Source organism: Lagopus muta, chromosome 1 (assembly GCF_023343835.1).
Source record: "Lagopus muta isolate bLagMut1 chromosome 1, bLagMut1 primary, whole genome shotgun sequence".
NCBI lineage: Eukaryota > Metazoa > Chordata > Aves > Galliformes > Phasianidae > Lagopus > Lagopus muta.
The window spans coordinates 113,044,334-113,116,422 of NC_064433.1; the positions used below are offsets into that span (position 1 = coordinate 113,044,334).

At 41.4% G+C, this 72,089-nt stretch overlaps 1 protein-coding gene across 1 annotated transcript; it reads left to right on the forward strand.

The window, feature by feature from the left end:
* Positions 1-13,930: 13,930 nt before the first annotated feature.
* TMEM47 (transmembrane protein 47) lies at positions 13,931-37,823 on the forward strand. The gene is made up of 3 exons (XM_048933042.1): positions 13,931-14,308; positions 28,459-28,599; positions 36,449-37,823. Exons 1-3 carry the CDS (start codon positions 14,083-14,085, stop codon positions 36,625-36,627), a joined length of 546 nt encoding a protein of 181 aa, XP_048788999.1. The 5' UTR covers positions 13,931-14,082; the 3' UTR covers positions 36,628-37,823.
* Positions 37,824-72,089: the final 34,266 nt, after the last annotated feature.

Genomic DNA, 72,089 nt, shown 5'->3' on the forward strand with positions numbered 1-72,089 from the left:
GTAAATAGTGCTGGCCCACCCCGACATACTCCCCAAGTTTATACTTTCACGTGAAACCATATAGAATGGAATGCCCCTTTGGCCAGTCTATGTCAGCATCCTGGTTCTGTCCCCTCCCAGCTTGTTGCTCCTGCCAGCCCCTTCCTGGCAGCGCATCCCAAGATGCTGAAGTGTTCTTGGCTCTGTACAGTACTGCTTAACAACTAAAAGATCAGTGTGTTATCAACACTGTTTCCTCCTAAAGCTAAGACAGAGCACTGTACCAGACACTACAAAGAAAACTCTGTCCCATCTGAAACCAAGACACCAACCAATCTACCAAAAACTAATCTGACAAAAACCCCTGCACAATACTGAGAATGCATTGTCCAACTTGGCCTTAGAAAAGGTCTGAAGGCAAATAAATTTTAGGGGAAAAAAGAACAAAATATTCCCCTGGTAAGTGGAAGAGTAATTGGAGGAAATAGTGGGGATCAATGATATTAACACTATATCAAATGTTATGTATACATCCGGGACTTTATCAAATGTACCATGGTAAAGGAATGTATGTCTCCGACATGCATTTAAAGTATGTATGTACAGATAAGTATTACTAATCAGATTTTATTTAACCATAGTATATTTATGTTCAAAGTTTTACATATACGTGTGCATAAAGTAAAACCACACAAATTTCCCATCATTTACCTTGTTTTCCACAACCAACAGGTACATGAAGAAGTGATTAAAAAACACTGCAACTCAAAATAGATTATCAGTCAGTGACCTCATCTAAATGAATACCTGTGTTTCTGGAAGAATAGATTGCCTTTTTAAGAGAATGGAGGTAGTTTCTACTGTGACAAATCTTATCCCGATATCTAAGAAAGGCATAGCAGGAGCCAATTTATTGAGTGTAATTATTCAGTATGCAGGTAGCAGTAAATAACAAACATGAGCTTCTTAGAGCGTAGTCAGTAAAAGAAATACCTAATTACTGAGGATTTTTGCAAATCTCCTTTCAGGGCAGAGTTGACATGCAGCTCCTAGGAACAATGCATCATTATCTGTTTTGGAAATGCTTTCGGCCAACAAATCAGCACTGGATATCTTGGCTGTATTTCTGTGACAGTGATAAAGAGGCAAACATAGCTGAATATGGATGACATAGCAGTATGACTTTGTGAAATATAAAAACTCATAATAACTCAACTAAATTGTTAATATAAATTAAAAGTTTATTATTATAATTAAAAGTTTCTGTTGCATTGTCCTCTTCTCTGTCTGTATAAGATTTATATTGGGTCAGTTACAGTATTTTGGCATCTGACAAATCATCAACTTCTAGACAGTTGCTGTTGTCAGAAACTGAATGAGCCTGAGATATAAGAAGGGTAGAAATGTTATTTGGTCTTTATAGTCCCTCCAAGAAGATCTTAATCATCTATTTACTGTGCTCTACAGCATACAGAAAAGGAGCCTAAATGTGCTTCAGAGAAATTTGGCTCATGAAGCATACAGAATGCTAATACTAATATTCCTTAATTTAAAATACTGTGTTCCCATTTTGTCTTCTTTGGCTGCTTCAGTGAGGTGACTCTTCTGGTAAGAGGTTAGTCCTTATCTCTTGCCCTCTTTATCTTAAGATAAGAAGACACTGGAAATAGACCATAACTGTTGTTCCTCTGAGAAAGAAACTTGCTTTTGGAGTGGGTTCCTTCCTGTGCCTCCCTTTATAAATGTCTATCAACACTGAATTATCTTCCAAAGACCTGAAGACCTTTGAATTGTATTGTTTCAGGTTAATCCGACATAGATTTTTACCTCTAAATTATTATTATTATTATTGTGTCCTTATGCATGCATTATGTGCATTAAGAGTACATTTATCAATTTAGAATCATAATTCTTTTAAAGATATTTAATATCTTAGTACTGAAGTGTTATTCTAAGCACCTTTATTCTAAACGTCAAAGAAGTTTAAAGCAAGCATAGTGTTGGCAGCATCGCTTCAGTTTTGTGCTTCTTATTTCATATCCTTGAAATATATTCTTGAAACGTATTCATGGCCTCTCAAGTATATTACCTGGATGTCTTGCTTAATTTTGTCTTTTAGATTCTTTGGTAGATTTATGAAGAATTTATAAAGCTGATAATCCTATAGGCAATGTCATCACATTGCCTAGTATTCTCAGAGCTTTATTTATAAAATGAAGTAATATGTTAATGGGCTAGTGAAGAGTCAAGCTGAATTTCTCCATATTTTATTATTTGTGTGCTGATATTTTTAATAGTGATAACCACTATTCTCATTCCAATTTTTTATTTAAAATTAGATTTAATCACATTTCCCTAAATGCAAATTCAACTTCTTCCTCCATCTTTATTGCCCATGCCATATCTTTCAGTTTCCAACATGGAATAATGGCTCAGCATTTACTGACAGTCATTCAGTGGATTTCTAGGTGACCTGGATGTGTTATTGCATGACATTTCATCACCTTCATTCTGTCTCTTTTCTTGACATATATATTATGTAAGCTGCAGATTGGTGTCTTCCCATATCTTTTGCAGGTTTGTATTTCTTTCCTCCTACTAATATTCTTTGCCCTTTCAATTAATGGCTTTTCATAGTTCTCATGGTATGAGTTTAGTCCCTTTAGAACAAACGTACTCATGTTTACAATATTGATGCTATTGTATTTGTGTTACCTCCTCTGAGGATAGTACAATACTCTAGGGCTACTTTGTCATGGTTTGAGGAGTTTTTGTTTTGTTTTATTTTTGTGCGTTGGATTAAATTATAGCTTTCACTAGTATTTTCAAAGTGTCACTTTGCTTTTACTTGTTAAATTGCCTCACATCTATATCACAGCCTACAGTCTTCTTAAAACCCTAAAGTCACAAAATTTGATCAGATTATGAAGTGCATCAGAAATAAATTCTAGGTATGTCTTTTTGCTCTTTCCATTTCCCCTTAAATGTCATTTCTTTAATATGATGTGCCCATAAAATGAGTGTCAAAATTCTGTGTATTTAGGCGTAATCTGTCTTTTCCATGTCAGTCATAGACAGCACTGGATATCAAATATCGAGATCTTTGAATTCAGAAACTCAGATGCACTAATGTATCTGAGTTTCTATAACTGATTACTCTTAACATTGTCATACAGACCACAGTTTCCACTGTATTTCATTGACATTCAGGAGTATCAGTAGCAATTCAACCTTTTTGGTGTTTCTTGTGCATTCTGAATACCCACTTGTACATAATCATTCTTTCCATAATCTTGTAGATCTTAGTGTTCTATTTTCGCTATTACATTTACAGTTTCTGTTCAGGATTCTCAAAACTGAATCCCCAGCCTTCTTCAGCTTCCACTCCAGCACACTTCATTTTCCACTGCATTTTCACCTATTACTCTCCCTACTTTTCATGAGATTTCCTCATAGCTGAACGTGTAAAGGGATTTGAGGGGTTGCTGCACCTTTTCTTTTTCCCTCCCACTTTGGGTGGTTGCAGATGACACTATTTAATGACTTAAAATAGTGAGGAGTGGAGAATTATGGGTAAATGCTTCAAATGGTGGTCACCATCTCTGGATGTGTTCAAAAACCATTTGGATGTGGTGCTCAGGAACATGATTTAGCAGAGGGTTGTTAGAGTTAGGGTAGTATGGTTAGGTTATGGTTGGACTTGATGATCTTTAAGGTCTCTTCCTGAGCAATTCTATCATTCTATCATTCTAAAATTCATATGTATTTTTCTTGAGCTAAATTCTGCAGTCTCAAAAAGTTTCTGTTCTTTCCCATCTTCCCTGTGGCAACCAGTGAGGCTGGTTCCGGCCCTGCTCTCTGCCAGGGCATTGAAGACATGAGCAAAGTACATGACATCAAAAAGTATGTGAGCACTCCTTGCAGGGTGGGTGCTATTAAGCACAAAACAGGCAGATATGATCTTCTATTGTATTAGGATACCTTCATATCATTACACACTACCACACTACTACAGTCTGGAGTGAATGGCTATAAATGAGAGGCTGACCAACAATACTGTAACATCAGTGACATTCACACAGAGAATTTCTGTTAGGCACACAGTTTCAGGGGTGAAGCAGGATGGTGGTATAGGACTTCACATAAGTTAAACAGAGGAACTAACACTTCTGGTTAGCTCCCACCTCACATTCTTCCTTCTGGAAATTCCTTTGTTTTCAGAATAATACCACTGCTTCTGATCAGTTCTTGGATTCTAAATGGCATTTCTGGAGAGCTAGATGTAGAATGCAACACAGCCAACGAGTCCGTTCCCCTCAGACCCCAGACTTGTTCTGTTAACCTGTCTTCATGCAAAGGCCCCAGCATATGGCTCCCTGGCTTCCTCATGCACACTTAAGTTGTATCCATTTATGAAATAGTTCCTTCATTTTTCACACTGACGAGGCTCTTTTAACAGCTGAATCTTACTGAAAACAGGAAGACAGTTCCTAAGCCACATTTTGGAGATGAAAGGATGCGCAATGCAAGAGATCTGTAATGGTTCATCTCAAAATGAGCAGCACACTGCAGACATCTGTTGTCAGTGTGCCTCTGGATGCACTGCCTACAGCCAAGATTCAGCAGCAGGGCACAAGCAGCAGCACTGGTGCCAGCAGTTGGCTGTCATCCCATTGTTGCACCAGAAAAATATTAAACTGTGGGGATTATATATATACTGTTTCTGTAAGTGATAAAGGAAAAGGGAAGATCTCGATGTACTGAAAACTGAAAAGGAACTTAATTTTTGTTTGTTTGTTTGTTTTTACTTTAAAAAAGCAATATCAACCACAAATGGCTGAAGCAGATGGGAAATTCAAAAAATACTGCAGGAAAGTTATGGGCTATTTATTATCAGGGCTTGTTCTGTACCTAGTCTGCATTCCTAACATATTCATCAACTCAAATCAATAAGGGTTTGGGATATGTAAAGAATCTGGGGCTGGGTTTAATTTTCATGCTAGTCAAAGTGATTTTTCTTCAATCTATCATGTACTGTATTTGACATATGGCTTTTCTCTCAATCGATAATTGACTGGTACGTGCTTTGTGCTCCGGTGAAGGTGGATTTAACCCACCAGATATCGGTGTGAGCTACTTTTGTCTTTTGAATGACAATTTATTTTTGTAATCTTTATTATACTATTATTTCTGCTAATTTTGCATTCTTCATCAGCTCGTTGTTCTGTGGATCCATAACTGACGTTTTCTTTCAAATGAACAAGTACCATCATACCTCCCAATAAGCCATGACAGCCTCCTTCATTCTCCACATTTCTCAGTGTGAAGGCAGACGGCGAAGGAAAAACACAAGACTGTGGTAAACAGACAAGAAAATGGTGAATCACTGCTTTTTCAGTGATGCTACCAGTGGATTTTCATTGCTCAGATAAAGCAGAGTAGCAGTTTGAGCAATCTACCTAACCACCCAGTGGAGCGATCCACATATTGAAAGAAAGTGTCACCTCCTATGAGAATTTTTTTCTCACCTAAGCTTATTCTTCTAGTTTTAAAGTCGTTTTGAAACTTGATTTTGTTTATATTGTTAGTTTATGAAAATGAAGGACCTTGATGAACAAAACTCCTAAACATAAGTCCTAATTAGCATACATGATTTTCTCAGTCTTCCAAAAACTTATCCACTTTGATTCTCTTTAGAATCTATTTTAAGTTCTTAAGATTGCTCACTGCAAGCCTCTCTTGGCTGTATTTCTGACTACAAGTTTCCATTTACTTTTATTTTTACAACTTCTTGTGTGACAGAGAAGCCAGATGAAAATCTTTTGCTGGCAGTTTTAAACCGAACAACATAGCAACTGGAGCTGCAGAGCACCACTTCTTGGCTAAAAACAAGTGGTGAGTGTACACTGTGGAGGAGGGAGTGGGAGGAAAGAGAGCTGCTAGGCCTCAAGCTTATATTTTTTTCCAAATGTTAAGCTTGCATGAAGTTAATCTGATGGAAGTGGAGATTACAAGAAATAGGATGAGCCTAAACAGTTACTGATTCTCAAGGTATTAAAAATAAATAAATAACCACCACAGAAGACTATTTCTTTATTTAAGAGGAAGATCTGAACAATTTGCATGAAAGCGGTGAAAAGAGTATAACTCTATGCTCCTCTATAATAATAAAGTAACCTTGCTGGAATATTAAAATGATAATGGGGGAAAAATGATATTTAGAATTAGCCTCATTTTGCTCTCAACAAGCAATAGCTACCCTTCCTAATCTGCATTTCTACTTAAAGTCAGCTCAGAAAAAGTGAGGTGAGGAAAGGACTGGTATTTAGGATGAAGGAATTGCAGGACTTCTCCTAATGACTGCCTTGTCCTGGTGTTTGCAGTGCTAAATGGGCCACAGGAAGGTGAAAGCCTGCAGGAGGAGAGTGCTGGAAACAGCCACTCTTATGGAATTGCAGTGACACTTCCTGTATTAGCTGCCTTGCCTGCTGGTAGGGGAAGTACTGACCATCCATAGTGTAGAAGCTGTAGCTAAGGCCTTCTAGTTGGCCTTCGAACTAAACAAAATATTCTATGTGTGCAGATGTATTTCAAACCTTGATGTGATGTGTTCTGTAAATTCCCATACATCCCATTTTTAAATGCAGAGTTCTGCAATTAATTTTGAGAACTGCTACGAAAGTAATGCCACCTGTTTTATTATGTTGTCCCATTATATCAGAGGTGGATGTTGGGCGGTATGGCAGTAAGGGTTGAACCTTCCTACCAATACTCCATTACATTTTGTTGCTGTGCAGCATATGGCAGCAGAGGGGCTGGCTGACACAATGGCATATGAATCACAGAATCATACAATTGTTTGAGTTGGAAGCAACCCTCAAAAGTCATCTAGTCCAATTCTTCTGCAATGAACAGGGATACCTATAACTAGATTAGGTTGCTCGGAGCCTTGACCAGCCTGACCTTGAATATCTCCAGGGCAGAGCATCCACCAGCTCTCTGGGCAACGTGTGCCAGTGCTTCACTACCCTTACTGTAAAAAAAAATTCTTCCTTATGTCCAATCTAAATCTCCCTCCCTTTAATTTGAAACAATTTCCCCTTATCCTATCACAAGAGATGCTGCTAAATAGTCTGTCCTCTTCTTTCTTATAGCCCCTTTCTAGATACTGAAATCTATCACGGTCTTTCCTACCCTTCTCTTCTCTGGGCTGAACAGCCCCATCACTTTCTGCCTGTCATTGAATTCCTCCATGTGGAAGAAATGGCACCTGCTGACATTCACTGATGCTTGCTGGACATTGACGGAGACCAAACAGTGGGTGTAAGCAGAGTGAAGCAGTGAGCAGTGCATTTCAGTGGTGATGACAGCAACTGTGGAGAATTCATGAGAGTGGCATACCGGCTCTTGTTCATCCCTGGCAAAAATGCATAGCTAGTGGTGGTGACTATATTGAAAAATAGTGATTTTTAGCTGAGAACTGTCTCTATCACACAGTGTTATGGTGCTCTTTATATCTTTTGTAATTTTCATAGTAATAAATATGAAGCGTTACTTCCAGAGTGACCTAACATTCACTCTAACATTGCAGTTAGAGACATTCTCGTAATACGGCAGAATAAAATGAACCAGCTTGCTCTCTCTAAATACCTTGCCATTTTGAGAAGAGTATGAAAAAATAAAAAATAAAAATCCCAAAAGCATGTCACATTAGAAATGCAATGAAAAAACAGCAACATCAATCCAGCCAATGAAAAATGCATTTCTGTTGACGCTTGAAGGCATATGAGATGTGTTAAAATATATGAATGAGGAAATGCACTCAGTCAGGAGTACAAATGACAACGATTAGGGGAAAGATTCAAAACATTGTGAAAGAAATTCCAATGGGCATCAACAGGCAGAACAAATACACTTTCTCAGAGATGATGTTTGGGAAGATTCACAGTAGCTCATTCGACCATATGAGATGATGATATATCAGGAGATAAACATTTTTACCAGCCCATCCTTTGCAGAAACAAAAAGGATATTGAAATTTGAAGTGACTCTGCCCATCTTGTTACATTTGAGTAAATCAGAAGCACTGAATTGTCTGTAAGTTACTACCTTACTCATATATTTTCCCTTGGTAAATCTACTATCTGTTGCAAAGAGTAGCTTCTACTTTGGTGTTTGGTATGTCATTGTCATAATCTTTAAACAACATTTTGTTTTCTTGTATGGAAATAATGTTGTTCTCCACTCCTACAAAGACAATTTTTTTCCCCATATTTTTAAAGTTTCCTTCTTCCTCTCTTTTTTTTTTTCTTCTCATTAACTCTTTGTGCTCTTTGTGGCACAGCCAGTACTAAACACTAACAAGAAATTAAAGGCTTTCTTCTGTTGCACAGTGCCAGTTTACTGTGTTGACCGAATATGAAGTAGCTCTTGTCTGGTAATCTACTTCCCATTTTTGGCACAATTTAACTTTAGAATCTAACTTAAACCAAAAATGCTGGCAGCAGTGATCTCAGCCCATGCATAATTCAGACCCTTCTTCCCCATTCAGGGGAAGAAGACTGAACTGCTGCCTCAGTACTACTGCCATTATCACAGGGTCTAGTCCTGAGACACTGTGCAATGGAAGAAGCCCCACAGACATCAGCATCTTATTTCACAGATGATTTTCTTAATGGTTGCAAGACTAGAACCTTCTCAGGAGCCCTTTACCACATGGCTCTTCCTCTGCAAATTATTGACAGTAGAGGCAAGTGGTGGATTAGTTCATATGAGACACTGGAGGGAGGGCTAGGGTTCAGAAAGACCTGGGTAGAATGGAGTCTAGGGTCTGATTAAAACCTCACAAAAATCAAGAATGCAAATACAGATAATTCCATGCATGAGAACAAGCTGGGGGCTGACCCATCTCTGTGGAAAACCATCTTGGTGGTGAAGGACCTTGAAGTTCTGGTGGACAACAAGCTAACCATGAGCCAGAAGTGTGCCCTTGCTGCCAAGAAAACCACTGGCATCTTGGGGAGCATTAAAAAGAGCAAAAGGGAGGTGATCCTCCTCCTCTGCTCTGCCCTGATGATGACACGTCTGAAGAGTATGTCCAGTTCTGGGCTCCTCAGTTCAAGAAAGACAGGAAACTGCTGTAGAGAGTCCAGAGGAAGGCCACAAAAACCATTAGGGGTCTGGAGTATCTCCCGTTTGAGGAAAGGCTAAGATCTGGGACTGTTCAGGCTGGAGAGGAATAAGAAGGGAACCTTATCAGTGTGTGCAAATATCTTAAGGAAGGGTGTCAAGAGGACAGGGCTAGGCTCTTTTCAGTGGTGCCCAGAAAAAGTAATATGTACAAACTGAAACACAGGCAGTTCTCTCTGAACATAAGGAAAAACTTTACTGTGAGAGTGACAGAGAGGTTTTAGAGTCTCCTTCTATGGAGATATTCAAAACCTGCCTGGATGCTTTCCTATGCAACCTGCTCTGGGTCTCCTTTCTTGAGAAGAGCTGAATTAGGTGATCTCCAGAGATCCCTTCCTACCTCAGCCATTCTGTATGACTCTGTAACTTCTGAGGCCATATCTGGAATGACCTGTCCAGAATTTTGGCTCTCCAGTACAAGAATGATATTGACATACTGGTGCTAGTTCTGCACAGGTCAATGAGGAAGATCAGAGCACATGGCATAAAGAAGAAGCTGGGAGTTGGGCTTGTTCAGCTCAGAGAAAAGAGGGCTTTAGAGAACTTATTGCTTCCTGACCAGTGGACACAAAATGATGGTTCCAGACTCTGTGAAGAAGAGGGATAGGACAAAAGGCAAAACAAAAAGGAGGTAACACGAGAAATTATAATTAGATATTTGTAAAAGCTTTTCACTAGTGGGATGTTGAAACATCACTGTGCTATGTCCCAGGATAGTTGTGGCATCTCCACCCTTGGAGATGCTTATGCCTCAAGAGGACATGGCCCTGGACAAATTGATCTGATCACACCTGTATTGAAGTTGGGCTGGATGACCTCTGAGGGTCTCATTCCAGCCTAGGTTGAGTCTGCAAGAGATATAAAAAGCACCAAAAGAAAAATAGGAGGTAGGAAAGAAAAAAAGAGAAAATAGTCAAAGAACAAGCTGGAGAAAAAAAACAAAAACAAACAAACAAACAAACAAAAAACAGAAAAGCAAGGTATAGTCTAAAACTAAGCTGCTACAATGTTTACTTTTATAACGTTTTTAAGTATCTTACAAAAAAACTAGGTTGGAAATGCTATTAATCAGAATTATTCTATTTTAAAATGCAAATATTACAGCATATTGTACCAAAAATACTTTTGTCCCAAAGTATATCTTTTAGAAATGAATAGGGTTAGTTGACTTTAATTCATCTGTTTCTAGATAGGTACTGCATAAAGATTAATGTTGACATACTAAATTAGTATATGAGCATGCTCTGTGTTTGCAGAGGATCCTTGCCTCTCCAAAGAGGTAAAGCAGGTAGTCAATACCTCTTAGAAACTTTGTGATTTTTTTAATTGCATTTTACCTCCATACTAACTTGTTTGCTGATGCAGCACTATTAACTCTGCTACTAAAGTCTTTGTGAGAAGAGCACACGAGTTTTTCTCATAAACTATACTGAACATTTCTGAAAGATTTGGAGATGGTTTTATAAGAGGAATTCCATGTACAGAATTATCAAGAATTATCTGAACTGTTCACTAGTGGTAAGAGAAACATGGGTGCTTTGAAATTCATATTTGGGAATAGTCAACAAGTTTGTAATGTTTTACATGTTTAAAACATGCCTGTAACTGATTTCATTTATCAGTAGGAGCTCCAAGTCCCAATGCAGGTAAGTCATTCTGGTGCTTCAGAAATGGGTAATTTCTGCAGTGCACACTGTGTGAAATTACACTGACCCACAACTTAGCCTTCAGCAAAAGTTAGGCCATCGTAGTGACACACAAGAGACCTTTGTCACTTGAAATAATAGTTTCAGTAGCTGTTTCTTCTTTAGGCCAACCACCCAGGGAGGCAGGGCAGAGATTTTCTAGTTGATTTCATACCCATTAACCAAAGGAAAAAGATAGTCACAGTACTCGGAAATTCAAAGACAAATTTCTGAAGCAATGGCGCTTGTTATTTTGTTACTAACAGTACTATTTCAGTTCCTTCATGCTGCCTTTTCTTTTTTGCCTCTGTTCACTTAATCTTTGCTCACACTCTCACGCTGTCTCTGCTTCCTTCTTTCCAGCCCTCTGTGAAATCCAGGCTGCCTTTTTTCAGCAATTCGGCCTTGATACCTGACTGTGCCTTAGAACCAAGCAGTCCCACCACTTCTGTTCCCACTGCTGTTATTCGAGCAGAACATCTATGAGGTGAGGAAATCTTTCTGCTCTTTCTCATATTCCAAGTGGGCTCTCCCAGGTCCTTCCAGGACAAACAGGTGGCCAGAATAATAGAATAGAATCACAGAATCATTAAGGTTGAAAAAGACCTCTAAGACCATCTAGCCCAACCAGCAGCCCATCACACCATGCCCACTGCCCATGTCCCTCAGTGCCACATCCACACGGCTCTTGAACACCTCCAGGGACAGTGACTCCACCACCTCCCTGGGCAGCCTGTGCCACTGCTTCACCACTTTGTGAGAAGAGATTTTTCCTAATATCCAACCAGATCCTCCTCTGGCACAGTTTGAGACCTTATCCTCTCATCTTATTGATGTTATCTGGAAGAAGCAGCCAATCCCCACCTCACCATATCCTCCTTTCAGGTGGTTGTAGAGAGCAATAAGGTCTCCCCTGGGCCTCCTCTTCCCCAGACTGAACAATCCCAGCTTCCTCAGCCACCCTCCATAAGACTTGTGCTACAGACCCTTCACAACTTTGAATGCCCAGGCTGGATCATGCCATAGCATTCAATTGCTGATACACAGCTCATTCAGACATAGCAGCTTTCAACAGAGTACAGTGTGCATGGCATGTTGGTTGTGGTTGTTTTTGTATTTTGGGGTGGTACGTCAGCTTTCTTCTCAGAGAGAAATTTATTGAATTTATTTTTTCTTTTTCATACACAGTGAATACATATATTTCTCAGCCTCACTATGATTGAACTTCATCTAGAACTTAAAATCAACCTGAGGCAGATATCTTGCAGAGGCAACTTCAGCCCTAGCAGCGAGGGTTTAATTAAGTAAAAACAAATTGAGTCTTGTACAGAAAGTGCTGGGAACATTAACTATAGATACCAGTGCTATTTCTGTTTCCATATTTCAGCTGTTGGTATTTTCTTCTTTCTACGAAGCACTAGGATAGAACCATGACACTATATTTCAGATGGTTTTGAGATGGTGTGCTTAGCTTGGCACAACTTTTTATCAATTTTTAAACCCTTTCCCTTTATTTTAATTATATTTGCTATGTTCTCCAAATACTTAACATTCTATAATTGAGAGGTAATAGAAACATGACTTAAACAAACTAATTGGCTAACATGTTAATGTCTGCTACATATTTACTCAAGCTATTTCAGAAAATAAAAACACTGATTTCATTTCCTTTCAAATCTTAGCAGTAGCAGGTCAGGGAAAAGCATTTCTCCTTCAGGATTAATTATGGAATGGCTACTTCACAAATGCTTATGGTGTAGACACGCACCAACTGCTGCTAGCATTGTCTATGCATCCCAATGCACCTACTCTGGAATCAAGACACTGAGCTTTGGTGGCTGCTTTTAACAGGAGGAGGCATCTAAACAAAAAGGAGAAATTATTGCAAAACCTGTGTTACCTACTGCAGTCTAACTGAGAAATCAGAACCTCGCCTCTTAGTTTCCTATAAACAGCTGTAATAGCAAAGCTGGTCATCTTCAGGAGTCTGCAATATGAACAATATTCATTCTTTTTATTTCTGCTTTAAAGGACTACAAAAGGAATGAAACAGAATGAAGAAGTTGTCTAAACCATTAAGATTTAGACTTGTAGCTTTTGAAATTATTGAGAATATTTCTGTAGTTAAAACAGATCAGGACCTTTGAAAGAAAATCGAAGTGTGTGTGTGTGGGGGGGGGGGGGGAAGGAAAAAAAAAGGGTTAAATAGCTAAATAATATTAACAGAGATATAATAATTTTTACTTCTGGAGAAGTCAATTGATTGATTTATACACCAAATAGTGGCTTTCTGGGCTTGATTTTCCCCTTCTCATTTTTATATTTGTGCCTTAACTCTGAAGGCTGAAGTCACAGTGCTCTCCTTCAGATCTGGGGGGGATTAATCTTCTTCAGTATTCTTTAATGGACATTATGGAATACCTTGTGTATGTGCTCCTATCTTATGAGGGCAGAGCTGCTTTAGACAGTGAGTTACAGCAGTGCCTGTGTTTAATAACTAACCTAAATACTCACCTCTGGCATTCTCGGTGCTGTAATGCTAATTACACAAAATAAACAGAGATGAAATGAAGGCTGGACATCCAATCCTTTTTCAAGATTTCATTTGGGATCCGAAACACAGCTGATGGGAGTGGGAATTACCACCATGTCCACATGCAAACCATGAAAAGGTGATTTTTTTTCTTTTTCTTTACACGGATAACTTGCAATTTAATGGTCATTTCAGACAAGGAACCAAGCTCACACACTGCTAACCCCACACCTGAGCTGGAGCTGGGTATCCCCTGGCTCCTCGGTCCACCGGCGGTCCTCACGCATTCCCCCCGCCTCCACCCGGCTGAGAACGCAGAACGTTCTCCAAACTTCAGCCCCAAGGCCTCCCCCGTAGCGGGCCGGGCAGCGCGCCATCCCCCCGCAGGGGGCGGGCAGGGGGCGGAGCGCGGCGGGAGGGCTCGGCAGAGTCGAATCGAGACGGGCCGGGCAGCGTGGAGCTGGGGCCGCCTAGGGGGAGCTGCTGCACCTGATACACCGGGGCGGGAACTCAGCGAGAAGGGAGGGAGTGGCGCCGGCTGCCGCTTGCTGCCTGCCGCCTGCCAAAGCCGCTCCCCGCCGTTAGTCAGCGCTCCTCCCGCTTCTCCTGCCGGCTGCCGGGGCTGTGGCTCCTGTTCCCCTCGGGGCCGGCGGCAGCGCGTCCTCCCGCTCCTCCTCCCTCCTTCCCCCCGGCCCCATGGCTTCGTCCGGCAGCGGCATGGAAGAGGTGCGCGTCTCGGTGCTGACCCCTCTGAAGCTGGTGGGACTGGTGTGCATCTTCCTGGCGCTGTGCCTGGATCTGGGCGCCGTGCTGAGCCCCGCTTGGGTGACGGCGGACCACCAGTACTACCTGTCCCTGTGGGAGTCCTGCCGCAAGCCCGGAAACTTGGAGAGCTGGCTCTGCGAGTCCACGCTGCACAGCGGTGAGTACGAGAGTGACACGCGGGTGTCCCCGGCCGCCTCCCGGTGCTCCGGCCCCACCCCGCCCGTGGGGACCTCGCCCGCGCCCGGGTGCCCCGCGGCACCCCCTGGCGCTCCGTTCTCGGCCGCTCGCCTTGGCTGCCTCCCTCTCCGGCCGCAACCTTTTGTCCCCTCTCTCCGGGCAGCCTTCCCGACCCCTGTGTCCGTGCTCGGTCTTCCATCCTCCTCTTCAGTCCCGACCGCTCTCCCCGCCCGGCTCCAGCCCGTTTCTCTGTCCTGCGAATGAAGGTGAGGGCGGTGGAAATGGGCTTTGGACGTAACATGCGCTGCTGAGGGCTCCGAGAGTCCATGTTCTGTTGTTTCTCCTCCCTGCGTGATGTTCTGGGGTTCAGCGGAGGTGTAAGGTTAGCTCTGTGAGTGACGGAGGTGACTGATTCTGTATTTGCACGCGGCGGTTTGCACGAAAGGTCCCGACTTTAAGCCGGTTTGGGTTATTTTTCTGTGTCGCCGTTGTTCTGAGAAGCTCAGGGGGATCAGGGGTTCTTACCATTCTATCCCCAACCCCCAGAGTCACTGGTCTTAGCTAGCTGGGGCTTCCCAAATATTAAAAAGAAAATTGCTGTTATTTGTCCCGAATGAGGACATCTGGATTTTAGCTCTCTGCCAGCCGTCTTGATGTGCTCAAGTCTTTTTCTAGTGCATATTGCTTGATATTGTTCCTATCATCTTCTGTACTCCTCTTTTCTCTCACTACATTCTCTGTTTTGACTTCTTGATGCTCGGCCTTTCATGTGGCTGGTTATATATACATATATATATATATAATATATATATAATGTTAATGCCATTTCACCGTTACTTGGAGCACTTGAGGGGAAAAAAAAAATACAAAAAGAAAACAGCATGTGGTATAAACAAGCTGCCTGTTGAATATTTTTCAGTGAATTCTTTTGTAGTTTGATAATTGTTTCCATTTTCATGCCTTTTTTAATTTACTTTATGCCGATGGCAACTTCTGGAGTCCCAACAGAAGCACCACAAAGGCAACCCGTCTCCCCCCCCCTCCCTCCCCCCCACATGAATCTCTAAATCATCCCTTTGCATCACTGAACTCTGCAACTTCTGGTACGTCGCCCAGGGATGAGATGCTGGCTTTAGGAAGGGGCAGAGAGCTGCTTTCACCTTGACTTCTCTGAAATCCTGTTGTAGGCTCTATGGAATTGCAGTTCTCTACTATGGTAGGAATAGTACATGTTCCTTTGCTCCTGTTCTTATTTTTTCTGCCATTGTGTAGAGTAATGTTGGAGGTTTTGAATGTTGATTGGGGTTTTTGTTTTATATCACATAATGCCAAAACAAATTGTAAAGAAACGTCAGTTCCAATCAGTTACCCGGGCTGCTTCACAAACTTTGGAGAGCTTTCTTTTCTTCTCCAGCATAAATGGAAATTTATGTAGGAATGTTGGCTTCTGCGTGTCTCCTTAGCAACGTGAATCCTTTACCCCTTTTTTCTGTCTCCTGAAATAGTATCCCCTTGATTGCAGAAGGACTTTTCAGATGGTGTGAATGAAAACCTGCTTCTACTCTGACCCCCCTGCGCACACACCCTTTGTCGGGTCTCCCCCCCCCAGTCAATCCCCCACTGCTCGTGAGTACACACAGACACAAAGTGGGACATGAAGAAAAGCAGGGCAGCTTATGGCACAGCATATACGGCAGCTGATCTCTCTGATTGCTTTGTTAGTTGCCTGTGTGCTCAGGGAAAGGTGGAGGATGAATCGGTGCAGACAGATGGAATAAAATGTAGTTTTGTAGGATGCTGTGTGGTGGAAATTTGCCCCCTCATGGTACTTTCTTCTGCCCTGCACTAAAATTTGACTCACTGAGTTGTGCTTGTTTTGCTTAGATACTTTCCAGTGTAGTGGAGCCAGGTTCCACAAGCTACTGGGGGAGAAGTGAGGGATTGTTTTATTTGAGGAGCCTGGAATAAGTTCTTCATTTTCCTCATGTTTGGCACACGATTCTACATTCTAAGGAGACCTGAAATATGAGAAACCACACTTTATGCTTTTGCTTTCTGCTGGTGTGTTATAATTCCCATTAGAGTCAATGGAGAGAATCCCAGTAAGTTCACCGAGTTGGTTTGGGCTCTTGTTTGAGACCATTTTGTGTCCTTGCTTAATATTTTAAGTGCACTTTCCTCCTACATCAAAAATATAGCGAGTGGTATATTTTAAAGAGAGTGGAGAGCTCCCACAGGGAAAGCTCTTTTAGCTTGATACTAACGCAAGCAGCTTTGTAGCTAGCTAGCTGTGAAAAGCAGTAGCATACACAGGCAAAAGGCATCTTCCCCCATGGTTCTCAGAGATTTACTTCATCATCCCTTGAAGGAGAGCACCTCAAGTGGCTCCATCAAGGGCAAGCTCATGCTAGAAGCTGTTAAAGCACATTCAAGGTTTAATTAAAAATCTTTGTAATTAGATGTAGGACCCCTGACTGCTATCAAAAGGGCAGCCTGGTAGCACTGAGCAGAAGGGAAGGCACAATGTGATTACATTGGCTGTTATAGCTAGCAGGAAGTGATAATTCTCAGTTTTCCTTGAGCGTTGCTGGTGCTTGGAGTATTTTCTTCGTTTGCTGTTTTCAGGCCTTTTTTCTGTAGCTTACAAGCAATCCTTTGCTCTCATACTGCTTATAAAGTTGTGTAGGTGCTGTACAGGGTTATTGGTTCAAGTGTGTGACATGGTGAGTCAGATTAATTTTTAAAATCTTAGGATGAGCTTTTTTATAATCTTCATTTGCTTTCTTCTTTTCAAGTCTACGTGAAATACCAAATACCTTTTTTTTTTTTTTTTTTTTTTTCTTTCTTTCTTTCTTGTGGTTACAATAACTGGGAAGGTGTTCATGCATATGCCTCTCTCCTTTATGAAATTCTAAAAGTCTCCCTAATATGAGCTTCAGGAGCTGAAGATTTGACGGAGTTGCTGGTGTGGAGAGCTTCGTGGTAAAATCTTGAGATCCAGTGTTGCTGCTCTGCAGTTTCACCAGCTGTCTTTGGGCATAAAATTATTTTCTCTGATTAATGCTTAAATTGGCCTCATGCACAAGTTGTCTTTAATCCTGCTGTGTTTTAAACCCACATGCTAAACTGGAAAACTTACAGTGCTTTGTGTCATTAAACAAAATTTGCTTTAAACCTAATTTGAAGTGTATTAAGTCTGATTTGCAGTGGTTCATTTACGGATTTATCAGGAGCTAAGAGTTATGATGAAAGTTCTTGTCTGTATCAGCATCTGTTTAAAATTAAATATATCTTTGCTGAACTGCATGGTGAATCTATGCCTGTACAGGTAGTTGCCTTATATTTGCAGAATAAATAATAATAGATTTGAATTTATGCAATTCAGTGTACCCATTATAATTTTCTAAATCTAAGATTTGTCAGCATGATGTAGATTCCATAGAGTCTGATCTGTCAGGTATGTGTTGTATTTTAGCTTAGATACATAGATATTCATAAAAAAGAATGGCTCCTTATGAAGCATTTCAGTTTCAGTGGAAATAGCACATATAAAAATATATTTGACTGAATGCCAGTAGCCAGTATGAAACCCTCCTGATTTATGGGGGACATATGACTTTGTTACTTAAGAATCCGTGTTTTTATGTAGCACTTGGTTTTCTTTAAGAGTATTACGTTATTTAAAAACTATTCATCCATGGCTATTTGAAAATTAAAACACTCTCAAAGAAATAAGTGTAGCCAGGTCCCTGTGCATATTCAAGCTTGGTGGTACACCGACCATACATGCAAGCTTAATTTACAGCTTAGAGCTGTAAAACAAGTCAAGCTTTGTGCTTATAATTCTGTTCTAATTTGTTCTTAAACATAAACAAAAATCAGAGGCTGCTCCTTTGGTAGCACTTGAAGAGGTTTAACCTTAATTATACCTTAGATGCAGATATCAGAATTAACATGGCTCAGTGGTCTTAGATGGTATCTGCTTGTTTTGAATCTAGACAGTTGTTCCAAGGGAAAATTGCTAGCTTAAAAGCAGCTTCCACGTTAGAAGATGTGGATCATTGCTCAGAGTTGATCTTGACACATTTGTAAAAATCTTAGCAAGTCTGATAGTTTGCTATAAAATAGCATAAGAAGAACAGATGTAATTTTACTAGGTCTGAAGAATGTAGCTCATACAATGTAAAGAGGAATTAATAAAGCGTTCATTTTAGTTTTGAAAACTGTGATCAGTCATTTTTCCATGTTACTCTTATTAATCATCGCTGACACTTTATCTGATGATAGGTATAAAATCAAAAGCCGTAATACCTCCACTCTTCACCTAAGACCCTGAGCAAGCTGCTCTAGCTTTGAAGTTGAATCTGCCATGGAGACTGGCTCTGCTTTCCACAGGGAGATGGATTACATGACCTACAGAGGTCCTTTCCAACCTGATTCATCCTGTGACTCTGTGATGACTGATAACTCTGTTTATGCCTCGTGTTTGTCTGACTCCTTAAATGTGTTCAAAACACCTTGAATTTGTTAGTTACCTCTCAATTAGCTTAAATAAAGTACTTTAAAGTACGCTTCCTCTTTTGTAAATGGACTGCTTGTTTTAGACAACCCAAGATTTGAGTAGTTTCAAACCACCCAAGGCCACGCTTTGTGAGAGTAACGGGTGTAAGACTTCTGTATAGTAGCCTAGACCTCTCAGTATGTGTATGGGAACTGTAGAGTCACAGCCTGAACCACTGATTGATCACCTGAGACAAGGATGGGGTCAGCCGTGGGAGCACAGGTGAAGGCAATTCCAGCCAGGCTGCACCCCTCCTAGACCCCATTTAAGGGCTGACTACCACTGGGGAAGGATCTCTTTCTGGAGATTCCTCCTTTTTGGAGTTTTTCACTGCAAGCTTAGATTCTCAGATATGGATAAGCATTCTCCCTTGATTCTTTCTTTTCCACCATGATAATCTTTCCAACTATAATACCTGTGAAGTACCATCCTTACCATGATACTCTTCCAACTGTACAAGTATGACATCTCCCACTTCAGCCACCCTGCTCCAGTCAATGAGGAAACATGGTTATAGCACCTTCATGTTCACTGTTTGAAGTTTATGCAAATGTATCTGATTGCATAGAGAGTACCACATGCCTGATCGCTTTTTAGAAAAAAAAAAAAAAAATAAAGGAAGACTTCTCATCTTAGTGGGTTGTTGTCACTGATGTTGTTCATTGAAATTTCAAAATTGGTAATGAATTCTGTAGCTGTAAGTTGTCTTTATTAAGAACTCTTGCACCAGTACATTGAGAGAAGTTTCTTATATGAGGGAGATTACAAGTGATTTAAATATTTGAGGAGACTTTATGCTTAGAATCAAGTGTGGAGCAACTTTGCCTGTTACTGATTTGTGGCCAGAGATGACTGCATAAGGTTCAAGGTAACAAGCTGTAAAAGGTAAAGTCTATCCAGCTGTCATGCTTTATGTGTTTTAACTTGTTCCAGTTCTACCATACAGAGACCATCGTTTTGATGGAAAGGACTCTGAACTGTTTTGAACACTAATTGTTTCTTTTTTTTTTTTTTTTTTTCATAAGGAACAACACAATGAATTTTGAAAATTGCAACAGATTGCTAGTTGGTTTGAAGAACATTGGTAATTGTGGGAGATAGTTATGCTTCTGTTACAACACAGAGTATAATTCTTCCTTCTTCAGATTACTAAAATGTAGTAGTGTATATGGATGAGGTCGGAAAATGTGAGCTTTACTTGAAAAGCTTGTATAACGCATCTCCCACACATCTCTCCTAATGACACCGTTCTAAGACTTCTAGTGTTTTGTGTTGTTCTTGGAGTTGTGGGTGTGTGTGTTTTGTGGTTTTTTTTTTTGTTTTTTTTTTTAACTCTCCTTGAGTGAATCAATATCCAGTAATTCAAATGGCATAGTAGCAAGCTAATTTCAGAGGAGTGCCATGTATCCAAGGGAAGGAATACCCAAGTATATGTTGTGTTATTCTGTGAATGAATTATAGGTTGTTACAATTTTCTGTAATGCTGCACTAATCTTGAAGTTATCTGTTGGCAAAAGAGATGTGCAATTCATGTTGCCTTTAAATAATAAAATAAAGATCTTTATAATGGCAGCACTTGACTCTATTTGGAGACGTACTTCACTTAGAGTTTTACTTGGTGATTTTTAGAATTACAAGCAGGTTATGACTCAGAAAGAGAGGAGCTATCCTAAAACCTCCTGAAGTGTATATTTTGTATAAATAAGCAATGTAATCCTTAATCTTCAGGAGATATGTCTGTCAGTGAGCAGAGGAGCAAGCACCTGCTATGTTTAAAGTCTCTCATACATCTGTAACCCCTCAGGCATTAGGCCATCTTGTCTTGAAAATCTGTCTCCTTTGCACAACAGCAGCAGCAGAGATGGTTACCATATTTTTATTGCTTTTGTTGTTCAGATTGATCTCCTGCAGGGTCTAAGCACAAAGCTTGCCATGGTGTCAAAGCTTGCTAACTTTGAGTCCAGTAATCTCAGTGCCACACACACACACTGTGTAACACAGCAGCTGAACAGAAACGTCAGATGAATGCAGTGCATATTTCATGCAGATCTACTGTAGAGATCATCCTGAGAACCTGGGTCTATATCTGCTTTGTGTGCTACTGACTTCTCTGGGAACCCAAATGTCCCCTGCTTGCTCAGCGGCATCCTGAGGTAGAAGACATAGAGCTCTGCTGGGCATTGGAAGGTGGATGGAGAGTTGCCTGCACTGCTGCCATTGTTCCCCAACAGATCTACATAAGCAGTGGTGTTGTTTAAAATGCTTCCTGTAGCATATCATGTATCTGCACAATGGATGTTTGTTCTGGACCCTGGTCTAGCAAGTGCTTCCCAGTCTGAGGAAGCTAGATAATGGAGCAGCCTCTTGGGAGGGTCATTCCAACAGGCTGCTCCCTAACCTGGAATAGAGCCAGCCTCTCCCTCTGATCAGTTACCTTGCTCTGCCTAAGAGTAGAATGAGAAACAGTGTCGTGTTCCTCCCACTCAGATGCTAGGTGATTGCTGAGGACTTTTCCCTCAAAGCTGGGAGAATCCGGGCTTCCTTGTTGTAAGGTCAGGACAGATCAGTTAATGTAAGACTGACTTTAAAGCAAGGCACAAGTTCACCTTCCCTCACATTTGTTTGCTCGCACATCTTGTAGATCTTGTTTATATTTTTTTCTGGCTTGGTTCTAGAAGATGGGAGAAGAGAGTGGTTTCAGTCAAACGTAGTAGTTACAAATTCTTCTAGGAAATGGAAACAGAAGTTTAAGTCCAGAAATTGGGAAAAGATGTGTTGTTTCTGAAAATTCCTCTAGCCCCTACGATGTGGTTGATGCCATGTCCCTGGAGACTTTCAAGGTGAGGCTGGATCAGGTCATGAGCAACCTGATCTATCTGTAATGTCCCTGTTCATTGTAGGAGAGTTGAACTTGGATGATCTTCAGAGGTCCCCTCCAACTCTAAGGATTCTGTGATTCTATATTGCAATTAAGGAGTCACTTGCCATTCTTTCATTAGTATTCTGTGTCTCAGTAAGATACAGGTATCCCTGATTCTGCACCAGTTAGCTGTTTTCAGACACATCTGTGCATAGTCATTTTTTTTTATTTGGCTGTACATGGCTTTCCACTCAGCATCAGAAGCATTAAACCATCCTGCAAGCTTCTTGCACTGTAAATTGAAAGCGGCTGATGCCTTATGTAGAACTTCTGAATTATCCTTAGGAGGCACTTAAGGATTTTGGCAGCCAGCTTAAAATACTCAAATTTCTGTTTGGATGTTGCCAAAATCCTGATGAATTAGATGTGGAAAAACTCACTGTTAAGCCCACCTGTGTTGTGCAAGACTCGTGGTATCCACGGCTTTGTGTGCAGATAAAGACCAAGTTCTAAGATATTAGCACGGTACATCAATCTTCTATTGAAAAAGAAGCAGAAAACTGTTTTGGCGCTTCCCTGGACAGCTTCTTTTTATGTATGAGACCTCATATAGTTTATCACATGTTCAAATTCACGCTAACATCACAAGTAGAGGACTGTCTTGATGACGTGTCTGAGTTTTGTGTTAAGAAACGAATGCACTCAGCCACAGCTGGCTGGTTGCCACAGCTCTGCCTAGTAGTAACTGCATGGACAATTTTCATACTTGAGAAAATGCAAAAGATAAAGTGCCTCTGGGCAGCAACTGGTAATGATAAAAATACTATGCAAAATGTCAAAGAGTAAAAAAAGAGTTACTGTTATTTTGTACAAGGCTTTGCTGTGGAAAGTTGTGGCCAGAGCAACTTAATGGGAATTTAGTATGGATCCTGCCAGAAAGTGTTTCTCGTTGCAGTGTGCAGAAGTGAAGACTGCAGACACTCAGTGAGCTGTACTTGTGTTTGCTGTACAAGAGTGGAGGAATAGAGACTTTGGACTTTCTGGTTTAGCTGTTTTGCCCTTCATGCTTTCAGCAGCCAAATGAATTCTTTTTCCTTGCACTTTTTTTTGTTTGTTTGTTTTTGAACATTAGGTAAAAGCAGAATTCATCTGACCATCTCCTTTTTTAAAACAAACAAAAATAATTTTTTTACATGCCAGGTGAGCTTCCAAAGAGTTGGCTTCTTTGTAGATGCAATAATTTTGTGTAAGATCTTAATCATTACTGAAGTGTCTTTTTTTTTTTTTTTTTAATTTCAGTATTTTGACTGAATATGATGGAGTTTCACCTACAGAGGTCAACATCTTAGCACTAAAATACGTCTGTTAATGCTGGAAAAAAGAGCATCATGCAACAAATATAGTTTTAGAATCTAGATTCTCCCTTGACTTTTTATATGACCATCTCACTTTTAAAACTTTTGTTAGCTATCTGATAGTTGAGTTGATTATTGTTGATTACCTTAAAAATAATTCTGAATGTGAAGCAATTGGGAATATTGTTGTAATCTTATTTGATTTAGCTGATGTGATATTCAGTGGATTATATTCCTGATGCATGGGTACCTCAACTTCTGATTTACTTGTTGCATACTTAAGTGCTATAATACTATTTACAGGAATGTGTATTGATTGAGAGCAGGCTAAGTTGAAGCTTTGCGATGAGTCAGAAAACAGACTTTAGAGTGTTTTAGGGTTTTTCATTTGTTTTCTTTTTCTCAACAAACAAAGGTTTTATTTTGTGTTATAAGGTCTTTGATTACTTCCAGTTTGTAACAAATGTGTACTTTCTTCAGCCTCTTGTGAGGAGAGGACTGTGGAGAACCTCTATTGAAAGAATTGAGTCATTGATTTTTAAGAGATGCGTTCCCTTTACTTGTGCTTCCTGATAGAACCATATGTACTAAATACTTCTCATGTTCCAACAATATGTTTTTACTTCTAAAACCTCTTACCATGGAATACCACATACAGGGAATATTTAACTTTTCGAGAATTCACCAAAAATATAGTAACTGTGATTATGCTAACTATTTGTCTTGCTCTTTCTCATGTTAACAAATGATCTTTTTAAATAAACAATGTAAAACTTAGAGTTTTTTTCTATCTTTTTATGACTTTTTTCTGATTTTAACATGGTACCAAAGTACTGTTTGGCCCAAGAAATAGCACATGTAGAGCTGCTTCTAATTAAAACTGAATATACTGTCAAAGCTTTAGGTCTTTTCATTTGGAGGGACAAAGAGAGGAAAAGTCCCATCTTTCAGTGTGAAAATTAATGTGGTTTCCATACTAAGAAACAGGTAGAATTTCCCAAAGAAATGCAATCAGTCTGTATTTATAAAAGAGCACTTAATTATGTTTGAACAATTAACTGAAATGTAATCATATACAAGAATATTTTTTACTCAAGATAGTAGTTTTTATGAATTTTATACCATATGGGTTTTGATGTACAAAGTACCTGGGTTCAGATTTATATACATATGCAAAAACAGAGATCCACATCCTTAAACTAACAGGCAATCTGTTAAAATAACAATTATGCAGATGTTATCATCACCATCAGAACTGAGGTATGTGTTTCCTATGGTATTATGGTATTCACATTGTAATGCTTTATGGGCAGTGCAGAGCAGTTTTTATATATTGAAATTCTGCCCCTTTACTGTGTTCTTGTGAGAACCCACTTGAAGTAATGCATCCACATCTGGGTCCTCCAACACAAGATGGATATGGAATTGTTGGAGCAGGTCCAGAGGAGGGCCACAAAGGTGATCAGAGGGCTGAAGCACCTCCCCTATGAGGACGAGCTGAGAGAGCTGGGGCTCTTCAGCCTGGAGAAGAGAAAGCTCTGAAGAGACCTTTTAGTGGCCTTTCAGTACCTGAAGGGTCCTATGGGAAAGCTGGGGAGGGACTTTTTACGAGGGTATGTAGCAACAGGACAAGGGGATAAGGTTTTAAACTGGGAGAGGGTAGATTTAGACTAGATATTAGGAAGAAATTTTTTACTGTGAGGGTGATGAGACCCTGGAACAGGTTGCCCGGTGAAGTTGTGGATGCCCCCTCCCTGGATGCATTCAGGGCCAGTCTGGATGTGACTTTGAGCAACCTGGTCTGTGGGAGGTGTCCCATCCAACCTAAAACATTCTATGAGTCTATAACTTGAGGCTTTTCTTAAGAAATGTCTTGAATCCTTTTACATCTTAAAAGATGCTTTAAAATAATAATAATAAAAAGACTCTGGTTGTTCAGACTGCTTAAATCCTGAAAATCAAAAGAATTCAATTTAAAAGTATTGTTTCTGCGGGTGCAAAACAACAAAGCAACTTAATTTTGGCATGTCTGCATCTTTTACTATCTAAACACTTTTTAAACATTTGTGGCAGTGAAATTTTACTGGTTACTGGCATTTTTCTTAGATAGTTGTTGCGCAGTGAAAAATATTTGTGAGTTCTTGAAGTGTTAAAATATTGCATGTTTTGAATCCAGAAGACTGATAATGATCATCTCTAAAGTCCCATTTTGCTCATTTTCACGCACATTTTTTTTAATCTCTGTATGAACTGAACTGCTGAGTCTTTAGAAGTGAGTACAGTAGCTTGTTTGCAAGGTTTTCTCTTGCTCAGAAATGGTGCAAGCATATTTTGAATGCCTTTTAAGTAGGCTGATGATGGTTGTGTTATGTGTACTGGTAACACCATGTAAAGGAAAAATATGCTGTTCTTGATGCTGGACAGTCTGAGGAAACTACTGATATTTACTGTAGGAAAGTGTGATTGCTGTGTTCATTTTGTTATAGCTAACTTATCTTAGAGGGTGTTCTTCCTTCAGAGGTAGAGATCCAATTGTCTTTGTATGTTTCTTTTCTTTTGCATTAGCAAAAAGAAATGTTAGGTAGAAAGTCCTTGCAGAAAGAAGGTGTTACTTAATGGAACCTAGGTTTTGTTTTGTCACCAGCTCTGATGGCTTTCAGAATTGAAAGTTAAGGTGTTTCTGAGACTACAAAGAGTTTTAAGTGTACAGTTTCATGGTAGGCAATATAGGAAAGCTCAGTCTAGTATTATTTATGCAGTAATGTCTGACTGGAATTACTTCTACAGTGTTCTTTGAACAGAATCCTCTGTTGCAGTTCTACATAAAGGTTGGCAGCATTGTATGCTCCTATGAATGGAAGTTGGAACTACAGGGGAAAAAAAGAAGCCAATTCTAGACATTTTGGCCCAGAACACAATGTTAAATACCTAATTCTCAGTAGTGTGGAACATAACTTCATATTGGTCCTCTTGCCAACATCAATGATGAGGTTCTCTTATTCCAGGAACTAATTTTGTTTGACTAAGTCATTTCTCTTTTAGTTGAGTGTGTAGGTGTTTTTTGACACTGGTTTGTGCTTTTACCTCCCACATCTTACTATAGTAAGGTAGCTTATTTTTTAACCTTTCTAAAATCCATTGATATGTCTGTTCTGGGAACTAAATTATATTCTAACCTCTTGCTTCCATCATCTTTGCCTTAGTTATTTTTACTTGATTGGTGATCTTGCTTTGGGAAGCAGTAGCGTACTCAAGGGTTTTCCCATTTATTTACTACTCTCAACTTGCATGTATTTTATTTGCGTTAGACTTGGCATGTAGTCAATGTGAAGATAACATTTAACATTTTATTATTTGTTGTGTCTTTCAAAAATGTTGGGCTTTTAGTTTTCCCATCTGGCACTTTGACTTACCACTTTTCTATGCCTTTTAACTTTGGGACAGAATGGATTTGTCTAGTCTTTATATCTGTGCAATTCTTAAGTGCAGGGATCTCTTTCATGGTGTTCCAAAATGGTCTGTTCTGTTTATTTATTTCTGTATTTTTATATCCATAGCACACTCTGATATTGGAGAAATACAGTCTAAATCATCACTGAACTAACTCCTTAGTGTTTTTGAAGTATCATGTCAGTGTTAAACACCACTTCTCATAGAATTCCAATCCATAACTAAAATCATATTTTCACCCACCAACAGTAAAGCATCAGGACATATTTTTAAAGTAAAAGAGGGGAGATTTAGATTAGATCCAAGGAAGAAATTCCACCACCACAGGGAAGCTGTGGCTACTTCCATCTTGGAGGTGCTCAGGGTCAGGTTGGATGGGCCTGAACAGTCTGGTGGATTGGAACTAGGTGGGCTTTAAGGTCCTTCCCAGGCAAAGCCTTTCTGTGATGCTATGACATACAGCAAACTGCTGTTTTAGATTGCATGCTGAAAGTAGGAGAATGAAGGATTGTGCTTTTCTATCTCTTTAATTCAGTTTCTTCATTTCTCCCTTTTATCCTTTTTCATGTAGCACACAGTGGCTTTTTGTGATTATAGCTGCAAATCTTCCATTTCCAGAGCCCACAGCTGCACTGTAGGTATCTTCAGCAGATTAGGTCCCTGTTGAAGCAAGCTGTACTCTTCGTTGATTAGGTTTTTTTTTTTGTTTCTATTTTTAAACACAGAATTTTGATCTTCTCAAAAAAAGAATGTGGATTTTTATTGCTGCTGTTCTTAGTAACCTTAAAATCTCTTCATTTATTCTGAGAATAATTAATCTTGTTATTTACTTTGAACTATGTAACACGTTTAGCCATTTCATTCTAAGCACTGTATGCATGATAGTACTTTCAAAGTAATGAGATGATCCATTGGTCCTTTTCTCATAAGCTGATTGTGGATCTTCTTCCTTAAAGTAAAAAAAAAATAGTAGTGATGAGTAATAAATAGTAATTGGGTTCCTTTTCTTGAAGCCCACGATTGCAGGGAAACAGGGTCTTAAGAGAACTGCAAAGAGAGGGAGCACAAACATGTGCTTCTCTAAGGCCTTACAGAATCTTTTAAGCTAGACATTCTGTAGATCCATGGTGGTCATCTACTTACAAATTGATTTTGCTTTTATATTATCTGAGACTTCAAGGACGTTTATAACTACATCCATAATGCGTGAAAATAGCTAGCAAATACACAGGGTTCGATCAAGAAGTTGCTTTCGGGGGAAGAAAAGTAAAATTGACACTTCAGAATGGATTTCAGATTTGACTCCGTGCATGTAATGAACATTACTGCCTTTATAAGGGCTTAACATCCATTTTTATTAGTATTGAAAATGATTTATTTTCCCTTTCCTTTATCATCTTCTTCCTATAGTTTTGTTATTACTTGGCCTTGCTGCCTCTATGGTGGCATGTGTCCATGATCAGCCTTTGCATTTCCCTTCCTATGCCACCCCAGTCAGCTCAAGCAGAGGTTTGACTTTCGCTCTGTTCTCTGAGAAAGTTACAGCACTTAGCTGGGGTCAGCTAACGCATGCTGACTGATTCTGGCCCAGCTTCTATTTCTCATTCTAAATTGGGCAAAACCAAGCTACCAAATTATTCAGTCTTCCTCAAGCTAAAATCCCAGTGAGGCCAACTAAGTCTTGAAAATGTGTGGGAGGTTGCGGCACTTTACTCTTGAATCACATCTGTTGTATAAAGGTGTTTTGCTAATTAGGAAGAAAGAAATCCAAAGTGTAGCTGTGTATTTACCCAAGCTTTGGTGCAGGCTCTCTGTGTTCTTTGTATTCTGATGTTTATCCCCAAGCCCGTGGGCTCGTTTTGCTGCAACTGACTTATATTTTTCTTTCTCTCTTTTCCACACAGACTGGCAGATAGCTACTCTTGCTCTGCTGTTGGGTGGTGCTGCCATCATTCTCATAGCTTTCCTGGTTGGCCTGATCTCTATCTGTGTGGGATCTCGGAGACGATTCTACAGACCAGTTGCAGTCATGCTCTTTGCTGCAGGTAAGCAGTTTACCAGCACTATAATTAAAATTTCACGAGGGCAGTTTACTTTTGCAAAAGATGATGTTCCTGGTTCTGTATACTGATTCAGAGACACTTGGTTTACTTCTTTAAGTCCTAAGGGGCTTTTTGAGGATACTATTTTTGCAAGGTATTAATCAGTTTTGCAATTGCACTATCTCAAAGTTCAAAAACATTTATTGGCATTTAATTTTGTGTCTGGTGAATACATGCAGCAGGGGAAACTATGGCTGATAAACCCATTTAAGTACCATTTTTAGTATATGACTTTGTATAGCTGCATGGCCCCAATCTTATTCTTCATCCAAAGCCTTTTCTGGAATTTTAGCATTCTTCCTTTTACAGTTTTAAAGTGGAAAAACAACTGCTTGGATGTGAACTCTTGAAGCCATTAATGTAAAAATAAATATGTTGCAAGGTGTTTATATATGCCTCTGTACTGCTGGAGAACTTTATTTCATTGTGTCATTTTGTTTCCTTAGTTGTTAATTTAACAAACTGTCACCCTGTGGTCCCTGTTTGGCTTTTAAGAACATCAGGGTGGAACAGTTTATCTAGACTGTTGCAAAATCTTCAGGGAGACTTGTACATCTGAATCATCTGTGACACTGTTTCAGTGAGGTATAATTACAATATCAAATCATCTCCTTTCATGGATTCTGGTGTTCTAGGGCTTAGGCAGCACGGATGTTTCTATTTCTCCCGAGATTCACCAGGAAAGGTGTGCCTTCATCCTGTCGCTCACATCCGCATGGGAGCTAGCAGCTTAAGCCCCTTTTGACAGTCCATAATGAAGGGATTGAAAAAACCTAGTCTTCAGGATGTATTTGAAAAAGCCACTTACAGGGATATGAAAAAATAAAAACTAGGCGTGTGAAGGGCATTCTGGAATGAAAGGAAGCTCTAGGGAAGACTCCTGCTGCCCCCTGCTGTTTTTCTTAGTTTGACTGAACCACAGCATTTTGAGATGCACTTTTATTTGTTCACGGAATGTAAGTAGGTTATATTTTATTCGCTTTGAGAAAAAGAGCACAGACTGGGATCAGATTCTCTGAACAGAAATTGTATTTTTTTTTTTTTTTTTTTTTTTTTGCTCTGTTTGTTGCATTGCTGAGCTGGTTGAATAAATAAAGGCGCTAATGCCATTACTTTCAAAAATTAACATTAATTTTGACATTATAAAACATGTTGGGTGTTTAACTTCCAAGGAAATGGGATTCTTGAATTTATGTAGGTGTTTCTTATTTGTTTTTTTATTGATCATTACGTGTAGTAATTTAGTAATTGTTCAGGTATGCACTGTTCTTGCCATATCTCTCAGTTAGTGGGTAGTTGGTACTGGGAGGAGTTGAGGGGGAAGAGCAAAGGAAAAATCTTAGTATTTGGCCTATAGCTTAGTTTTTAGTCCTGTGCATAAAATTATTTCTAGTCTGTTAAGAATGAAGAGGCAGAGGCAGAGATTTAGAGTCCTAGAATATCCCAAGTTAGAAGGGACCCATGAGGACCACCAAGTCCAACTTCTGGCTCCATAAAGGACTACCCAAAATCCAAATCCTGTGTCTTAGAGTGTAGTCCAGATGGTCCTTGAACTCCAACACATGGGGCTGCAACCACTGCCCTGGATAGCTTGCAGGGCCTGGCAATCTGCTAAAGAACCTTTTCCTAATCTCCAACCTGACTCTCCCTGATACAGCTCCTACCTCTGGTCACTGGAGAAATTAGATTTGTGAGCTGTAGCTCACAAGTTGTGTTCACTACTCTCTTTGCCTTTATGTATATGTACACATGTGCATGCATTTTAAATTGTTATGTCCTGAAGTTTGTTAGAGGAAGAGAGATGATGAGGTTAAGACAGCCTGTTTTGTTCTTCTTCATCATCTGGCAAATCTAAGATGAATTACGTGGGGATTTGGTGCTGACATTGATGCTGTTCATTTTCTATGGATTTTATGTTTCTTTTCAGATACTTTTAGAGATGAATATGGACTGACATGTCTTGAAAGAATCAGAAGGATAGTCCACTGCTGAAGTTAAAGAGAAGGTCAAGGTTGCAGGACATTAGTTGTGCCTTATGCAACTGTATGTAGGTTCAAGCCTCTATCCATGTTTTTTACAGAACATCTGTGAAGCTAGAAAACTCTGTTCTGTGAACTTACAAAATATTTTGTGTTACCACTGTGGCTGATTAAGAATTCATCTCTGCGTGCTTCTACTGGTGCCTGGTAGGAGGATACTGTCTGGAGATATTAATGGCATTTGTGGAAAAGAACGAAAGTGGCCTCCAGTCATTTTAGAATCCAAGCAATTCACTCTAGACATTTTTCTTCTAGTTTCAGTGCATCTTTTTAAAATTTTGTTTTTTATCTTAGTTTCAGGTTTTAGTTAGTGACTTCGTAGGTGAGGAAGGCAAATGAGTTACCAGACCTGGAAGAGATGATGGTGATAAAGTCAAGATACTGAGAATAAGTCAGCAAATAATCAACAGAAGTATATGTTTAAACCACGCACTATCAGCTCTCTGTAACTGGGAGAGGAACAGGAATACTTCAAGTAATGGGAAAATGTGGAGCATACAGAGGCAGAGTTGCAGGACAGTTTTGCATGGAGCTACCTTGGGTTCAGTGGGGTTTGTAGACATTATCTCACTGCTAGCTGTTACTATCTCATGGTGGCTTGTGTCAGTGTGTTGTGTGAAGACCAAAAATCAGTCTTAGTTGAGCTGGTAGGCTGTGTGTCCTCATATAGCTCTTTTTGTTTGTTTTGTTTTGTTTTGTAGGGACCTAATTAGATTATATACTTGCTGGGGTATCAAAGTGCTCCTGATTCAACCTGTCCCTGAGAGCTGCATTCTCAAAGTACTACGTCCAGTCTCTTACACATGTCAGTGTAGGGAGTCTCATGATGTGGTTACCAAATGAATGCCAACAGAGTCAAAGTTTAGGAATAGAAAGAAAGCATGTAATTGTTGAGAGTCCTTAAAAGCAACTAAAAAAGTAAATTTAAAAGGTGTTTGTGTTCATGCACTATATTCTAACAGTGCTTTTTGAGAAGCTGCAGAGCTTGTGTTCTCTCTGTCTTAATAATTTTTCTCCTTCTCAGCCCATTATGACCCAACTTTACTGACTGGGAGGTAATGAAATTTCGTATGGATGACTTATGTCAAAACAATTTCATTACCTTTTATGATTAGGTCTTAGAAAAAGAACCTTTGGGGTCAGTAAGCTTTTAACACATTTCACAGGGTGTTCTTATGTATAAGCTGGAAAAATGATGGTTAAGTGAAAGTGTGGGTGAGGGATTAGATGAATGACAAGCAGATAATATTTGGAAAATACTTAAAGAACATGTCTTTACATTCTGACAGGAAATGAGAGCACAGTTCTGCTTGATTAACTCTTGAGTTCTGTGCTGTTATTTATATTTATAATACTGTGAAACATAGAATAACAGTATACTTGCCGAGCTTACTCTTACAATGAAGCTACAAAAACTGCAGTTATACTGGAGAGCAGAATTTGATTGTGAAGAAGTGGCAGAGTGCTCTGAACAATTAAGGTGAAGGAAGTAGTTAAGTTGCTACAAGAAGGCAGAAAGAATGACAGCATCAAAGAAATAAGTTGACAGGATATTGACAGGATACTCTAGGTCATGTGGCCCAGCCTCATTGTTGAAGCAGAATAATCACTAACATTTGATCTGTTAACTTTGCTTTATCTTGACCAGTCTTAAAGAACTCAAAGAATAAGATTGTGTAACCCCTTCAAGTACGTTGTCCTACTGTCACATTTGCCTCCATGTGTTGTTTTTCTTTTTCCTGATACCCATCGTGAATGTCTGAAACTGAATTTCACATCCATTGCCAATATCCTGGGTTTCCTGGCACTACAAAAAGCTTTGTTTCTCTATCTTTGCAGCTGCATTTGAAGGTAGATGTAGGCTGCTGTGAAATTGTTCCTTTGTCTCCTCTTCATGTATCTAAATAAAACAAGTGCCTTCATCTCCCTCCTAAGGATGATTTGCTGCAGGCTTCAATCATTTTGTCAGATTTTTGAACCCTTGCTCTTGGCTGGTGAATTTGTGCTGCCTACAGATTGCCTCGTTGTTCTGCCAGTGTTTGGAGGTGCACTCCGTATTTCCAAGGTTTGAAGTGAGGCTGACCAGCCTACAATTCTGTAAATTTTTTACTTCTAATCAATTTGAAACACAGGCACAACTTTAACCTTTTTTTCCAGTCATTGCGAATATCTCCGAATCGCTGTTGAGTTTTGTATAGGTGAGAGAAGCTTCACAATTGCATTGACCATCTCTTTCATCACACTTATGTCGGTCCCATCCATCCCCATAGGCAGGTAACTGCTGAGTGCCCTAATTCTTCCCAAATCTTCCACAACCCTTGGAGATCTTGGGGAAGGTTTCATGTTTTTACTGTCTGTCACTAGACTGGTTTTCTTTCCATCATTGGACGAATATGTTCAGAATTTCATTTTGCAATTAATGCACCTGTGGAAATTCTTAACTTTTTTTTGTCATTTCCCAGCTTTATGTTGAGCTCCAGCTGGGCTTCAGCTTTCCTGGTTTTGTATCTGTGCATCAAAACTATGCTTTTATATTTCCCACTCATTGTCAAGCTTTGTTTCCTGTTCATGTATGCTCCTTTCTTACATGTTCATTGAAAAACTACTTGCTCGGTCAGCTGGACCTCCTGATGAAATTCCTTATCTTCCTGTGTAGTACGGTGGCCTGTTCTAAGCTAGCACTATTTTAAAAATCAGCATGAATAACCCCTCCCTTTCTCTTTGTGCTCCTTCCCAGGTAATTGTACAGGATTGTATTAAGTACAAAAACTTCCTGTACAGTAGTTTCTTGTCTGTTAATCCTTGAAAATGCAGCACCCATTGGTTTTTAATAAAGCATATGTGAATGAAAGAATGGCCGAGAGTAGCTGAGAAATACCTGAATTTCTTACTAATACCACGATTTTCATAAGTAGAGACTAATTGAAAAGAGGCTTTATAAGCAAGTCTGTTAAACATTTTAACAAAGGAAAAAAAAAGAATACTTTCCTAGTTTTAAATGATTTGTTGTGGGTTTTTTTGGTATGTTTAATATGATGAGTGTGTATATTTCATGTAAATAGAGTAAAACTATTATTCTTGTTCCTGTACGATTCTCTTGCAGTTGTCATTACTTTAGCCATAAAAATCGGTCTAAACTTGAAATGAATAGTCTGTTCAAAAAAGAACAAGAAAGAGTTTTAAAGTGGATTTTTTCTTTAAAAATTTATTTTGCAGCCTTTTTTTCTACAGGAAAGAACCAATGTTTCTCAAGAAGTGTAATACCTATACGTTCCATAGGAAACAGGTCAATGTAGCATGGAGTCCATTTAAATTCACTGAAAGCAGATCACTAGTTGCAGGCGTTGACTTTAACATCTTTTTGGATCTTACAGGCCATTTTTCATAACTTACTGTCTTCTTGTGGTCTTTATCCACTTTATAGGGAGTATCAAAGGTAGGACACTAAATTAGTGCGAAGTGACAGCAGTGTTACACAGTGTGGCTGTTTCTGCCTACCTGTTGTTACCAACACTTTAAATTTTTTTCATGAGTGTAGATGAACTAATAGTAGCAAAAGCAGGAAACCTCATCAAATATGTCAGAACCATCTGTCGTAGCTGTTGCTCCTTAAGTCACATGTTCTTTTGGTGTAACCACTCTTCTGCTTTGTTTTGACGAGTCCAGCCTATAGAATAAAATTCCATATGCTTCTCATATTAGATTGAGGAAAAGTAGAGAGTTTCCTTGGTTGAAACTTGATAGATACATGCACACTGAGGGCAATTTCTGTATTGACCCAGCCAAGGTGCTGCAGCCCCTGTTCAGGAGGCCATTAATGAACTTTTACCCATTCATCTGAGGAAATCCTCTTTGACTTTGAATGGTCTTAAAGATGCTTCTAAAAGTGAACATATGTTGAAGTGTTTTGGGGTGTGATGATACTCTCATTATACAGAATTAGAATATGTAATCTTTTCATAAGAGTAGGAGCTTTCTCTGGTATGTGCTGTCAAAAGTTCTCCAGTACTGCACAGTATTTTGTGAGCTGGCAAGCAAAAATTATATTAAAGTGAAATAATGCAAAGTAACACTTCAATAACTCTGGGATTAAAAAAAAAAAAAAAAAAATCCTGTGGATTTTGGTACCCACATCAGAAAATCCAAACGTTGTTCAGTTTGTCAGTCCCAAGGAGGAGTCCAAAGACTAGTCTGTAAGCTAACTGGCTGCTAGGCAGGGATGAATTTCCAGTGTGTGTTTTATGCAGTGTTATCAGTGTATGTAATCAGTACTAAAAGTCCTCTCCCCCTTGCAGTCCCCATCCTGAGGATAGGAGAGCATTAGGCTCCAGGTGTGTAATGGATGGTGACAGTTTGACAGCACTAAATAGGGCATGTGGGAATTAAAACGAAAATGATGGTTTTCAGGTGTGCAAAACGTTCAACCAACAGGAGAATATAATTAACATTATTTTCCTGTGGTTTCCCTGTGTAATTTCAAAAGGGCTTCTGTAGGCCCAGTCGTCTTATTCTTTACTGTCCACTGGCTTTATAAAAATTCTATAAAGAGTGATTGTTCTTTGTAAAATACCTTGCAAACTCTTTAACAAAATAAATAAAAGACGTTCCCAGTCAATGTTAATACTGTCATTATGGCATTATGTTACACACTACTGAACTTTCATTGGAATGCATCCCAGGTCTGCAAATGCTTAAGCATGTGCTCTGTTTTGTGGGTGTGCACATCCTGAGCGCATCAGAGGGATGGCAGTCTGTAGGGGAAATCTTGTGCTGAAGTCTTCATAATTTGGTTGTGCTAAATGCTAGAATTGAAAACTGAATTCTTTGTATGAAAATTAGGGTTCTTTATCTGCGTTTTCCCTTTCAGGTTCCTTTGTGCTATTTTGATGTAACGCAATAGCCAAGATGCTGAATTTCTCTGCAGATGCGTGGATCAAGTTGCATGAGATCTGGCACTTGGAGACAGTGCTGTAGAAACTAACGGTTTTTAAGCTTTTTCGTGCCTTGAATTTGATCTGTTTTATTAACTTTTTTTAGCATGAAACATCTCTGACCCGCCCTCGAAATTCATAATACAAGGAAATGCTTTGCAAGTGGGAAGTTTAGTGATTGATCAAACTTTATGGGTTCCTTGGTATTCTGTGCAGTAATATCATTAATTCTGATTACACTACACGGTAATGCATGTGAAGTAGGTAATTTGGTGAGCCTCCACTGAACATAAATATGGATCACCTACTGCAATTAATTACTGTTAGATGAAGTAAATGATTTGATTCTGAGCTTTATTTCTTAATACTCATTTGTTCTTGCTTCTCATTGTTTTGACTTGGTTTTAATAGAATTGGAGCAAGAGATTTTAGATTTGTTGCTACAGAAGGAATAATGTTTCCAGGCCAAAATACAATGAGGAGAGACAGAAAAGAATTGGAAAAAATTGTTTTCGCTATTTATTTACCAGACACCTGATGGATTGTTTTCATAGCATAACAATAATATTTTTTCATCATCAGAGGAATATGCAAGACCTGCTCGGTTCTTCGGATGAAGTAAAGGTTGCGTATGTGATGTATATGAATATTATATATATGCATACATAAGTGTGTATGCATAAATATGTAGTACTCAAAAAGGGCAGTACTTACTACACAGAACTGCACCAAGAACATTTGGAAATGCAAATTTTGGTTTTGTGGTAGTTTTATGGAAATGTATTAAGGCCTCTTCTGACATCTGATTTGTTTCTCTTTCAGTTGTTCTTCAGGTGTGCAGCTTAGTCCTCTACCCAATCAAGTTCATCGAAACAGTCAGCTTGAAAATATACCATGAGTTCAACTGGGGCTATGGCCTGGCTTGGGGTGCAACTATATTTTCATTTGGGGGTGCCATTCTTTATTGTCTGAACCCTAAGAACTATGAAGACTATTACTAGAATCATTTAATGAAAAGAAAAATACCAGAAGGATTACCCCCATCTTTTCTAACTCACTGTTTTTTTAGAACACTCGTGGAGCACCAGTCTGCTCTGTTGATAAAATAGCCTTTGCCTTTTGGGTGTGAACACTGTAACCAGCTTTTACAACCATTTAGAAGAACTGCAAACACTAGGATTGTTGATCTTACGTAGGCAGATGCTGCAAGCTGCTGATACATAAGCTTTGTTTTTCCTGACAACAAGCAAAGGATCTACATGACAGCGATCATTGTGAGAAATTTAGTTGGAATGTGAATGCAAGGCCAGCATCTGCTTTTGCCTTCAGGGGAGCAGCTGGTGTAGGCTCCATTTAGAAGTTTCCCTGTATCATAGAGGATTCAAATGTCTGATAAGCAGGCAATGGCATCTTGTACAATAGGCTGTGTTGGCCTCTTGTTACTTGCTCAGAAAAGCTCTTAAGGAATTAGTTGCGAGTGACTGTGTCCAGGGCAGTGAATGTAACTGGTTAATGGCTTGTCTAATATCTGCATTCAGCAGTCTTCTGGGAGAAGTAAAACAGCTACACAGAGAGGATTTCATGAATCGACATCACCATGCCAGCTGTAGCAGATTGTTGAAGGAAGTCCAAACCCAGAGACATGTGCTTCTGACTGTGTGGTTGGAAGTTGTCTCAATTCTTGAGTATTTTGTTGAGGGGGGGAGAGCGGGGGTGGAGATAGGGGGGAGAACAAAAAGAGCTTATATGTCCCTAAGGCATCTGAAATGCATGAATGAATTGCAGTTTTCCTAAGGACTCATTTAACTTCTGAGCAGCATTATGAAAAAATGCATATGGAACAAGTTTGATTATATTTTTGGAAGGTATTAGTATAAGCAAGTATATATAATACATATATAAATTCAGAGGAAGAAAGAGAATTATCTTTAAATTGTAAGAGGAGCTGTGGTGCAGTGGTTAAAATACTAACGTTGTACACATTCTTTGGGGTCTTAGACCAGTACCCACAGTCATGATTGGTGTTACAAAATAAACCTAAAATGATTTGTTTTCTGTATATGCCCTTGTACAGACTCTGTTATGGGAAATGCATAAAAGTTCACTTCTACTAAGGTAGAAGTGGATGAAATAACTACTTTCTATTTCACATGTAATTCCGTACTTAATAAAAATTGTGGAAAAAAAAAAAAAAAAAGTTACAAGGAAGAAAAACTACCATATGAAAAAATAAAATCTAGTTAGATTGCAAGTGTTTCTGATAATCAAGAATATAGCCAAGGCCCAATCACATCCATATTACAGTATTAGCACTGCAGGAGCTGATCTCGTGTTTTTAAAGACTGGGTTTGTAATGGACTGGCTGATGATTGTGTATCTAATTACTCCTTGCTTGGTATGCTTCCCACTTAAACACCCCCAGACTGTACCCACCAAATGGAACCCAAGTTAAAGTAGAGAGAACTTCTATGTGAATTTAATCCGCATCACTTTTATTTTTGTTTACAATTTCCTTCTTTTCGTATTTTCGAATTTAATTATGAACATATTTTTATACAATTCTAATCTGTAGAAATGACTATTTTTTAATGGAGAAATTTAAAGTATATTCTATGTGGGCCTCTGCACAAGCAGATATGCTGCTGTTGCTTGTCCACCTCTGCACAAATGGTTTTGCTGGTTCCAGGGAAAAGGCTGCCGATTGCCTTGATGTTAAGAATGCGTTTGCAGTGTTGATGTTTGTGCCACAGTGCCCAGAGAGCAGAGGATCTGTAGGGACCGTGCTACCCCAGGACTGCCTCTCAGAAGCTGTTCTCAAACTGCTGCTGCCGTGTGGAGGTGATTTTTAAGATGTGGTGCCTCTTGGGAGTTAAGTCTTTACTATCACAGCAGAATATTCTGTATCAGCACTCCTGAACCAGTGGTGATTAATTAGATTAGGCAGAGCAAAACGATAGCTGCATTTAGGAGGGATTGTATGGCAATGCCTAAGGAGAAAAGAACATGGGAGGGAAAAATATGTCCACTTATTTTGCAGGCACCAGAGAGCATTCATAACTCTGCTCTTCCTGAGGCTGACTTAAGGCAGATAATCAGTATACAGTAAACTCTATATCTTTCTGAACAGCTGCGTAGTTCTGCTGTTACTTAGCAGCACAGAAAGTATTGTAAATTGGCGTGGGAGTTAGGCTGACGTAGAGAAGCCCACTGTGAGAAGATCGCTGTACCTTTCTAGGAGAGCGGTGTTTTGGTGCCAGTGTAGCACAGTACTATGCCTATTCTGGCAGGAAGTTACTGTGCTGAACTCGTATCACATCTTCTAATTTATCAGATAGTGGGTTTTTTTTTAAATGTAGAATTTGAGTGAAATCAAGCGTCAGCCTTAAGGCACACACAGATTAATTGCTAGCACTCCTAAAGTCACACAGCTCTTAATTTGAATGATGTTCGGGCAAAAAACAAACAAACGAAAACCCTACAAACATGGATGCCTAATAACAAAGTTCTTCATTCGTATGTGAGTTGGAGAAGCAATTTTTCAGTCTCAGCACCTGATTTTCCTCCAGAGCCTAATGTTAGCTGTGAGGACGCACCTCTCAAACTCCTCAGGTCCGTTAGCAGTGTTCAGACTTAGGCACCTACCTTAATCAGCTTGGAAACCTCTTGTAAGTTTATGTTGCTACTTCAGTTTCTTCTTTTTTAGTAAATGCTGCTTTTCAGGGCTGAATGAAAAGTGACTACAATGTTTTTTTGTTCTAGACACAAAAACAAACACAAGAGCACATGTCTTTGTGTGTCTGTACAACAAATTTTTCCTTTTGAGTGTTATGCTTGTGTCATGCCATCATTATTTCAGTTGTTTGGCTTTATCTCACTGACAGGATTTTTTTTTTTTCCCCCACACAAATCCATTGTTTATCATCCAAATATATATGAATGAAGATATATAAATATATATATATAGCGGACTTGCAAGCAGGGCTAGTTATTTGTATTTTTTAGGCTTAAAGTATACCGTCCGGTGCTGACAAGTACCTAGCACCTCTTCTGGACTTCTTGCACAACTTCGGTTAGTTTTTGTAAATTTTAAAAACAAATATAGAGAGACCTATGTGTTTGAAATATAAATGATATATATGGATTAGCATGTACCTGTATATTATTAAACATGCAATGAACTGACTGGTAAGTGAAGTCTAATCTTATGGCTAGCAATGTAATTTATTCAGACTGTATTTTTGTACAGAGCAGTGCACACTAACCTATTGCCTCTGTGTCCTCTATAATGCCTAAAACTGTGCCTAGAAATTTAATTTGTCTTTAAGGGAAAAAAAAAAAGGACAACTAAATGCTTCATGTTGTTGATGGTATTGATTTTTTTTTTCTTCTGATTATGTTCTTTATTTATTTTTGGGAAGTGTATGGTATGTTTATTAAATGAATCCATCAAAATATGGTTCATTTTAAATGGTTATTGTTAACAGGGAAAGACACATTTATTTTTGTTATCAAAACTTAAGTTTGCAGTTTTAATATCATTTCTGCATTTCACACTTTTTGTAGCTTATATGAAGTTATATGTGAAAAAAGTAACTGAAATAAAAAAAAAAAAGTTACACTAATCGAAAGTGCCTGTTTTGTTCTAAGTGCAATACCTGTGCAGCTGAGGCTTACCTGGATTTTCTGTTGGACTCACGATCTGTCCTACTAAGTGGTCTTGTCAAAATCTATAGGGAGGGAGATGTCAGATTTTGCTTATGTCACCCCTCTACTTTCACAGGCTGTAGAAAAGTACAGGGAAGGCATCGGTGTCTCCCAGAGCCCTGTAATGCCTCTATAAACGCAATTATTGTAACATCAGGATAAAAACAAGTTGTTTTTAGTGTGATAAATAATAAGACAATGTGTTGAAGTTACAATCTATGCTCAGCACCTTGTTCCAATGGGGAAATTTATTATGTATAGGTCTGCTTTTCACATTCCAGTAACAATTATAATTTTCTGTTTTGATTCCAAAAGTTTTGCTACTTTTCACACTGAAAAAATAGATGCTGGTTTTGAACCACTGCAAAGATGGAAAAAGTGTGTTTTATGTACTAAAGATATGCCATGGTGTTATTTCTGCTGTTCAGAAAAATACTGTCATCCTTGCATCACTGGATTCCATTCATGTAAGCGGGCAGCAGTGGCAAGAAGGGCCAGTCAGCAGAAAGCAGTAGGAAAACTGCAGACAAAAGTCTGTGGCTTTGGTAGTGATTGACTACCTGCAGGAGGGTGGGGAGCACAAAGTGGAAATCAAGTAATGGCAAAGGAATTCAGAGCAGGGAGGGAGTGGGATGGGTGGCAAGGGGTGGAGCGTAGGGTTGTTTGAAGGTTCGTTTCCTTCTGAAATGCAAGTACAATAAGGGAGGAAATTGACAGGGAACATAACTGTGCAGCCACTGGAGAGTGAGAGCAGGCCAGAGGTGAAAGTGTATTTCTTAAAGTCTGCATTAAATGATCATTTTAGTGAGTGTGGCTTTAAGGCAACATTTTTTCAATGGTTTAACCAGTGCTTGGAGCCCAAACTCAAGGTTATCTACATGCCTACATGTTGATGAAAGATCAGAGAGGCACACTGATTTACCAGGGCAAGAAATGAAGTCCAAGGTGACGGTGCCTGATGCTAACGCTATCTCTCCGAATGCACTTAATGATAGGATTACTGAACTAGTGTGCCTTTGGTCTACTAAAGTCGTCCCAGCTGACTTGGCACTCTTAACCTGCATCTCGCCATATGTTTGGTATCTGACATAAAAGCAGACCTATGCTGTGCCACTGAACCAGATGAGGTGTGGCTGGATGTATGGCATGCTACATGCAAAAGAAAATTTGTGAAGAACGGTGTACAAGCCCAAGTTCATTCCTACTAAAATGCAACTTGAACATGAGTGAGCGATGCTGAAAAATCTATTGTGCAAACTGAGGCAAAGGCAGTGGAAGTGATGAAAATGCCCAGTAGGTGATGCTACACTCAGAAAACATATTCTTGATTTATGGATTTAAATAAACGTAAAACTCTTTGGAACACTGCAAAAATCTTATTTTAAGTTGTTGGTTTTGGTGTTTGCCTATGGGTTGTATGCCTTATTTATTTCTGTGCCTTTAAGGAGTACTTCCCAAGGAGATGTTTGTGCCTTAGAAGTGTGGGAGTGATGGGATTTTGGAGATATGAAAGATTGTTCTACTGTCTTAATGACTTCCTGGCAGTCTTGATGAAAAGTACTTGTAACTTTTCAAACACAGTAGCTTCAAAGAGGGCTTTGAATCATTCAAGTATCCAAAAAAGCATGTGTATGGAATCTGATATGACAAGCATTGCATCCTACAGGAGAGCTAAGTTTCACGATTTTCTATTGTACAGTTAATACTTTCATCATGATGCATTTACCTTGATGGAAGCAGCATATCCTGAGACAGATGAAGGATGATTTTGCATTTCAAGAGTGGGTTTGATTCCTGACTGCACTGCTCATGCAGATGCTGCATGATTGCTCCACAGCCTGCCCCAGAGAGAGCATAAACATTCAGCACGTTTCAGTTGAAGATGCTGAAGAGTGATATGGCTGAAACACATTACGTATGAATATTGGAATCTTGAATCTACAAGACAGAAGAACTGTTTTGTGTGTGTGAGCATGGTTACTGTAGTGGTACCTACCATATGTGTTATGTCACACTGAACAGGCTGTATAGCAGGGCAGCACCCAGTTTACATTGTACTTTGAATGAGAGCTAATCCTTTCTTGCATGAAAGGGAGAGAGGGAGCCCACTGTCCCACTTCAGGATGAGAGAAACCCTGGAGAAGGAAATGCCCTTCCTGTCTGCAGAAGAAACAGACCCAGAGCTAAGTTTCAAGGGTGAAAAATGTGACAAGGCTCCCAAAAGATCTGCTCAATTACTGCAGGCTCCCTGAGAGGTGTCAGCCTTCATAGCATGTTTGGAGGTGCTTTTGACCACCATGCTATCTTCTGAGCACCTCTGTGTTGTGCTGTGGCAATGAGGGATATGTGATTAGTGGGCATGGTGGTGATGTGTTGGTGGTTGGACTAGGTGACCTTAGTGGACTTTTCCAAGGTTTATAATCCTATGGTAACTAAAACCCTGTCCTGAAGAGGGTAAAATGAAATTTAATCTGTGTGGGGCACACTGGGATTTGGGGTGGTCCTTAGTCATGCCACAGTACAGTATTAAATGCCAAAGTGGCTTCATCTCTTGGTGAATATGAAACTCTATAACTAAAATATAACAATGCAGCAAGGTACAAAAGAATTTCTGCGGTAGCACAGAAGTCTTGGTATATAACAGTGATGAGTGGATTCATAAATAAGAAGAGTGACTCAGAGCTTCTGTGGCTCTAAATACTCACCTTCAGCTGCAAGTTTCTGTTATAAGAGCTATCTCGGGAGATGAAACCAATCATTATCTTAATTCCTTTAATTGAGAACAAGTATTGTTTGGCTTTTTACTAGCATTTTTACAATATTAGCTTTATTTAAAGTACTCAAATGTATTCAGGTTATAAAGCTTTAACTTTTTTGAATAATTTCTTCTGAGCCACTTGGAAGGTAAGAGAATAGGAAAGCAATGATGACCATTACACTTAGCTTGGAATAATAGGACTAGGGGTGATTTTTTTCAGCAGATAGCTCAGAAATGAAAATGTGTGAGAAAATGTGAATGAAGAGCAACTGAAAAATATGCTCCTTATTTCCTACTCAGACTTTTTTATATTATCCATTCCCATTTATTCTCTTTAATCCACAAGAAAAGAAACATTTATTTCAGGATCTGTGGTTACCATCTTTTGAAATAAGAAGTATGCCTGCTGTAAAAATGTATAAAACTGGTTAGACTAGTATGAAGAATTTCTAATGGAAATGTTTAGAATCCCTAATTTCCAAGGACTAATTGGAAACAACTAACAGGACTGCATCAATAAAATTTGCTGGAGGGGAAGCTAGAGGGGATTCGTGTAACAAATTAAGTCCTATATGGAGAAAATTATTTTCACTGTGAAACATTTGAGAAGCTTTGCAGCTGTTGGATTAAAAGAAAAACTACTTAATAATTCTGATTTTTTGAACGTGTTTTTACACAGAAGATCATGCAGGCTGTTTTACAGCAATTTAGCAGAGGAGCAGGCAAAGCTGTTCTGAGACGCTGAAGTGTGAACAGATTGAGCTCCATTTGTTTGAAAGCAACTTTTACCTGACTGAAGTGCTATGCTATTATACCTTTACCAAACACCTTGTAATTCTCACACACTTCTTTTTATGGCTGCTTTTAAAGCCATGAGTGTGACAACATGGGGCTTAGGACTCAGGCCTATTGTAAAACAGCCTATTCTCTTGGGAACTGTGCAAATCAAGACTGCCCTCAGCTCAAGTCTTTATCTGGGAAAGTGCCCTCTATTAATTGGGTTTGATGCTATTTGCAGCTTGCAATTCTTGATTCTATTGACGAAAGCTAACCCCTTCAAGATTTTGACTGCTCTGTGGCTATACAAAAGATGGCTTTTCAGCAGATATGGGAAAAGCGACTGGGCAGAATTCTCCATGCAGTTACACTCAAATATGTGTGTGTTTGTGGGCTCTCCGTGTCAGGGAGGTGTTTAGTCCATCACTGCTGCTGCCACAGGACTTTGTCCAACTGTTCTCACACTGTCAAAACACCTAGAAAGTAATGAATTTCTGATTTCTCCCTATGATGCTTCTATCCAGATTTATGTGCATGAAATGTGAGTAGGCAAAGCTGTAACAAACCTTGGTGGCAGCTGAGCAAGTCCCAGTGTCTTTACAAAAAAATGTTGAAATTGGTGAGTGGGCAGCTCTTTGGTGTGTGTGTGTGTGCGAGTGGGTGTCATTCAACAGTATGCAGAGGTCATTCAGGATGCTATTCACACTATTAGAGCTAATAGCAGAGAAACTAGATGATCATCTTAGAAACAAGAACACAAGAAAAAATTAGAACCTTCAAAGAAAAAAAAAGGATAAAATCAAGCATGAAAAATTAATTGTTCATAGAGTACACATCCTTTCTCAAATTTCTCTTTTCACGAGGAAGTTTCCTTGCTCATAATGAAAAATTAAACACTTGTGCTGCTTTAAAAGCCTTATTTTCTGGGAGACTTGAATAGCTACAGGTTAATTATTTGCATACAATGGAGTTCTTCAAACTTCTGATTCAATTTTGCCAGTTTCTAGCAGATGAAGCTCCTGAGAATAGCTGCATTAATTCTTTTAAAGGTCTCATTTTTATTATTGCAGCAAAAGTTTACAAAAAAAGTCAGATCAGCAGCCTCTGCTTCCCTATGTAGTCATGGATCTGCGGAATTCAAAGCACGGTTTCTAGAAGCTGCTAATTGCCCGTCAATCATCTGGCACACTAGCAGCTCACACATTTTTGCTATGGACCTAGCAGATTAATAGTATAACCCAAACAAAGGAACAAAGCCTAAACTGTTCAGTCGGGAAGGGTTATGTGTGGTCTTTTCAGGCCAAGATTAACAGAGAAACAGAAAAATAGTGTTCTTTGTAAAACTAAAGCTGCAGTGACCTTAACTCTGGCAAATAGACTGAATGAGTTCAGCACTATTTGCCAGAAAAACCTGAAACAGCAAGAGCTTTAAAAATAACACATACACACACACACAAAAAAAAACCAAGCCAAAAAAAAAAAACAAAACAAAACAAAAAAAGCAAACAAACAAAAAAGAAAAGCGCACTTATAGTGAAAAATCTTACCAAGCAAACACTGTGAAATTAAAATTAATTTGTTCTTGCTTTTAGCAGTCGGCAGTATGGCTAACGTGATTCACAGAACACTGTTGGAGACTGCTGACCATTATGCTGCAGTCCAATGCTGAATGTGTTTTTGTATCTGTGTAAGTCTATTCTCAATATTGCACTGTTTAAAAAGAAGTGTTTAAATTTTCTTCTGACATCTTTGGGTCTTGTATTCTTGGATTGAGAGCTATCAAAACAAGGATAGGGCAGTTTCTGAAGTCAATATTTCTGTAGTTTCTTGTGTGTTCATCACAGCTGAGAATTCCAATCCAGATTAGGACTCTGGTATGTTAGCACTGAGCCAGCAGCAAAACAGAGCCCCTTGAAATTTCCATTCTCTTTGTAGAGTGTAGTTTCCAGTAAAGGCTTCATAATTAATACTGCAGTGAGATATGCTCTCTAAGTAGAACAGTGTTGGATGAAGAAGAAAGGATTTGCGTCTGGATTAATGCTTCAAGGAGTACTTTAGCAACCTGTATAGACATTTACTTGGTATTAATTAGTTAGAATCCAGAGAGAAAATTGCTTGCAGACCAAAGGAAAAATATATTCATATATAAAATGGGCATCTTGACTTCCTCAATTTTTTCTAGACAGGTTTCTTCCAAGGATGTGATGCACTTCTTCCTTTTACTTCCCTCTGGCTTCTTGTTTCTAGTTACCATAGCCATGTCCACAATTTCATTACTGTAATACAATATTTTGTATCAAGGACTGTGTGATAATTTGAGCCTCTGACATGACCCATGACAAAATATGAGTATGGAGAGTGTTCTTTCTCAAATTAGGTCTTTTCAGCAGTGAGGCAGCAGCAATAAATAACTTGTACCAGCTTCGGTGCTGCAGTCAATGTCATCACAACCTGTTTCTTCAGTCATTCACAACCTGCAAGCACTTACTGAAAAGAGCACCTTGCTGCTGCTGCCACTCCCAAATAATATCTGTTCTTAAGGTCAGCCTTGGAAAATGTCAAAAGGCACAAATCAGGGAGCCTGAAGCAAGAATGAGTTATTCTGATACAGTTTGAATTCTTAACAGGTCCAGGAGGCTTCCCCAATATTTTCTGCAGCAGCTTTGAGTCAACCTTTCTTGTTTGTCCTTTTTTTTCAGTACGTAATATCATGATCAACTCAAATCTTCATTTGCTTCCAAAACATCAATTCCCTTCAAGCAGTGGTCATATGTTCAGGGGAGGCTTTATTGCTCTCTACAACTACCTGAAAAGAGTTTGTAGTGAGGTGGGTGTGTCCTTCTGTCTAACCAGCAATGGAATGAGAGGTAATGGACTCATGTTGTGCCAGGGGGGTGGAGGGAGTTGGGTTTGGTATTAGGAAACATTTATTCTCAAAAAGAGCAGTGGCACAGGCTGCCCAGCGAAGTGGTGGAGTCACCATCCCTGGAGGCGTTCAAGAGCCATGTGGATGTGGCACTGAGAGACACAGGCAGTGGGCATGGTGATGGGTTGCTGGTTGGACTAGGTGTTCTTAAAGGTCTTTTCCAACACTAATGATTCTATGATTATATGGTTCTATAATTTTAGCACCCACGCCACTTTGGATTTGAGATGTCACAGCAACTTTAATCTCAGCACAAAACCCACAGCCATCAGCTTTCAGCAGGTTTCCTACTTAAAACACATAAAGGTATCAAGTCAGCATGAAACCAGATCCTCCATGTTGCAAAGATTTGAGCTTAGTCACATTCAAGTGGAATTGGGATACAGAGCAGCAGCTGAGTAAGGAGTCCGGTGTTTTGCATGCGATTCCTTCGAGAGAACTCTCATCACCTCAAGGAAGGGAGAGTGGTGAGTTTGCAAGATGTCTATAAAAAAATTCAGCTTGTGGCAGGAATGAATGTGTTGACCACATGTTTGTTCATATCTGTCTTAACTAATCAGTCTACAGGCTACAGCACACCTTGTGAAAGTTTCAAATGCTTCATATGGAAAACTATAATTTTCTATATAATTTTTTTTTTTACTAATACCCACAGTCTGGAGAGAGGATGAATATGTGAGAGCTAGTTTGTCTTTCAAAATAATTCTTGTGACTGGATGTTGGTCTGTAAAGATAGCCATCCTGAATGTTTACTTTTGAAATTTAAATATAATTTAAACAACTTATGTGGGTCGTTTTCATGACATTTTCATTCTTTGATTGAAACAGCACATAATTCATAAAAGAGATTTCTGAAACGAACTAAGATTGGATTCAAGCTATGTTTTCTGTTAATATTATGTAATATTCATTTGAAAATTCCCATTGCTACAGATATTCAATTCAGTAAACTCATTCATTGGCCTATAAACTGCTGATGAGTTTTAAGGCATTCACCTTCGTATGCCCTTTCCCATCCTTCTTTGGTGAAGACTGCAAATAGCACTATTTTATCTTGTAGTCATAAAAGCACAAGGAATTTTCAACCAGGAATCAAAGCCAGGAATGGCAGTCAAAGAAACTTAAGTAAGGGCATGTAGTAAAGACAGGTAGAAGAATATTTCAGACTTTAGAAAATCAATTGAGAAGTAATGAACATTGATGTACATATAAAACTTGCAGAAAGTCTCATTTATTCATTGCAAGCTTCAATAAAGGGCATCCCATTTTTCTGCTACAGAGTTGGAGCAGGACGGATTACACTACATAGTGAATATTTTCTTTGGTGTCTTATTGATCTGAAGAGGAAATACAGGTTGTACTGTAGAGTATGAACTGGATTGAAAGCCACTAAAGTCAGTGGGAAGATTTCTTTTGACTTCAGGGGTTTTAGAGCAGCTTCCATCTGTGAAGCATAGGTTGCATGGTCAATGTAAATTGATTACAATCGTGGGCCAAAGGAAAGAATATTATTTGTCTGCTCCAAATGATCTGTAGCTGCTTCTTAGCATTTTCTTTTGTGAACTTTGTTGCAGGAAAGAAAACTATCTGTAACAAATCATCTGAGATAAGAAGGTCGACATTCTTGCATGCAACCTCCATCCTTGATATCAGTAGGGCAAGCAACCCTGAAGCTGCTGTAAGCTAAAATGCTAATCTGAACTGAACCCAGTGTATTTTGCTTTGAAGTAGCAGCGTTCAGTTGAAAAAAGCAAACAAACAAACAAACAAAACCAGCCATCCTCCTCAGAAGACCAAGCACCAGATGCCAGGAAGGAGATATGAAACATCAGAAGGGTTATCCTTTGTCCTTACAACCAAGTCAAGCTGCATCTCCACCAAATAATGTTTTCCTCTTCTCAGTCTCGTGAGGTGTTTGAAGAATATAATTGTAATTCTAAAACTGGAAAAAAAAAGATGGAGAATAGGCACCATCCATTTCAAAGTATACACAATGGCAAATGGATGCTGACAATGAAGATGAGCATTTATAGTATTTGTGCTGTATATCTTTTGGTTCCATTGACAATTTAAAGTAGATTTTTTTTTTTTTTAAAGAGAAAATACAAAGTAGATAATGCTTGGAGTGCAACTAAACTTTCCTTCCAGTGCCTCTGGCATTATCTCAAATCAAAATTGCAAATTCTTCTTAGCAATACAAGCACAAGGACCATGAGGCAGCTCTTTTCCTCTTTCTCCTTTTTTCTTTCTATTTCAAGATACCATAGATTTGTATGCTAGAGTAGAGGGACTGTACTTGGAGGAATACAAAAAATGGCACTGGAGCTAGGTCCTATATAGTACAATTTCATCTGAAATATCAGAAAGATATGAAAGATATGTTGTGTGCTAGTGACAAATCTCAAAATATCAATATTTCACAAAGACTTTTTGTTCTCTGATTTTGATAGCTGCAATTTGCCTTTAGTTACTCGTGATGGAACAGTAGAATATGTTAATTAAAGGTATCTATATGCATAGTTTAAAAAAAAAAAAAACACCTTCAGACGAGCATTCAAAATAGCTCACTATGCTATTTAGTCTTTGCTGAGAACTGATGAGTCCTGCTGAGCTTTGTTTCAATTTTCATCTGTCAGAAATAATGCATAATTTGTTTTAAGAAACATGCTTTTCCTGGAGGAAGTGATGTGATGAACGTGGAGTTCATCAACTAGTACTTCTTATCCTGTCTAGCTCAGTAGAAGCCAGAAATGTGCTTCTGGGATAAACAGAATTCTGAATGGTATTGTAATGTTTGCTTAATGTCATGGAGCGACCAGAGGAAGGTTTGGACTACTGTGGAGAAAAGGATGCTTTTGGCAAGTCAAATAACTACATTTCAGGACTAGTTTTGAGAGGGACTGTGGGTGGTTCTGGTAAAGCTTTTCAAAGGACAATATTCTCTATTCCAGTATTGTTACTATTTCTCTTGACAGGACTTCTAAGAAATCAGAAATGTGATCAGATATATACAAAAGAGTACATTTTATTAATTTCCTTCTAAACAGAAACCCTCTAGCTCTGTTGGCTTGTACCTTTCTTCCAGCACACTGCCATCGGTTGTGCTGATGTAGAGCTGAGCTATTGGTGTATAAAATGCTGGACGACGCCTTCAGGTTCAAATATAAGTACTTGCAAACAGTATAAAAACAATTACTGTAATTGCTAAGTGCAACAACTACAGTCTGGCCCTAATTTTACTTTTTCATTAATGTCCCTCACCAGTGTCAAAGAGTAGAGATCCTTTTACATTTAGTATCAGGAAAATCATTGTTAAAAGTTTTTGAGCATTTTATCATGCCATAAATCTCATCTTTGCAAGTGCGCCTACTTTTAAAATTTCCCAAAACTACAGCACACAACAGATTATTGTGTTGCAAATCTTGAAACAAGCCAAATCTTACTTCTGTTCAAGATGTAGTTTATTTTAAATTCCGGAGTAGAAGTAATCTACTATGGTTTAGCTACTTTCTGGTTACAGATCCAATAGTTACACTCAAGAAGTTGGAAAGATTATATTTGTCACCAGACATTGTGAGTATTTATAGCAAAATCAAACACCAAGATGATTGCTGGGGTGGCTACTTGGTCTTTAGAACAAAATCACATTCTCCCCAAAACTTGTGCATTTTCTCAGCATACAGCAGTCACAGCTCTTAGACAACGGGGACACTTGATAGCAATCCATACAGTCACATGCTGGAAATGGGATTAAATAGACTGGGTAAAACATTAATTTCCAGGAATTCGCTACTTCATTACTATCGCAAACCACTGCAAGATCATCAGGTATGACGAAGAATAAGAAAAAAGTTGTCTTCTGTATTTTACATTCAGCAGCAGCACAGTGCATTTATCTACAGTAAATTGCTTGTGCATCTGCTTTCTTCCCAAGGCTTCAATGCATACTAATTATTTTCTCATGTATATTAACTAGGATTTTATAGCTTTTGCTGCTTTGTGCACTGTTTCATATCTTTATCCCATAGGTCTTCTGCTATCTTGCTTGCTTAGAGCTGAAAATATTTTTACAGAAGTCTGGAGCAAATTCCTATTTGTACATGGGCAGAATCTTATATTAAGTTTAATGCTGAACAGTACAGAAAACAAAGTATTTAGACTAGTCTTAAATTTATACCTCTAAGGTCCTCCAGTACAACTGTCCACCTATCACCAGTATTTCCCACTAAACCATGTCCCTCAGTACATCTAAACATTTCTTGAACACTTCCAGGATCAGTGACTCCACTACATCCCTGGTCAGCCCGTTCCAACACTACACCACTCTTGGAGAAGAAATATTTCCTGACATCTAACCTGAATCTTTCCTGGGACAACTTGAGGCCATTTCCTCTAGTCATATTGTTAGTTACATGGGAGAAGAAGCCAACTCCCACCTCCCCATAACCTCCCTTCAGGTAGTTTTAGAGAGTGATAAGGTCATTCCTGAGCATCCTTTTCTCCAGAGTAAGCAATCTCAGCACCCTCAGCCGCTCCCCATAAGACTTGTGCTCCAGACCCCTCACAGTTTCACTGCCCTTTTCTGGACATGTTCCAGGGCCTCAAATTCTTTCTTGTACTGAGGGGCCCAAGACCAAACGCAGTACTCAAGATGTGGCCTCACTAGGGCTGAGTACAGAGAGATGCTCACTTCCCTGCTCCTTTTGGCAATACTGTTTCTGATGCAAGCCAGGATTCCATTGGCTTTCATCCACCTGAGCACACTGCTGGCTCATGTTTAACCAAGCATCAAACAGTGCTCCCAGGCCCACTCCTTCCATACAGTCTTCCACTCCCCATTTCATCACCACTGAAAATATCCTTTTCTATATTACTTTTTGGCCTAAATAAAATGTAATTCAGCATTGATATTAATGCTGCATCAGGTCATTACACCTTGCTCTGCTTCAGTAATTCACTCCATGGTCTACGGGTTGCCTTTATTAACAAGTCAGCCTGAGAACTAAGCCTGCTGAAGGAGAACTGCAAACAGGATTCCCCATCCCCTCCTAACTGTTCTGACATATTACCTAATTTTCACAAGCCCATAAAACTTTTAGATGAGAAGGACCTACCCATTTAACTTTGCAATACAGTCACGCCTTGCTGATTTAGAGCTTTCTCCCCACACACACATAATTTAAACAGATGCAGTGTTTAATTTATTGTGGGAATCTGAGGGTGGGGGCAATATATTCCAGGTAATGCACTCAAAAAATTTATCATTGCTAGTTAATAGCTGAAAGGTTATTGTATTAAATTTTAAAGAGTATTTTGCATTATCGTGTGCAGTGGAAGCGAGCTAGCCTTATGCATGGTGCTAAATATTCCTCTGGTTTGGTCCATCTCATCTTTTTGAAAGGTAGAATCAAAAAGCACAAGTTTTTTTTTAAAATAGTTACACTCAGTACCTGTCAGCTTTGAATGGTTGGTTGAATCAGCATATGAATGTTTAAATAGGGGCTGAACTTTGGAAATTGACTTTATAAAACGTGATAGGCAGAGATTCCACATTTGCAGTATCGTATGGCACTTCTTACACTTTGCTTATGCATTACTTTTATTCTCACCCTCCACTGTCTAACACTCTACCATGGGACTTGTTACACACTGTCACCTACAACCATCTGCCACCAAATTACTTTTAGGATAATTTGAGAGAGTTGTGGTTTTTTCAGAAGTACATACTAGAATTGCATCCTGATGTCTTTATCTTTGCTTTACCTTATAAAATTATGTCCACTTCCTAAAGTTCCAAGAAAAAGGGTTCTGGGACTATATGTGGAATTCTCAGGTCTCCTATGAAGTTCTTGTGGTATTCTGGGAGCATCTCTAAATATTTTCATGTTAGAGTCCCTCATTCTTACAATTTGTTATAGTCCTTCATGCATAATGCAGTGAGGAACCAGCAATGAAAAGGTAAACACCACATAATCAGGTAGTAAACTGAAGAGGATCTGATAATAATTCTAGTAGTTACTAATTCCTTGTAGTAACTACAAGGTTGGAGCTCCCTCAGCTTCTCTGGGCCCCCATTTCAGTATCTGGCCACTCATTTTCCTTGTAACTAAACAGAATTTTCAGTGTTCCAACTTGTTACTGATGCTTCTCATCTTTCTCCTGTGCATCAACAAAACTGTGATTCTGCCTCCCATGCCCCCTGCTATTAAATACCTGTAGACTGCAGGATTTCTCTTGACTCTATCTTCTCTATCTTCTCTCTAGGCCGAGCAAACCCAGCTCTCTCAGATTGTCCTCGTATGCCCAGTGCTCCAGCCTCTTGATTGTCCTGGTTGTCCTGAGCTGGTTGTTTCAGCATGTCAGTGACATTATTGCTCTGGGGAGACTACAACTGCAGAGCACACCAAATACAGAGTAACAAGTGCCAAACAGAGATGAAGGCTCACTCTCCTGTTTGCACTTCTCCTAACAAAGTTCTGAATGCTCGTGGCCTTCAGGGGCATGCTGTTAGCTCATGTTGAGTTTATCTAAAAGACTTTTTTAGTAGAATTGCTCCCCAGTCAGTCATTCCCTATTTGGTAAGCCCTTGCAGCAAGCTATCCATTTCTCAGTCCTGGGCTTTGCATTTTTGTTGAAGTTCATTAGGTTTCATTCAGACAATTTCTGCAGCCTTCTGAGGTCCCTGCCTCCCAGTGTATTTTTCTCTTTCTTCCCATTTGATGTAATTTTCAAACTTGCTTTCTATCCCATCATCCAGGACATTAATAAAAACACTAAATAATAGTGGTCCCAGTGTTGCTCCCTGAGGAATGGCACTAGTCAGTAGCCATGAGCTGCACTTTGTGCTACTAAGTCTGGTGATAAACCTTAAAGCCAGGATGTCCAGCCAATTACCAACACTATTGCTTTTCCAGTGTGTATCTCTCTAATTTGGCTGTAAGACTGAAATGAGAAAACACAGATTCACTGATTCACAGAATCACAGAATGGCCGGGGTTGGAAGGGACCTCAAGAATCATGAATCTCCAACCCCCTGCCACATGCAGGGCCACCAACCTCCCCATTCAATACCAGACCAGGCTGCCCAGGGCCCCATCCAATTTGTCCTTGAACACCTCCAAGGACGGGGCATCCACAACCTCTCTGGGCAGCCTGTTCCAGCACCTCACCACTCTCTCAGTAAAGAACTTCCCCCTGACATCCAACCTAAATCTTCCCTCCCTCAACTTAAAACCATTTCCCCTTGTCCTGCTGTTATCTACCCTTTCAAAGAGTTGATTCCCCTCCTGTTTGTAGGCTCCCTTTAGGTACTGGACGGCTGCAATAAGGTCACCCCGCAGCCTTCTTTTTTCCAGGCTGAACAAGCCCAGCTCCCTCAGCCTGTCTTCATGGGGGAGATGCTCCAGCCCCCTGATCATCTTTATAGCTCTCTTCTGGACCCTCTCCAACAGCTCTCTGTCTTTCTTGTACTGGGGGCTCCAGGCCTGGACACAGTTCTCCCGATGGGGCCTCACAAGAGCAGAATAGAGGGACAATCACCTCCCTGTCCCTACTCTCCACTCCTCTTCTGATGGAGCCCAGGATGCCATTTGCTTTCCAAGCTGCAAGAACACACTGCTGGCTCAGGTTCAGTTTTTCATCCATCAGGACCCCCAGGTCCTTCTCCACAGGGCTGCTCTCAAGAACCACTCCTTCTAGTCTGTATGGATGCTGGGATTCCTCCGGCCCAAGTGCAAAACCTTGCACTTTGCTGTGTTGAACCTCATGACTTTCACCCAGGCCCACCTTTCAAGCTTGTCAAGGTCCCTCTGAATGGCATCCCTTCCTTCTATCGTGTCAACCGCACCGCTCAGCTTGTTGTCGTCAGCAAACTTGCTGAGGGTGCACTCGATTCCTTCATTTATGTCATTGATAAAGATGTTAAAGAGCACCGGTCCCAAGACAGACCCCTGGGGGACGCTGCTTGTTACTGGCCTTCACCTGGACATAGAGCCATTGATAACCACGTTGTGTCTGCAGCCTTTCAACCAGTTTCTTATCCATAAAGTGGTCCACCCATCAAATCCATATTCCTCCAATTTGGAGATAAGGATGTGGTGGGGGACCATGTCAAAGGCCTTGCTCAAGTCCAGGTAAATGACATCAGTTGCCTTCCCCTTGTCCACCAATGTCATCACTCCATCATAGAAGGCCACCAGATTGGTTAAACATGACCTTCTCCTGGTGAAGCCATGCTGGCTGTCTCGGATCACACATTCATTCCTCATGTGTTCAAGCATGTAGTCCAGGATAATTTGTTCCATGATCATCCCAGGCACAGAGGTGACGCTCACCACCCTGTAGTTCCCGGGGTCCTCCATGCTCCCTTTCTTATAAATGGGAGTGATGTGACCCTTCCTCCAGTCATCCGAGACCTCACCTGACAGCCACAACTTTTCAAATATGATGGAGTGCGGCTCGACAACCACCTCAGCCAGCTCCTTCAGAACCCTGGGATGCATGCCATCCAGCCCCATAGATCTGTTCACATTCAGTCTCAAAGGCCTTGCAAAAGACAAAAAAAAGCAACACCTACAGCTCTCCCCTCATCCGTGCTACCAGTCATCACAGTTAGTAGATGTCTGGAGAAAGGCAATGAGGTTGCTCAGGAATTATTTTCTCTTGATAACTCAACCATCTTCTCGATCTTGATGTTCTTGGAAATAAATAATAAATGGAAACTCTACAGTTTAACTTTAGTTGACATTGTCTAAATAGCTCTGAGAAACTAGTACTGAAGTGACCCAATCTCACTGAATACTAACGGAGCAAATTTACTGAACTATTATAGAGGAGAACCATACCTTGCTTCAGCATTATTGATACTTAATCAGCTGGTGTTTTAAAAAAAGGCTCTGCACGATATGTTATAGTGGAAGGAATCACACACCAAAGATGCTGCTGAAGGCTTTGGCAACAACACCATTATAAATAAGTTCAAAATTGTTATTTGCAAGCACTGTCAGTCTATCAACTCATCTAAACTGTTTCCTTAGCTGAGATCTGATACCCTGAGTTCAAATTTTATTATATCTATGCAGCTATTGAGCCTTCTGAAATGTAGAGTTTGCAAATAATTTCATTTAAAACTTCAATCCATTCTTACTCTTAACTGCTTTCCTAGGATGCTATATTTAAATTCATAGTCAGGAACCTCCTGTTCCTTGTATGAATGTTTCTTTTAATTAAATAGGATAAGTGCTTGCTACTGTGAGTGAAATTCTGAACCAAACAGAAATTGGATACTGTTATCTCTATATGAATGTCTTTTGAGATAATTCCTGTTTGCACTGCCTCATTAAAATTGTCTAGCACATATTTAGCTCTTAAAAAAAAAAAAAGAAAAGAAAAGAAAAAGAAAAAAAGAAAAAAAGAAAGTAAAGACTGTATAAGTATTCCACTTGAACCAATTTGCTTAGTAGGATTTGTTCACCTGGCTTATAATTGTCTCTACTTTTAAAATGTCAGTGTTATAAGGTTAACAAGTCCCATTTTCTGCAGCATGTATATCTGAAGGAGTCTGAGCTGAAGGAAAAAAAACACTTTTCTTTTAACTTGCTAAGGTGGTACAGACTGCTGTCAGTTTCACCTTATCAAGTTCTAAGAACAGCTTATTAGTTCCTTCAGCTTTCACCCTCCAGTTTTACTCCTTCATCACTTATTCTAAGGATTTCACTTGTGCTTAATCTATTTTAAGGCTATTTCACAAGAATTCAGTAGGATTTATTTCTGTTTATTTAATTGTAGCAAATAGTGAGCAGAGTCACTGCTGCTTCATAAGAAAAGCTTGTGTAGTTATGGAGAAATTGTTTCCTTTCATTATTGGAAAGTAACTTTAAAAAAAAAAAAAAAAAAGTGTTCTTTTATTTTTTTCCTAATGTATTTTTACTTTTACTCAGCAACTGTCTCCCTAAACATATCCAGATAGAAAATCCTTAATCTTCTGTGAAACCTCTGTTATCATAAAAAAGTGCCACAGTGAATGCAAATGCTCATAGTAAAGAATTACCTCTAAATGAGAGGAAATACAGGCATATGGTGTCTGTCTTTCAAAGGTTTTCAAAGCAGAGCCATTCTATTCTAGGTCACCCATCTATTCCAAAACCTAGTCAGTGATAGCAAAAAAAAAACCCTTGAATCTCAAATGGCTGCATGCTGACCTCAGCAAAATGAATATGTCCACTGTGTGGTTTCCACTAAAAACAGATCAACATATCAAATAGTTGCTGCAGCCACAAATACTATATCCTTGGGTTTTTCTTCCCTTCTTTAGCAGCATTCTGAGCCCTTTCAGCAAAGATGGCAAATTGGGAGTGTGAACCACATTCTCTTCTTAGTTTCTTTGGTTTTTAGGCTATGTTGCACATGTGATTTTCTTCTCCTATAGGAAAGCTATTTGTGTGAATATGTATGTCTAAGGAACCAACAACAGAGCTAGATTCCCTCACCTAGGACTGTTAATATGGGTAGATCCTTTTTATAGGTATCCATTCCTGAAAAGTTCGAATGACTTTTTCCTGAGTCATTCTAGGTGTAAAAGGTTAGGGAGCCAATTGAAGAGAACACATTTCTTAGAAAGTGATAGATGGTTTTCTCTGAAACTCTCCAAATAGTCTCAAATAGAATATCAAAAATAGCAAACATATCTCAGGACTAATCTCTGTGAAAACTCTGTCTTCTTATAAAGTATTTTATAAAAGCAGTGATATGTAGAGAGGTTATTGATTGTTGATAGTGATAAGACCAGGGGGAATAGATGGGTTGAGGCATCCCTGGAGGCATTCAAGGCCAGGCTGGATGTGGTTCTGAGCAGCCTGGTCTGGTGGTTGGCAGTCCTGCATATAGCAGGGGGGTTGAAACTAGATGATCTTTGAGGTCCTTTTCAAGCCAGGGCATTCTATGATTGTATGATCTCGAGGGAGGTGGAAGGCAAATGGATGAGGCCAGGCTCTTCTTGATGGTATGTAGCAATAGCACAAGGATTAATGGCCTAAAACTTGTACATAGGAAGTTCCACACTAACACGCAGGAGAACTTCTTTATGGTAAGGGTGATGGAGCACTGGAACAGGCTGTCCGGAGAGGTTGTGGAGTCTCCTTCTATGGAGATATTCAAGAACCATCTGGACAGCTAGCTGTGCCACCTGTTGTAGGGTTCCTGCTTTAGCACAGGGATTGGACTCAGTGATGTTTCGAGGTCTTTTCCAGCCCCTGTGTTTCCATGATTTCCCCATTTTCTTTGCCTGCAGGCACCCACAGTCCTCAAAAGCACTTCAGCAGCCGCGATATGAAATGAAAGCTGGTAACTGGTGGCCAGCTGTATCATCTCCCTCCCTCTGGTTCACGAATTGCGTCTCTCTGGCACCGAGGGCCCCTTCTGACAGTGGGTTGTCCCTGTGCTCAGAGGCAGTCCTTCTCTGCAGAGCGCCATGGCCCTTGCGCAGCTTCAGTGTCCTGGCGCAGTTCTGCTGCTGTTCCCCTCTGGCATTACCGTGCAGTTCTGTTTCCATCATGACTCACTCACCGAGAGCAGCTGCCTCGGAGCCAGCCCAGCCAGAGCCGGAGCAAGCAATCTCAAGGTAGGAGGCAGTGTGTGGCTTCCTCCACCAGGGAAACACCGAGACAACAGAGCTGTGTGCCATCAGGGAGGCACAGCTAGAGAGAGTCAGACAGATTCATGTGCAGTCTGCATTGAATGCACAGTCTGGAGCCAGACAGCCCCAACTCCCCCACTGATGTATCCAGTAGTATAAGCAGTAACCAGAAATGGAAAATTGCTATAAGAAAGACTAGCAAGAGGGGGACGACTGCCTGCAAGCCTGAGGTGCCTCTGCAGAGCCCTTGCAGACTCAATGAGTTCTCAGAGAACTGGCAGATGAAGTTGCCAAGCTATTCTGCATTGTATTTCAGAAGTCATGGCAGTGTGGTGAAGTTCCCCCTGACTGGAAAAGGGGAAATATAACCCTCAATTTCAAGAAAGCAAAAAAAGAAGATCCAGGGAACCACAGGCCAGACAGCCTCGTCTCTGTGCCTGGCAAGATCATGGAGCAGATCCTCCTGAAGGCAATACTAAGGCACATGGAAAATAAAGACGAGGTGATTGGTGGTAACCACTCCCTTTCTATCCATTATTCCTTCCTCTCCAACCTCTGGTTCCTCCTTCATGTTGAGATTTCAAGGTGCTCTATTCTACATCCCAAGCAATGATTGGGGTGAAGAAAGGTCGTCAAAGGTGCCTTTAGAGCCTTTCCCCAGCCCCTTGCAGGGGCCCGCAGCTATGGGGCTAGTCACCTCCTGTGACAGCACAGGAAGGGCTAGAGTTCCCCAGCCCATGGGTCTCTGGTTCTTCCATGTCTGGGAGACAGTAGTCTTTCACCGCATAACCCAGCACTACCTCATTGCTGTAAGGTCCATATGGGACTTTGGAAATGTTACAAACAACAAGTAAAACAGCTGTTGTGGAAGGGGAGGTGATGTGCAGTGGTGTAACGTCAGCACCTTCAGCATTGGCCATCACCTGCTGCCAGCGTGGCATGCAGGCACATACACAGCAGGGGCAAGGATGAGTGAAGCAAAAGAGAAAGAATGAGAATGTCTCATGAGAAAGTCTCTTACGTCCCGACAGATGTCCTTCCCGTACATCTGCAGAAAGGTGATCATCCACTTCCCAGCTGCACGCACGCGCATTCCTTTGCCTTTCCGCAAGGTCTCCTTGATGGCCATCAGGAAGTCAACGGTGCGTTCCGGGGGGAAGTTTCTGCACACCATCTGCAGAGAAAAGAGAAGCAGGAGAGATCTCATCACTGCTCTGCGGCAGCTCTTCAAAACAGAAAGCAGTCTGGAGGGCGTTCTTAGCTCAGCAGCTTGCCGCTCATTCAGGGGCAATCACAGCGCTCCTGCTCTCCTACCCTGCTATTTATACGGAAGGCGGTTGAGCCTTCTCTCAGCTGCTCCACCCATGCTGTTTGCTTACATGCAAAGCTTACCTAGCAGCCACAGTCACACATCCACATGCACACACACACACACACACACACATATATATGTCATGGAATCAGCTCCTTGCACTGGGCGCCTGAAGGCCAGATGTAGCTCAGAACCTCCTGCTACTTGTTGATAAAAGTGGTCTCAGGGTGACAGCTCATTCTGGAAGCGGTGGGTGACGTTGGGGGCAGCAGAGGGATGTGCAGAAGCCTATGCACTGAGATTCTACCACCCCTTTTTTGGGTCCACTTACCCTTGCAATTTTGGACAAGGTCCGGAGCTGAGAGTCGGTGCTGCAGTTATTCAGCCCCTCACACAGGCTACTGATGTCTCCCATTTTGATGACTCTGTTAGCTGCCCTGGCTGGAAAGAGCACGGGAAGAAAAGGGAAGTCATGCTTCTTGAAATGGAAGCGCTTTCCATGGGGACAGAGGACAGGGTGGGGATAAGAAGACAGCTGTGCATGGTGCCTCTCCCTCCTGTAAATAGGGCCCAGCCCATGGGGTAATGGGCTAGTAGTGCTGTGGAGGATAGCACAGGGCTGGTGCATCCCACACTACTCACCTTGGATTCGGAGAAGGGAGCTCAGGCAGGTGGCAGCCAACTGGAAGGATGTGGGCATGTGGTCACACATCAGAGGTGCCAGCAATCCCAGCATGGAACCAAAGTGCTTGCAGGCATCTCCCCCCTGCAGGGATGAGAAGCAGGAACAAAGCTGTAGGCAGTCCAATTCTCCCTACCTTCTCCTGCCTGTGCCTTCCCCACGTGTTGGTGACACAGCATGCACAGCTGGGCGGAGCTTGCCTTCCAGCTCAGGAACACCAGGGAGGGAGCCAGGGTCATGAGATGGGGTTCTTTACTCACTCAAAGCTCTTCACAAGCAGCCAGCAGCTGGGAGCAGGTCTGCAGGGGTCTCTTGCACTCCCACTCCCATGTTGTCTGATGTCAGTGATTTCTGCAGGACCTGGAGCAAAGCATCTGTATCACTGATGACATCTTTTCGTTCCCTTCCTGCCATCCTTCTCTCTGTCCCTCCTTTCCCGATACTTCCACTCAGGGCCTGCCCTGCGGCTCCACACAGCCCCCTGCTCTGCTGAGCACTGGCACTGCTGCCCCAGCTCTCTGCAGGCACTCCTGGAGCTTTTCCTCAGCTGCGGCCTGTCAGGGGCTGGCTCCTGCCTTTCTCCTGCAGGGCCCATTTCTCTGCCCATTTCTGAGCTCACAGTGAGCTGGCACATCAGCAGATTTCTCCCCCTCTCAGTCCCCAGATCTCTGTCCCTGCTATCAACGGGCACCATACTTCCTCCCTTGCCCCACACATACTCACATGGACTATGTTCTGGAAGAATCCCTGGGTGGTCTCTGTCTCAAGCAGGACCAACATGAGCCAGCCCAGAGCTTTCAACGATGTTTGCTGAAGCTGAGAGCAGAAGAGGGTATTGAGGTGTGGCATCACGGCTGCTGTCAGAACACAGGTCGTGTGTGCTGAGAAAGGGCTCCGAGTGAGAGGTGGCTGGGAAAATTATGGCAGGTTACCTGCAGGTACTGTGCTGCTTGCTGTGACTTCTTGATCTTAAGCATCATCCTCACTGAAGGGTGCGTCACAATATTCCTGCAGCACAGAGTCAGCATTTCACTCATGTCCTTGCTTTCCAAAGAGGGCTTCAGTTTGCTGACAGGAGGAAAAAAGGAAGAGAAAACAGAGTCTTTACTACTGCTCTCCAGAGTGGTTCAGACAACGTCTGAGATTCTCCTAATCAAAAGCTGCAAAGCCAGCACCCCCAGTCTGTGCTGCTGAGCGCTGTATTCAGTTCCATCAGCACTCGCCTCCTCCCTGGCAGCAGTGAACAACCTCCCTCTCTGAAGGGAAGGAGATCCCAGGTCTCCCTTTTCTTCCTCTCCTGGGGACAGGAGCACCAGGGCCTTTCTCCCTGCCCAGAACCTCAGCTTAGCTGGACACAACAGCCCAGCCGTCTCTCCTGTAGTTGTGGCTCCTTACCCCGTACCCCCTCCAGAAGCTATCCTAACGGGGGACCACCATCCTGCCTGGTAATCCCAGAGGCTCCAATCCTTACCTTAGCTGCTCCAGGGCCAGAACCACCTTGAGGGGCACTAGGGATACACAGGTGCCCAAGTAATACTTCTAAGAAACATTGTCAAAGTGGGTAAGAGGCATGCAAGAGCTCTTCTGCCCGGCCCAGAGACAGACACAGCTGCCATACACCGGCCCCATCACTCCCACATTTCCCACCGAGGCACTGCAGGATGCAGCAGCTCCACAGCTGGTGGACCTAGCCCACTGCCCAGCTGCTGCCTGCCAGCACCCAAGGTCCCCACCAGCTGGAGATGTATGGCTGAGGGAGACCTGCATGGCTCCAGGAGAGCAAGCCTCGTGGCACAGCCCGGAACTCCTCCACAGAGAGCCCTGGCTCTAGGCACTCACCATCAGGATCTCCAGCAGCTTGTTCTTCAAGGAGGTGTCAAAGCAGATGGAGCCACCCACAGCATGGACGGCAGAGCTGAAGTCAGTGATGCTCTGCACCAGCGCGAGCTTGTTCTGCAAGTCCTGAGGCCAAGAGAGAAGAACATTCTTTGAACTGCAGGAAGGGCCAAGGGCTGCAAGGGAGGACATGGGGGGGCAACGCTAAGGGAAGGGCTTGGATCTTCATCTGGGCACAAACCGTTCCCCAAGGGACCTTTGGAAAGAGAAGGCCCATCTCAGCATCTCCCCACGTGGAGGGGCTGCCGCTGGGCACTCTGACACCCTGGCAGACTTTGAGCTCTCACCTGGCAGCTGCAGCTGTACAGCAGCAGGATGTTGCCCACAATGTCTCCTTCCAGGCGGGTGAGCAGCTGCTCCTTGGAGGCTCGCAGTGCCAAGCTGCCATGGGCGAGGATGAGAGCGCTGCGTGTAGCCTGAGCTCTCGCGCTGTCCAGCTCCGTCTGTGTGAGGAGAAATGCCTTGAGACACTCGCTCAGCAGCCCCCAGTGCCCTGCGGTGCACCTGGGCTCCCAGGGCAGGAGCTGCTGTGAAAATAAGGCAGAAGAATGCCAAGATGGAAACCCGTAGCACTTTACCTTCTTGCGCCTGGAAATCCTCCCATTGCGGCCTTTGCACAGCCTGGACGCAAACATGGTGAGTGTGTCCAGGACTGTGTGGAAGTTGCTGTCAGCAGCATGGCTGACAAGAGAGATCATTCCCTGCACAAAAGAACGAGGGGCAGTTGGCGCAGGCCTGAACCTACTGGCGCGGCCAGCCACAGTGGCTGGGCTGGTCCTTGCCTGGGGGAAATGGCAGCACTGAGGAGATGGAAAGGCCTGGAGCAGGGCCAGGAGAAGCCCTCTGCCCCAGGGACAGAGTGGGGATACTGGCAGAATCTGGGAGGAGAGCTCACCTGGGCCTCAGATGGCTCCTCTGCATTGGATTCCTCCAGGTGCTGCAGCAGCTTCTCCTGGACATGGAGGACTTCCTTACAAGCTCCCAGAACGGTCCCCAGAGCCTTGTACAGGAAGGTCTGCGTGGGAAGGGAAGGAATAAGCTGGGATGTGGCAGCAGCCTGACCTGCTGGCAGAGGGACAGGTGGGAAGGACCCACGCTCCCTGGGAGATGCTGAGAGCAGCTGAAGGGCTGAGCTGTAGCCAGCCCCCAAGCAGTTTGCAGGCAAACGCCCCCTGGGGGGTGCAGGCTGGGGAAGCAGCGTGAGCAGCCCGTGTGGGCAGGGCAACAGCCTCAGCCCCAGCCCCAGTTGGGCATCTGCAGCTGCACCGCTGGGTAGAGCCGGGGGAGACCTACCTTTTCTCCAGAGCTGCTGGCAAAGGTGCTCAGCTGCCGGCTCAGCTCGCAGCTCAGGGCCTTGGTCCAAGCTCCATGGTGTTCAGTGACGCCCTCAGGAACTGCTGGAGAACAGGAAAAGCCAATGTTCCCTTGCCGTTTGCCTCTTCCCATATTCCCAAGTCGCTGCAGCCTTCTGGGGAGAGGTGCCTCAAACAACAGTCCCTCTGCCAGCTCCCCCCAGCATTCCCTCCCTGGCTCATATGGGCATGGGACTCCCTGAGGCAGGCAAGCACTTCTCTGCACCACGCCTCCCAACAATGCTGTACCTTTAGCAGACGATGCTCCCACTGTGCACAGTCCTGGAAGCTCTCATCTTTCCCTGCACAGCAACAAGAAGCAAAAAAACCTTGCTTGGGATCAAGCCACAAAAGAAGAACTGCTGCAAACCTGGCTTGCCTGGGCACTCGGCACTGCCAAGTTGGGACCTGCACCCCCTCCACAATGACCTGTCCCTCCCCACAGACACTGTCCCAACAGGAGCACAGAACTGATGGCTCCAAGACTGCTGTCTCAGGGGACTTGAATAGCCCACTCATGTCCTGGAATGGGCAGATCCCTTGGGGCAAAGGTCCCCCAGGCTCAGTGCTGTCTCTCTGGAATGGAAACAGCAGCAGAGCAAGCACTGGGCTGTAGGCAACACTTCCCCTCTGCCACACTGCAGAGCTGCATTTTTACTCCCAACCTTCCATGTCTCCGTCCCTCCATCCCACCAGTACTTTACCTTCTAGACACTGCAGCAGCAGGGGGATCTCAGCAGCCCACATGGCTCCCACAGCTCTGTGGATCTTGCTGTGGAGGTTTTGCATGAGAAGCAAGGCAGCGGCTTGGAGTTCACTGCCTGCAAAAGGGCACCCTGCCACCACCTGAGCAAGAGCGAGGAGAAGCAGGGTCATTCCTGCAGCAAGGGAAGTGACTTCCTCCAGGAGGGAAGCAGCCTGGCTCTGCCCTGGACAGCAAGGAGCAGCCAGCAGCTTTGCCCATGGTGCTGCAAGCCTGGGTAGAGAACAGCATCCCCAGGGGTGAGGGAAGCACTGGCACATTCAGCCATGCTCCTTAGGGCTTGTGGAAGCAGCCTCTGGAGATGTACTCACCAGCAGATATGCCAGCAGTATCTGGGGAGTCAGCAGTGGGCCTGCAGGGAGAAAGAAGTGCTGAGTGAGGTGCAGACACGCCATGCCCTGCCATGTGCACCTTCTGGGTGCTACCAGGGGCCAACAGAGCTCACTGGGGGAGTTTCTGCTCCTACCTTGAAACATGGAGCTGAGGAAGTGGGGATCCAGATCTTCCATGTCCCGCACCGTCAGCTCCCCTCTCTTGGCCAGGGCTTGGACACAGCGGGAGACCGGGATCAGCATGCCGGTGTACTGGGCTGGCACCACGTACAGCAGCAGCCTTGGCCACAGGAGCTGTAGGGAACGAGGCAGTTGAGCATGTCAGCATTCCTGCCTCCGCTCAGAGATAAAGAGGACTCTGAATTTCCCTGAGTGCTTCAGAGCACGTTGGAGAACAGACCTGGGGTGTTGGAAGGGGACAAGGAACACATGGTACAAAGGCAAGGAGTTGGCAGCAGGGCAGAGTGTGACTTACTTTGGAGATCCCTCTCGCAGAGACATCCAGTGACCCCAGGATGTCCATACACAGCTCTTGGAGTGCTCCTTCTTCCTTGGCTTCCTGGGCAGAAAGGTCTCCGGCTGCCTGCACAACAGTGGTGTTGAAACGCCAGTTACTCTCAGTTCTCAGGAGCCTCTCGGGAGGCTCAGGTGTGGCCCCACCGGTGCTTCTGTGCCAGCCTATGAGCTGCACAGGTCTTCCAAAGGAAGATGCTGCCCACTGTCCTTACCCTTCTTCCCGTGGTGTGGCTGAACTCCCTGAAGATGTGCCCCACCACATCCCAGGCTGAGCAGCTCCAGGCGTTAGTGCTGAGCAGATCCTCAATTAAGTGCAGCACGGCCCTCCTCACCCATCAGGGGTCAATTGTGGGTGTGATTTTCCTGCTCAGAAGGCAAAGGGAAGCCACCTGCTCAATGGGGCAGCCCTTTGGGAATGAGCATAGACAACAAGAGCAGAGAAGAAGCCTTGGCTCCTGAGGTGAGTGCCAGGCCTTAGCACCAGGCTGTGCACTTTCCATGCGCAGCACGGGGACCTGACCACTCCACTCTGCCTGCTCTCCCCACAGGAGCCATCACAACCATGTTGTCAATGCTCCAGCACCTCCCTGGGCACCCAAGCACTGCCAGTGTTGGTATCAGCATCGCCACCCCACCTGTGCTTTCCTTTCCCAAATCAGCTCACCTGGGTCCTGGGGTCATTGCACACACACTGCACAGCCTCTGCAACCTGCGGCAGCTTCTCTGTATCATTTCTAAGATTCTCTGTATCATTTCTAAGAGATGCACAGAAGCATCTCTTCTGGAGATGGAGGCACAACCCAGGTGGCAGAAGGAATCCCTGGAAGTCCCGACCTGTGGTACTGACCATCAGAGCGAGCCAGAGCGCCAAGAAGACCCAGGGCTGCCACACATCCAGCCTCCTACTCATCGCCCAGCTGCAACTGCAGAAACAGGACCATTTCCTCTGGGCCGATTCGGGCTGCAGGGAGGAAATGCCACACTGTTATCAAGAAACTCGCCCTTGTTCCACAGTTTGCAAGAGAGGTTTTGGTCAGGACACTGCCAAGCATCACCAAATTTCCTCTCCTTACCCTGCAGCAGGATGCAGTGGGTCGGCTCTGCTCTGTTAGCCTCCCTGTGCTGCTTGGTGTTATCAGAGAGCTGTTGGAACAAAGTCTATTTGAAAAAATTCTATCAATATTGAGGATGGAAAAGAAACTGTGCTGCCAGCTCTCATCTCCCTTGGTACTCTTGGGAGGAGGACATGCAGACAAAACACAGCCTGCCCCACAGCATCCCTGGGCACACGCAGAGCCCTGGAGCAGCCATGGCCATGCAGGAGCTAAGGCTAGGCAGCCATCAGAGGCTCAGAGCTTTGCAGTCCTTCTGAGACTTCGCCAAGAGGGAAACTGCTGTGTGCACAAGGATAGGCTTCCCTTACCTGGTAGAACACGGCACTGGTGATGGCCAGAAAGTTATCCTTGGGGATGACAGATTGAACTCCCTCTAAGGCCTCCATGAAGATACTGAGGCTCTGCAAGAGGCCAGGAGAAGAAGAAAGGGGTGAAGCCACACCTAGCCACTAGGGAGCAGAGGACTGATTCCCAGTGGTTTTTCTGCTGGGAAAAGCTCCCACACAGGTGTTCTTGTTTGTCCCCCCTTCCCAGCAGTACCAAGAGAGTCTCTGCTCTCAACTGAGCCCTGTTTGGGCAACATTTGCAGCCATTTCACTCCCAGCAGCCCTCTTCTCCCCATCAGATGAAACTGGACATAGTCCCCCTGGCTGTTAGCATACAGCTCTTCAGGCACTCAGAGCCCCATGGTGGTGAAGCCTCCCATTTCCAGGATGCGCCTCAGTGACTCCTGGCTCTGTTCTGGATCCTGTCTAGGTTGTTCCTTCCTTGACTGAAGAACTCAGGAAGCCTCAGACCTCCCTTGAACTCCTATTTCTTCTTTCTCGTGCCTGTAACTTCCCTCTACTGTAATACTTACAATCCCTCAAGTAAGCTCTGTGGCAAGTCAGTCACAGAAAACATGACTGTGATCTTCCAAGGCACTCAGAGTCTTCCCAGAGACCTGTTTTTTATGCCACAGGGCAGGCTAGCTTCTGGTTTCCCTAAAGAAATTGATAAGATTTCCATTGTCTTAAATAAGATCCATAGGCAGAACTTTTCTTAAGTGCACACTTTCCTCTTGCAGTGGCTGACTGTTTTCCCTTAGAAACAAGATTGTAGGAATAAAATGTCATTCTTAAGACATGTATTTGGATTTTTAGAAATTGGGTCCTCCATCCTTTCTGTTTAAGTGCTCTTTTAAAAGAGTAATCCCCATCTATCGCTCTTTTTTTTCCAAGTTTAATTTTTTTTTTTTTTTTTTGCATTTTCTTGTTCACTGCAGGCATTTTAATTTATTATTTATTTATTTATTTATTTATTTTACCTCACAGTCATCCTGCAATACCTACTTACTTGATGTGTTTTAAGAGAGAATGTGAAAACATAGTCCAAAATGATGGGTTAGGCTTTTTGTAGCTTGCCAGACAAAGTTACTTGCTCCTATTGAATGCTTATTCTTTAATTATGCTGATTATGATTTGTTGTAAATTACTGTCTCGTATTGAATGACCTCAAAAAGACTGTTTGAGACTCAAAAAGACTATGTTCTTAGTATTCAAGTTTTCTGGTTTATAAGTAATGTGATATCTTCTCAGAAGTTTGTTACAAAATAAATTCTATTTAAATGAGAGCCTTAAAAACCTCATGTAGGGGAATATGTCTGGTACAGTACAGTCTGGTGCCTCTAGTAGCTAAATGGCATTTCAGTATGTAAAAATCAATTGAAACCTAAAACTGGCATTGTCTGCAAGTTTGAGTAATCTATAGGTACAAAATGTATTGTAATTCTGGTTGTCCTCCATTTGTTGACTCATTCTTTTTTTCCTGCTCCGCAGGAGTCATTAAACAGACCAATCCTAGCTCAGTGTAGCTCCTAAAGCACTTCATTTGAAGCGTTTTTTAAACTGGCTCATAAAACAAAAGGTAATATACGGAATATAGACACAGTGTTCTTCAAGTTCGTGATACTTCCCATGACCACTTAATAGGCAACATTTTCTTTTTATTGATATGTGTACCAAGAAAAAAACCAAACTACTTTCTCTGGAGATCTCTTTGTCACCACTGATTGCCTTAATTTGACTTTATCCAGCAATTCATGCAAAATTCACTGTGTTTAACCTTGCAACCTTGTGTTTCACCTAGCAAAGCTCAATTGGCTCTTAATTAGCGAACTGCTCAATTATAGATACCTGCCTTGCCAACCCACCCCAAGTACTACTTCAAAGTGTTATTTCTTTCTATAGTTCTCATTTTTCTTCAAGATGTGTAAAATATCTTACAAACTTCTTGATTCATGAGTTTTATTCATGCATTGCTGATTGTGCCCTTCTGTTCTGCCCTTGGAAGGTCCCATCTGTGATACTTTGCCCAGGCCTGGGACCCCCAGCACAAAAAAGATACAGAGCTGTTAGAGAGGGTCCAGAAGAGGCTCCATAGATGCTCAGAGAGCTGGAGCACCTCTCCTATGAAGACAAGTTGAGGAAGTTGTACTTGTTCAGCCTGGAGAAGGGAAGGCTGTGTGGAGACCTCATTGTGGCTTTCCAGTTCTTAAAAGGAGCCTATAAACAATAAGGAGACTGACATTTTTCATAGCCTAATATGAATTGGACATAAGGGATCAATTTTTAGCTGAAAGAAGGAAGATTTAGGTTGGATGTTAGGCAGAATTTCCCTACAAAGAGGGTGGTGAGGTGCTGGCACAGCTGCCCAGAGAGGCTGTGCCCAGAGGCCGGGTTGGATGTGGCCCTGGTCTGGTGGCAGGGTCTTAATTTTCCTTTTAACTCAAGCCATTCTATGATTCTATGATTCTTTGGTTCTGTGATTCTGTGATCTACTGTTGTATATCATACTTTCTGTTTGGATGATTCAATGGTTCTGCTACCTGTTACACAATAATTTGGGGGGTTTTATATAGTTTTGCTTGAAACATCCAGCAAAATCCCAATATCAAGTTTCCTGTATGTTATTCCTGTTAATCAGGACCTTACCTTGTCTTTTTCAACTCTCCAGATTTTTAAGAGCTGATTTAGAGTCTCTGAAAGGCCTCTAGTTTTCACAGCACTTAACTGAACATGTTCTAGAGTCAAGCTTGTGTCAAGTTAACTTTCTGAAGCAGTGACAGCAGTACAAGTGTATATAGCTAAGTTAGCTTTAAACTAGGTTTCCAGCTGCTGATAGCTCTATGCTGGTAGATCAAGGAGCATATTTTACTCTAAAACCCACATGAGAATCTGGGTAAATACTAAGGAGATTGACTCATGCTGAGTTCTCTACTACTGGTTACAATGCCAACGAGTGGCCAAACTGTCTCATTTAAGGTGTGCCTGCACACTCTCTGTCACTACAATAGCTGCAGGACTGCCATATCCTCTAGCAGTAAAGCAAAACCCAGCCTGGAAATAGAGGTAATCATTACTTTCAGCATGTGCTATCAGTGTGTTTGTTTTTCACAAGTGAGCTTAACTCTGCTTTCTCTTCTGTCCATAGTGTACTCCCATCTCCTTTGGGCAGTTTTAGTTTTCTTATTCACTGCAGTTTGGACATTAAGACCTGTAAATAACCCCTACCTCTACACTCAGAATATCTTGAAAGGTTAGGTTTGTTTTCCAAAAAAGTTCCAAGTCATGGAATAACTTCATCCCCTGGTAATATCTCTCCAGGGTCTTAATAGGCGCTTGATTCATGCGGGAAGCTGTGGATATGGTGTTTGTAAGCCCAACAAAATTTTTTGATTCTTGCATAACCTTACTTGAAGTTATGTGCATACAACTCTCCAGTCTAAAACAGAAATAGCAAGTTTAAAATGTATAGGGAACAAAACTGTTGCTACTTCCTTGTGTAAATCACTTCACTTCTCTCTGCATTTTTTATTCTCCCTGTCTTTTCCTATCTTAGCTTTCTAGGTGAAAAGCTTTTCAGGAAAAAGATGTGTTATTTTCCCAAATGCTTGTATATCACAAGGAAATGCTCTTCTCAAATGGTGACAGAAGATGTGAGCCCTCCCTGTGCTATGTTTTTCTCTTTGTCATTTTCTGCTTGTTTTACATGTCTGCGGCTGGTTTGCAAAACTGAGCAGAAATATGGAATACCTGAGTGTTATTCGGAGCATGGTTGCATCATCAGACTTCTCTGAGTGAATTTTTCATTTGTCTGTCCTGGTCAAGTTGTCATGGTGTACTGGGATCATAGTGTGTTGTGAGAAGCAGTGGTGGAAGTTTCTTGCTCCTCATTGCTTAATTTCTGATCTTGGATTGTTGAGAGTGGTAAAAATGTAAAGTCGTGCGTGCACTACAGTTCCAACAATTGATAAGCCCACTAAGTTTAAATGGGTTGAATGGATATGGTGATAGGTATATAACATTGACAGCATGAAGTTCATTGCTGCCTGACTTAACATCTTCTTCAAGCAGATTTAGCAGCTGGTTCTAACTTCCACACTGCTGGTGCTAACTGAAGACCAGCTTTCTCTAGCCGAAGTTAGATCTATGATGGCAGTCTCAGCAGTATCCACTGCCTGAATGGTGGGAGAGAAGATGACCCTTCAGCCTCTAAGTGCAGAGTAAATTTTTTGTAGAATTTCAAGCCACTCCAGGATCCCTTCAGCAGACATTCCTAAATATGGCTCAGGCATTTTTTTTTTGCAGCTTGTTTTGTTTTGGTTTAAATCATGATATAAATTCATCATAAATCAAACTTTCTGATATAAGAAAGCATGGGCTTGTATACTTAACCACAGATAACTGTTGCTTGACTACCACAGGACAAGACTACAGTAGTTCAAGCTGGTGTGAATCTAGGCAAATTCCTTACCTATCCTGTAACAAAAAAAGTCTGTCAAAAGTCTACTGGAGCATTCATTTAGGCATTCTGTACTGTATTAGCGTCACATGATTCAAACTTGAAGAAGCAATACCTTAAGGTTTCTTTTTCTGCTCTTAAACAAAATGCTGTAGCAACATGAGAAGTTTTGCTAACTTTAAAGTAAACCTCCCATCAATTCTATGTCTGGAAGACCAAATACCTGGGGAATAATTTGATGTGGTCATAGAAGATAGAAGCATGTATGTATGTTAAAGGCCTCCATAATTCTTAACAACAATTTTAGCATAGGAAAGGAATGACTTAGCCTGGAATATCCACAGCTCTCTGTGCTGTCTGTTGTTCAGACAATCTCAGTTTTATGGAGAAAAGAAAGCAAAATTTGAATTTGTGTTTTGCTGTTACTCATGTCATTTCTGCAGCATACAGAGCATTATACGGGTATTCCTATCCTGTCCCACTCTTATCAGGAAACACAAATAAGATACCAGGAAACTTAAGAGAAGCTAATACTTTTAACCCTTTAATATTGTTGGCTGCAGTATAATATATTTCAGAGTAAATGTTATAGGATAAGGTATTTAAAAATATCTTCAAGGTGCACTGCCAGTAGACTTTCATTTGCAGGAATTATTTACGACTTTAGAGGTAAGCAGTAAGTTTCTTTCTTGCTTATCTTTTTCAATCAGATAATTTTTTCCTGGATACAAAAATAGGCCATTAGCCATTTCATTTTCTCTAATATTCCTTTTCATAGAAGAGACGTGCTGCATCACTGGAAAATAATTCAGTTAGGCCTGAAACCATGCTACAAGCCAGCTTAACTGCTACATATGTTTCACTCTTTTGTTCATCTGCCCTTCTTAGGTCATACAGGGCACAAAACAAGATGAAA

Excerpts from the sequence above, each read along its gene's own strand:
- TMEM47 (XM_048933042.1), top strand. The coding sequence starts at position 14,083 with ATGGCTTCGTCCGGCAGCGGCATGGAAGAGGTGCGCGTCTCGGTGCTG. Across the intron at positions 14,309-28,458 it reads CGAGTCCACGCTGCACAGCG|ACTGGCAGATAGCTACTCTT; the intron begins GTGAGTACGAGA and ends TTTTCCACACAG. Across the intron at positions 28,600-36,448 it reads AGTCATGCTCTTTGCTGCAG|TTGTTCTTCAGGTGTGCAGC; the intron begins GTAAGCAGTTTA and ends TTTCTCTTTCAG.